Consider the following 62,576-nt stretch of genomic DNA (forward strand, 5'->3'; position numbering starts at 1 on the left):
CCAGAGCTGACGTGTGGCCTGTGCTGATGAAGGGAAGTGAAGGCCCACGTGGCACAAGCGTGCCCACTGCCCCCGACCCCAGCAGCATCGAGGAGACGGGACGGCCATCCCCATGGCGGCCTTCCTCAGGACTCTCATGTTCCCGAGGGGCCGCGGCGTTAGGCAGTGCCCTCCTCTCGGGGCCACAGGCTTTACAAGTTTTCTCTGCATCTCATCTGAGTGAAGCCGGGGGGTGGGGGAGGACACCGCCAAGGCCCTGCCCGCCCTGCCCGCACACAGACGGAAGTTGGAAGTGCAGACATGCCTTTTATTTTATTTTATTTTTTAAATATATTTTATTGATTTTTTACAGAGAGGAAGGGAGAGAGAGAGAGCTAGAAATGTCGATGAGAAAGAAACATCGACCAGCTGCCTCTTGCACACCCCCCACTGGAGATGTCCCCGCAACCAATGTACATGCCCCTGACCGGAATCGAACCCGGGACCTTTCAGTCCGTAGACCGACGCTCTACCACTGAGCCAAACCGGTTTCGGCCAGACATGCCTTTTAATGTGGTGCTGGGCTTTGCAGGAAGGGGATAAGAATTTAGTGAAGGGTGAAGGGTGAAGTCACATGGTTGGGTCAGGGGAGGAAGCCACCTGCTCAGAGGATACGTGGCAGAGTATCGATCCAGCATGCCTCCACCTCGCCCACCTCGTAGTCCCACACCTGGAACCGGTGGCCGTCCGCTGCCCCGGATCACGGCTGACGGCACTGGGCGGGCAGAGGCAGTGGAGGTGCCGCCCACACCCCTCCTCCGTCCTCTCTCCCAGCCCTCGTTGGGGATAGCACCGCTCAGCCCCCAGGAAAGGGAGCTGAGGGCTGGGTCCTCGGCTGGGGAGGGCGGGTGGCCCCCAGGGCCTGGCGTGCGGACTGAGGCCAGACCGGGGAACAGGCACAGGATCCGCTTCCTGAGGGCCACGGCCCGGCCCACCTCGTAGCCGACCCCCACCTTCCGCCACAATCACTGGGAAGGAAAGTGAGACAGGCTCAACCTCCCGGCTTGTAAGAGGAAGGTGGCAGTGAGAGGTGGGGGGAGGCCGGCACGCTCGGGGAAGGGAACAGCCCAGAGGAGCCCGCAGGGAGGAGGGGCGCTCAGGCCGCCCGCTGCAGCAGGGCCAGGTCCCGCCGGTGGGTGAACTGTCACCCTCAGCCGACTGCTCCCCCGTGGTGGAGGGAAAGCTGGTCAGGGCTGCACCCTCATCTGGTCCCGCCGAGCCGCCCCACATCCACCCTGTGCTCGGGGAGGAGGGAGATGACTAGATGACCTCTGAGGGCTGCCCAACACTAAGCGTCTATGAAAAGGAGGAGATGGAATAGCCACAAGGAAAAAGTCAATCCTCTGCAAGGTGGGGTGTGTGATACAAATAAGATCAACCAGTTAACCGCCACCTTATTTTGAATTTAAAAAGTTCCGCCGCTTGCGTCTGTAGGTGCTTATGGCATACAAGTGGTGAGGTGAAGGACTGAGGGGCTGTGGGCCAGAGGGGTTACAGGCAGAGGGAAGGAGGAAGAGCATCCAGGTGGGGGAATGGCAGGCAGGAGCAAGGACTGGTCTATGCAGGGAAAGGCCGGAGGCAGGCCAGGCGAAAGCCTAAAGCAGCGGCTCTCAAGCTTTGGTGGGTTCCAGAATCACCTGAGAACTTGATAAACTACAGAGACCCAGGTGCCAGTGGGCCCAGCTGCTTCATTCCACCAAATCTGAGAACCCTGCCTGAATGCAAAGTGGCCTTTTTTTTGGGGGGGAGGAGGGGGATCAAGGTAGGAGAGGCATCCTGGGGAAAGAGGGTAAGGAGCCCGGTGTTCGGCTTGATTAAATGTCATTCGTTAGGGCTGAAAGGCTCACAGCTGCCTGCACCGGAGACAGTCCCTGGAGAACCTGTTAAAAAGAGCTTGGCTTCATCCCCACTATGGGAATCTGCCTTTTGAACAAGCTCTGAGATGACAGCTGAGCACACTGAAGCCTGAGAACCACCAGGCGGGGGTGGACATACCGTGAGACCATGAAGCATGAGCTTTAGGGTCCCTCATACAGGCCCTCTCCAACATCCCCGGCAATTCTATCTTTTTACAGAGGTCTCCCAGGACTGCGTTAAGTCCCACAAATCCTGTATCTGCCCCGGAGTAAGACATCACACTTCCCGGTTTCCAGCTATATTATAAAGTGAAACAGAACAGTGTGGTATTGGCATCAAAACAAACACCAGTGGAACAGGATCCAGAGCCCAGGAATAAAGCCCCACGTGTGCACTCAGCCACCATTTGACAAGGGAGCCAAGAACACTCAATGGAGAAAAGACTCTCTCTCCCATACATGGTGCTGGGAAAACGGCACTCACATGTAGCGAAATGAAACTAGACCCCTATTTTACACCACTCACAAAAATTAACTCAAAATGGATTGAAGATGTAAAGGTAAGATCAGAAATGATAAAACTTCTAGATGAAAACACGGGAAAAAACACCTTAGATCGCTGAAACCGGTTTGGCTCAATGGATAGAGCGTCAGCGTGTGGACTGAAAGGTCCCGGGTTCGATTCCGGTCAAGGGCATGTACCTTGGTTGGGGCACATCCCCAGTAGGGGGTGTGCAAGAGGTAGCTGATCGATGATTCTCTCTTATCAATGTTTCTGACTCTCTATCCCTCTTCCTCTCTGTAAAAAATCAATAAAATATATATTTTTAAAAAATCCACCTTAGATCTTGGCAATGGTTTTTTATATAACACCTAAGGCATAAGCAAAACAATAAACAATAAGCAAGGGGGACTACATTAAACTAAAAAGCCGATTTCTGTACAGCAAAAGAAATAATCAACAAAACAAAAACACAACCCACAGAATGAGAGAAGGTATCTGCAAACCATGTACTGACAAGGGTTAATATCCAAAATACAGGTGGGGCAAAAGTAGGTTTACAGTTGTGAGTACGTGAAACACAGAGCTGTTCTTATATTGTTTTTCATGTAAACCACTGTACATGTGCTTTCCCACTCCGGGGAATACACCTGAAGGAGATGAACACACTATGTGAGTGATGTTCAGAGCAGCATTGCTTACAATAGCCAAGACCTGGGAAATAGTGTCTACGGTGGGTGAATGGATAAAGAAGTTGGGGTTATATATACAATGGGATATCATTCAGCCATGAGAAAGAAGGAAAGCGCCATTTGGAAAAACACGGAAGGACTTGGAGGGCCTTATGCTAAGTGAAATAAGTCAGACAGAGATCTCACTTATATGTGGAATCTTAGCGCAAGCGCACACACACACACCAAAAACAGAAAACTAAAACTCCTAGCAAAAAAACACAAAAAAACCAAAACAAACAGATTTGTGCTTACCAGAGGTGGGGGGCAGGAAAAGGGGAAATTAGATAAAGGTGGTCAAAGGGTACTAATAAACTTCCGGTTGTAAAATACGTACTAGGGCAGTAATGTACATAATGACCATAGTATGGTTATTTCAAATTTAAGAGAGATCCTAGGAGTTCTTACACAAGGAAAATAACTTTTTCTCGAGGTGACTGGTGTTAACTAAACTGTGCTAATCCTTGCACCCAAATGAAAGTTGAGCCCATACACCTTACACCTTAGACTTACGTTCATTCCCGCTCAGTAAAACCGGGGGAAGAAAACCCAGCGGCGGGAGCAGGGCAGCACCGGCCTGACCACAGGGCGAGGGGCAGCGGAAGGGCGCGGGGCTGGCACCGGGGCGGGGGCGCAGGGAGGAGGAGCCTTGTCTCCGGTGGGAGAAGGTACCGGCGGGACGTGGAAACCAGGCAGCCCCGTCCGCGCCCGCTCTGCCTCCCTCCCTCCCTCCCCACTAACCTCCCTGGAAAGAGCCGGAGGGAGCGCTCCAAAGGCCACGATGATGACTGAGCGCGGCGGCTGGGCGCGCACCGCAGCTGCGCGCGGTCTGAGTCCGGCTCCCTACCTCTTGGGGGGGCGCTGGCTGGGCCCCCCCGTTCGCGAGCGGCCACCGCCCCCCGAGGGCAGTTTCGGTAAAGGGGCGCCCCCGTCCCGGCCCCTCACCCCGCTCGCCCAGCTTCGTGTCCGCCACGTGCTCGGTGAGGGCCGAAGCGCGCAGCCGGGACACGATCCGCTCGTACAGGCCTGGTCCCCGCGTCCGCTCCGGGCGCTCCCGCAGAAGCACAGCGCCCGGCGGCCCGGCCGCGCCGCCCGCACTCGCCTTGCCCGCCAGGGGGCGCTAGACCGCGGCCACGTGACCCGCGGGGCCCTGCGCAAGTGTCCACACCTGTGAAATGGGGCGGATTTGAGGGGATGAGTTCCATGTGCGAGGAATCCGCCGCCTCCTGGGCTTCTCACCTCTAACTTGTCCCCGGGGAACCCTCGGTCCTCCCCACCAAACCCACGTGGCTCCCCGCTGCCCCCCAATGTCCCCAATCTAAAGCAGCTCCATCCTCCTAGCTCCTCAGGCCCCAAACCTTAGAGTTATCCCCGGCTCCTCTCTCTCAAACCCATCGGCAACCCCTGTTGGCTCTCCCTTGTGAAGATTTCCAGATTCTGATCCCACCCACCACCCCAGGGCAGCCATGCTCCCCCGAACCTCCCTTACCCCTCAGCAGGCTCCTCCAGCCTCCCCACTGCCCTGCCACGCCCGGTCTCCACTCCGCAGCCGGACTGGCCCTGTGAGCACATCACTTGGGTCATGACCCTCCGCTCAGACCCTCCAATGGCTTCCTTCCTTCTCACTTAGGGTAAAACCCCAAATCCCGCCCAGCTGGCGGGGCTCGGTGGTTGAGCAACGATTTAGGAACCAGGAGGCCACGTGGGCTTGATCCCAGTGTGGGGTGTGCCGGAGGCAGCCGATCCGTGATTCTCATCACTGATGTTTCTCTCTCTCCCTCTCCCTTCCTCTCTGAAATCAATAAAAATATATTTAAAAACAAACAAAAACCCCCAAACCCCACCGTGGCCCACCAGGCCCACCTGATCCGGTGGCTCTCTTACCTCTGTAGCCCCCACCCCCACCTCCCAAATACTCTCGCTCACCTCCGTCATCTCTCCTCGGCTTGCCTTTTCCATGTACCATGCCATTTATTAATTTTGTTGTATATCTTTCCACACCTGGTAGAATATAAGCTCCAGGAAGGCAGGACTGTTTGTTTTTTAAAAAATATCCAAGTATGGGGCCCCAGAGCAGGCGTAAAAATAAGAATGTTTTCTTCATAATGATGATGTTTTAGCCTGGCCAGCGTGGCTCAGTGGTTGAGTGTTGACCTATGAACCAGGAGGTCACGGTTCAATTCCCTGTTGGGGCACATGCCCGGGCGGCAGGGTCAATCCCAGTGTGGGGTTTGCAAGAGGCAGCCAATCACTGATTCTCTCTCATCACTGATGTTTCTCTCTCTCTCTTCCTCTCTGACATCAATAAAAATATATTTTAAAAAATAAATAAAATAACAAAAAATAATGTTTTAAATATAATACAAAGACACTAAGAGAAGGTGGAGAGATGTCAGATGTCAGATACTGACTGGAAGAGGGCGCAGGCTGGGCTGAGGGACCCCATCCCCCCAGTGCCTGGATGTCATGCACCGGGCCTCTAGTTTAGTGTAAATGTCCAGAAAAGACATATGTGTTTAGAGAGGCAGAAAGCAAACCAGTGCCAGCTGGGATGGGAATGGGCTCAATGAAACTTTCTAAGTGTGACAGAAATGTTCTAAATCTGGATTGTATGGATGATTGCACATACAAATTTACAGAAATGTTATTACATTGTACACTCACAACTGGTGAATTTTTTCAATCTGTAAATTATACCCCATAAAGCTGTTTTTAAAGAAGCAAAAACAAAGTAAGGAAAATAGTAAATGGTATAAGAAGATTCAAGAATTATAAATTAGTGGCCAATTTTGTTTCCTCTACACCCATATTCATTAACAAGATTTTTTGTTGTTGTTAACCTTCAACTGAGGATATTTTCCCCACTGATTTTAGAGAGAGTGGAAGGGAGGGTAGAGACACAGAGAGAGAAAGACACGGTGTGAGAGAGACACATTGATTGGTTGCCTCCTACACCCACCTGACCCTGGATCCAGCCTGTAACCCAGGTACGTGCCCTTGACCGAAATCAAACCCGAGACCCTTTAGTCCTTGGGCCAACGCTCTAACCACTGAGAAAACCAGCTAGGGCTCCATTAACAAGATTTTTAAAAAATGTTTTATTTATAATATTAGAGCGAGAGGAAGGGAGAGAGAAAGAGAGAGACATCAATTTGTTGCTCCACTTTATGTGCCCCGGCTGGGGATCGAACCCACAACCTTGCATATTGGGACGATGCTCTAACCAACTGAGCAAACGGCCAGGGCCATTAACAAGAGTTTGTAACATCATCAAATACTCCATCAGTGTTCAAATCTCCAACTGTTTAGAAATGTTAGAAATGTTTGTTTAAAAGCAGGAGTCCAGAGAGTCCACACACAGTGATGGGCGGACGTGTCTTTTAGTCTGTTTTAGTCGACACGCTGGCGGCATGTCCTCTCCGCTCCCCCATTGTCCTGCAGTCTCCTCCAGCCGGAGGGGCTGGTTACACCACGTCTCTGTGACGTCACTTAAAGCGCTGCTCTGTCCTCTCCACTGAAGCTGGACCTGGCGGTTTGACCAGGTTGAGGTGTGATTTGGGGCAAGACTGCTTCACACGTGGGGGCGTGTACTCCCCTTGGCGGGCACAGGGTCTGTCTGTCTCTCTTTTTTGATGTTAGCCACGCAATGCCTAGATCCACCCATCATTCATTCAGGGGACATAACAGTAAAAATATTTTTATTATGAGGTAAAACCCAGCAGCTGGAAACCACTGTAAAGCAAATACATTATAAGACAAACGCTCTTGCAGTCACCACTTGTACTAAGGAACAGATCTTCAGCCACCCAGAGGTTTCCATCTGTGCCATCCCAATCACAGCCCCCTTGCTCCCTCCAAAAGTGACCACTGTGCTTACTTCCCCCCACCCCGTTTTTTTATTAAGGTATTATATGTGTACATATCTTACCATTGCCCTCCCCCCCACTCCCATACATGCACTCCCTCCCCAGAGTTTTGTGTCCATTGGTTATGCTTATATGCATGTATACAAGTCCTTCGGTTGATCTCTTATCTCCCCCATATCTCCCTCCCCTCCCCGCTGTAATTTGACAGTCTGTTTGTTGCTTTACTCTCTCTGTATCTATCTTTTTGTTCATCAGTTTATAATGTCCTTTATTATCCCACTGTGCTTACTTTTTTTTTTTTTAATACATTTTATTGATTTTTTACAGAGAGGAAGAGAGTTAGAAACATCGATGAGAGAGAATCATCGATCAGCTGCCTCTTGCACACCCCCTACCGGGGATGTACCCACAACCATGGTACATGCCTTTGACCGGAATCGAACCCACGACCTTTCGGTCCGCAGGCCGAAGCTCTATCCACTGAGCCAAACCGGCTTCGGCCACTGTGCTTACTTTTACAGGAAGGATAGAAATGGACACAAATTGCCCGGCTTGTGTGGCTCAGTGGTTGAGCATTGACCTGTGGTTCCGTCAGGGCACATGCCAGGTTGTGTGCTCGATTCCAACGAGCGGCGTGCAGGAGGCAGCGGAGCAATGATTCTCTCTCATCACTGATGTTTCTTTCTCTCTCTCTCCTCCTTACCTCTCTCTGAAATCAATAAAAACATATTTTTTAAAAACAGACTCAGCCCTAGCCAGTTTGGCTCAGTGGATTGGAATGTCAGACCATGGACTGAAGGGTTGTGGGTTCAATTTCGGTCAAGGGGATATACCTGGGTTGCAGGTTCAATCCCCTGTCCCAGTCCAGGCATGTGTGGGAGGCAACCAATCAATGTTTCTCTCTCACATCAATGTTTCTCTCCTCCTCCCTCCTCCCTTCTTCTTCCCTCCCTCCCTCTCTTCTATTCTCGAAAGAAAAAAATCGATGGGAAAATAGCCCCGGATGAGGATTGACAGCAACAACAAAAAACATACTTAGTTTTAAAATAATGGACACAAATCAACTTCCTTATGCTTCTTTATAACCCAAATGTGCATCTCTAACGCATATTTTAACCTTACTCATTTTTTTAATATGTCTTTTAACAGTGTTGGGGATACATCTTTAAAAATATGTTTTTATTGAGAGAGAAACCTCCATGTGAGAAAGAAACATCAAGTGGCTCTCTCCTGCTAACCCCCTAATGGGGATTGAGCCCTAACCTGGGCTTGTGACCTGACAGGGAATCGACCTGGCCACCTTTGGGTGCAGGGGACGACACTCAACCAGCTGAGCCACACCTGCCTGGCCGGGGATATGTGTTCAAAAGCATTCTTTTGTGTAGACACCCAGTAGCCACTAAAGGAGCTATAACAAGGAGGAAAGGAGGATCTGAGGCTCTAATCTAGGGGTGTCGAACTCAATCAGAGAAGGGGCCAAAATCTAAAATCCAGCCTAAATCGCGGGCCGAATGGTTTACTGAACAGTCATAAACTGACAATGTCATAAACTGACAGCGGAGTGCAGTGATGACAGCGCGGTGCGGGCCACATTGCAAGGCCTGGCGGGCTGGATTTGGCCCGCGGGCCTTGTGTTTAACGCATGTGCTCTAACCTGTTTGCGTTGGGAAGGGCCAGCCTCAGCTCAAGAATGGGAGAAGTCGGGTTATGCCAGGCCGCGATGTGCAGAGGGCCGGGCGGCAGACATCCAGGGTGCGAGGATCCCCCCAGTTCATCCTCACACGCTGTCTACTGCACACCCAGACCAAACACCTGCTTCCGGCCAAGATTCACCTCCTGTGCTTTTGTTTGTTTGTTTCCTCCAAGTGTGACTTTCCTTTCCCACTTACGTTGCAGAGAAAACAGAGAAGACAATCTCTGCCTGAAGATTGTATACTGTTAGAGGCCCGAGGGACGAGATTCGTGCACTGGGGGGTGGGGGCTCCTCAGCCCGGCCTGTGCCCTCTCCCATTCAGGAGCCCTCGGGGGATGTCCGCCTGCCGGCTTATGGGGATAGGACCTCAGCCGGCAGTCAGACATCCCTCTAGCAGTCTGGGCTCTCAGTTTGGGACCTCACACCCCTTACTGTCCGCCTGCCGTGGAGGCGGGAGAGGCTTCTGCCACCAGGGTTGTGCTTGCCAACCATCAACACAGCTTCCAGCTGAGTGGTGTTCCCACAGGCCAGAAGCCGGGCTTGCTGCTCCTTAGCCCTGCCTCCGTGGGAGAGGCTCCTGCCACCGGCTTCCGGCTGAGTGGTGCTCCCCCTGTGGGAGCGCACTGACCACCATGGGGCAGCTCCTGCAGTGAACGTCTGCTCCCTGGTGGTCAGTGCACATCATAGCAATAGGTCATTTGCTATTTGGTCAATTTGCATATTAGGCTTCATTATATAGGATACCTTACCTGGCTATGTTCTTAGTCCGATTTCTCCCCCATCCCAGTTGCTAGGGTGTTTGCTTGCTAATGACACCACTTAGGATGGAAATTTTGTGAAAAGGGGAAACATCTGAGCTCCTAGTCTTCTGTGTCAGCATCTGTAGAAACCAAAACAGAGCCTTTGTGCTCCCTTTCAGAGTTTCCTGTGATAATTATTAATTTAAAAATTCATTATAAAATATATCAAGTGTGAGAAAACTATGGAGAATAGTGTACCAAATATCCATGTATCCAGGTTTATAAAATCTTAAAGTTTTGTTATACTTATTTTAGATCTATCTACATATATTAGAATATCTATTATAAATATACTAGAGGTCCAGTGCATGAAATTCGTGCACTGGCAGGATCCCTAGCGGCTACCAGCTGCTGGCTGCTGGCTGGGTACTCCCTCCCTTCCCCCAGCCAGCCCTGCCCCTTGGTCAAACTCCCAGACAACTCCCTGTCAAGGGGACAATTTGCATACTACGCTTTTATTACACAGGATTATCTGTGAGGTAGATAGTAGTATGAATATAATATCTATGTATAATAGATATTAATGTGTATAATAGATCATATAGTACCTAAAATATATATAATAGATACACTATTATCTATATGTGTTAATCTATACATACACATACATTAGATCAAGCTTGTTATATTTTTATTTTTCAAATCTTCTATATCCTTACTGTTTTTAGGGGATGCTCATTTTTTTTTTTTTTTATCACTCACAGAGGTAATTTTGTTAAAATCTCCCTTAAATTTTTTCCTTGTAATTTTACCTATTTTTATTTATATTTTGAGACTGCCATTGAGTACAAGTTTAGAACTATTATGTGTCCTTGGTGGTATACTTTCTATCCTGATGTTGTGATTCACTTTTCCCCTAATAAATTCCTTTGGACTTACATATTTTACATCTTTACTTCAGCCTTTCTATAGGACAGTGGTTCTCAATCTTTCTAATGCCACGGCCCTTTAATACAGCTCCTCATGCTGTGGTGACCCCCAACCATGAAATTATTTTCGTTGCTACTTCATAATTGTCACTTTGCTACTGTTATGAATTGTAATGTAAATATCTGTGTTTTCTGATGGTCTTAGGCGACCCTGCTAGCGTTTCCAAACCTGTGGGTTGCAACATTAGAAAGGTAGAGAAACACTGCATATGGTATGTGTGTGTCTCTAATAAGCAGCTTATTATACCTGCATTTTTTGTTGTTGTTAATCCCCACCCAAGGATATTTCCCCATTGATTTTTAGAGAGAGAGTGTTTGGGAGGAGACAGAGTGAGAGAAATGTCAGTGTGAGAGAGATTCATCAATTGGTTGCTTCTGTCTGCAAGCAAGGTACATGCCCTTGACTGGAATCGAACCAGAGACCCTTCAATCTGTGGGCTGATGCTCTATCTACTGAGCCAAAAAATTATACGCTTAATTTTTTCCCTATTATCCTCTTTTGTGCTGTACCTTTACCATGGCTTTTCCTTGCTCCTTTTTGTGATTCTCGTGATTTTTCTTATGTGGATTTTAAAACATTGAGATATAGTTGACATATAACACTGTATTGGTTTTAGCTATACAACATAATGACTGGGTATTTGTATATATTGCAGAACCATCACCACAATAAGTCCAATTAACATCCATCACCACAAGTAGTTATAAATTATTTTTTCTTGTGATGAGAACTTTCTAGATTTATTTTCTTAGCAACTTTCAAATATATAACATAGAGTTATTACTGTAGTCATCGCACTGTACATTACATCTCAGGATTGCTTACTTTATAACTAGAAGTTTGCTACCTTTTGATCACATTCACCCATTTCACTCACCCCAACCCCCTGCCTCTGGCATCCGCAAACCCATTCTCTGTATCTATGAATTTGTTGTTTTTAGAATCCATATATAAGTGATGTGATACAGTATTTGTCTTTCTGTGTCTGACTTATTTCACTTAGCATAACGCCCTTAAGCTCCCTCCATGTTGTCTCAACTGGCAAGATATTCTTTTTGCCTTAACCTGTTTGGCTCAATGGACAGAGCTTCGGCCTGCAGACTGAAAGGTCCCAGGTTCTATTCCGGTCAAGGGCATGTACCTTGATTATGGGCACATCCCCAGAAGGAGGTGTGCAGGAGGCAGCTGATCGATGTTTCTCTCTCATCGATGTTTCTAACTCTCTGTCCCCCTCTCCCTTTCTCTCTGTAAAAAATCAATAAAAAAATATATATTTTTAGAAGATATTCTTTTTTTATTGGCTGAATAGTATATATTTTTTATGCATTCATCCATCAGTGAACACGTAGGTTAGCTTCCTATTTTGGCTGTTGCAGACAATGCTGCAGGGAACACGGGGGCACATATCTTTTCAGGATAGTGACTTCACTTCCTTTGGATAACTGTCCAGATGAGGTATTGCTGGGTCGTATAATAGTTCTATTGTAATTTCGTACGGGATCTCCGCGCTGTTTGCCATTACACTAGTGGCTACACTGATTTACAGCCCTACCCCAGCGCAGGGTTCCCTCCTCCCTGCACCCTCACTGACCCTGTTCCTTCCGTTGTCCCTGGCAGCCATGCTCACAGGTGTGAGTGATGTCTCATGTGCATTTCCCTGAGGATGAGTGATAGTGAGCATCTTTTCATGTTCCTGTTGGTCTTCTTTGGGAAAATGTCTATTTCAGACCCTCTATTCATTTATTTATTTTTATCCCTGCCTGAGGATATGTTTATGGATTTTAGAGAGGGAGGAAGAGAGAGGGAAAGAAAGAGAGAGAAAAACATCGATGTGAGAAATATTGATTGGTTGCCAACTGTACCCAACCAGGGATCAAACCTAAAACCTAGCTCTGTGCCCTGACCAGGAATTAACCTCCAAACGTTTGGTGCTTGGGGCAACGCTCCAACCAATGGAGCCGCCGGGCCGGCTCCTCGGCCCATTTTTATGTTGTGAGTCTTGCTGGACACCTTCCCATGTTTAACACCAAATCCTGAACGGAGTACATGTAACAATGACGTCTGAACACTGACCAGCAGCAGCACAGGGCAGTGATCCTGGGAACACGGAAAACAAGCCAGGTGGGCTCCGTGTGGCCCTGCGTGTGGCCTGCAGGGAGTCCGGGCTGCAGGCGGGAGGAGCCCAGGCTGAGCCTGGCTGTCTCCTGGAGCTGAGGAGGGGGATGGGTGTCCTGGGAGGCCAAGGCGGCTAGTCTGCAGGATAGAGCCTAGGACAAGCGGGAGGGCTCTGGAATCAGAGGGCTGCCCCGGTCAGCACACAGGTGTGAGGACACTCTCCAGAGTGGGGAAGAGCCATATGAAAGGAGCGGAGCAGCCCTCGGAGCTCACTCAGGCAGGGAAACAGTGACCGCTCCCTCCAGCTGACATGGGGCATCAGGTGAACCATCCCAGGGGCTTGCTTCAGGGGTGGGGGAAATTCGCCTTAGATTAAAGGCTGCTCAGGTCCCACCTGACAAACACTTAGACGTCAATCTTGGGAAGATCAAACTATCTGTAAGTAAATAAGCTGCATCCCAGAATGGAGCTCAAGAGTATTTACTGAAATAGAAAAATATCCAGGGTCCAGCAAGGTAACACTCACAGTATTTGGCATCCAACAAAAAGTTACAGTATGGAAAGGAGCAGGAAAATACGACCCAGAGTGAGAAGAAAAATTAAAACTAATGCAGAGCCGGCCGGCATGGCTCAGTGGTTGAGCATGGACCAGGAGGTCACAGTTCAATTCCGTCAGGGCACTTGCCTGGGTTGCAGGCTCACTCCCCAGTGGGGGGCGTGCAGGAGACAGCAGATCCAAGATTCTTTCTCATCATTGACCTCTCTCTCTTTCTCTCTCTCTCCCCCCCCCCCTCTGGAATCAATAAAAATATTTTAAAAACAAATGCAGAAATTACTCAGATAATAAAATTAGTATTATAGATAAGTGCATGAAAAGAGTTGTTATAGTTACTCAATATATAGAGGAAGTTAGAAGAAAAGCTGAGCATGGAAGATTTTCAAAGACCCAGACTGAACTTCTAGAGATGTAAGCTACAAGGAAAACACAGGAGATGAGGTTATTACCAGATCGGACACTGAAAAAGAAGAGATGAATAAACTTGAATACAGAGTAGAAACTATCAGAAATGAACACAGCGATTAAAAGACAGGGTGGGGAAAGAGAAAATGAACAGAGCATAAACGGGCAACTTCAAACAGCCTGGCAGCCAGGGTAATGGGAGTCCCGAAGGAAAGCAGCGGTCAGAATAAATACTTGAAGAAATAATGGCGGGGGGGGGGGAGGGGGGAATTGCAGAAAATGTTTCAAACTTGATGAAAACTGTAAATCCACAGATACAATAAGCTCACCAACCCCAAGCACAAGAAAAATGAATCCAATTACACATCATAACAAAATAGCTTAAAACCAGTGATAAAGAGAAAATCTGAAAAGTGGTCCGAAGAGAAAAAGACACCTTACAGAGAGAGAAACAAAGATACGGGTAATTGCAAATTTCTCATCAGGAACAATGCAAGCCAGAAGACGGAAGAGCAACACCTTTAAGCACCGAAACAAGTGGCCAACCTAAAATTCTACCCTGTACTCGGGTCAGACCGTGTCTCATTGCTGCTCAGCATTCCTCAGTGGTGTCCTGTTGGGAGGGCTGGCTGCCGTGGGCACTGGCTCTGAGACAGAGGGGCCGTGCAGCAGGCTTACTGGCGAGTGCTCCGAGGACCAGCCTCTGCGGGGGAGTGAGGAGCGCAGCGCTGGGCGGAGGGGAAGCGGAGCTTTGGTGCCGTCTCAGCAGAAGCCTCGGCGGACCCTCTCAGGAGGTTTGAAAATGGATGTCCCTCCAGCGCTGTCCTGGGTGAGGAAAAGGGTGGAGGCCTTTGCTCCCACAGGCTGATCGCTGATCAGATCTGGGATGCTCCGGGGGGTGGGGGGGGCGTGTGGTCTTGGATGAGGCATCTTTCTAGGCCAAGGGCGTTCCCAGAGAGGGAACCAGCCTGGGAAGGGCGGCCTGGGCTCTGAGGGGCCTCTGGATGACACCGCACCGCCCGCTGCACCTTCAGAAACCAAGGGAAGAAAACCCAGTCTTCCCAGCACAGCACAAAGCCCTTGGTGATCCTGCACATGCCTCCCCGGCCACCTCAGCTCTCCTCCCAGCCTGGAAACCTCTCCCACCCTCTGCCCTGGCCCCTTCTCATCCTCCCAATGACAAGTGAGCCCTAGCCTGTTTGGCTCAGTGGATAGAGCAGCGGCCTGTGGGCTGAGGGTCCCAGGTCTGATTCTGGTCAAGGGCATGTACCTTGGTTGCGGGCACATCCACAGTAGGGGGTGTGCAGGAGGCAGATGATCGATGTTTCTAACTCTCTATCCCTCTCCCTTCTCTCTGTAAAAAAATCAATAATATATATATATATTTTTAAAATGACAATTGAATGCACCTCCTCTGAGATGCCTCAGCTGACTGGTCTTGCAGAGTCAATGGCACTTCCTCCCAGCAGATGGGCAGGAGCATGGGCTCTGGAGCTAGGGTTTGGGTCCCAGCGCTGCCACCTGCCATCTGTGAGCCTAAGGCAAGTGCTCCAATCTCTGTGTCTTAGTTTCTTCATCTATAAAATGGGTACAACATCAGTACAGCTACCTCATAGGGTTGTGATGAGAATTAAATGAATTAATGTGTGTACAGTCAGAATGGGGGCAGGAGTGAAGAGCCGCTGCTATTGTAACTGCTTTGTTGTTGTTAAAGGTGCTCAGTTTGATTTATCGAAGGCAGGAGGACGGAAGGAAGGGCCTGGGAGAGACAATGTGCAAAGTATGTTTAGTGAATGCTGAGCACCCCCGTCTGTCAAGCACAATCACGGCCTCCGTGGGGCCCTGGGGGAGACTGTTTAATGTCTCGGTAAAGAGGGTGCATCTTATTTGGTGAGCAGTCAGAGACGACGGCAGAGTTTGCCAGCAGATGGGAGGAAGGGCCAAAAGAAAAGCCAGGTTGAGCCAGGAGGTCAGGTGTATATGCGGTGAGGTGGGAGTTACAGGTGAGGGGTGGGTAGGAGGAGGGGGTGGGGAAGCATGGCAGGGAGGGGAGGGGAGCTGAGGGGAAGTAATATGAGCTAAAGGAGGATGGAGCTGGGTAATGGGGACAGGCGGGGAGTGCAGAGGTAAAGGGTGAGGAGACAGGTGAGGCATACGGGGACAGGTAAGGAGTGATGGGGCCCTGGTTGGGGGAGGGGGACCAAGTGAATTGTTGAGACCGGTGAGGAGACCCTAAGAGCCAGAGCAGAACCGCAAGCGCGTCCCAGGGCTGCCGGAGAGGAGAGAGGAGCGGAGCAGAACGTGATGTCAGAGAAAGGGCGGTGATGTAAGAGCCGGGGCGGCGGGCGGTGATGTCAGGGCTGGTGCTGATGCTGGCGGCGCGGTGCATTGTGGGCAGCTCCCCGCTCTGCCGCTGCCACCGCTGTCGCCCGCGGAGGATCGGGGCCGGCCGGGCCGGGATGGTCCCGGTCCGGAGGCCGCCGCCGCCGCTGCCGCCGCCGCCGCCGCCGGAGGGAGCGGGCCGCCCAGCGCCGCCCTGAGCCGCCGCCGCCCCCACCCCGCCCGGCCCCGGGGGATGCGCCGCCCCGAGCCGCTGCCTCCGCGGCCGCAGCCTCCGCCGCAGCGGGCGCAGAGCAGGTGAGCGGGCCGGGCGGGCGGGGGTCGGGGCGGGGGCTCCCTCCGTGGACCCGCGGGGCCTGGGGCCTGGCTCCCCTCCCAGCGCAGCCTTCCCCGGCGCCCCCTCCCTGCGGCCGTCTCCTCCGCCGGCTGGGACGCTGGCCTACACCGCCTGGGCCGCATCCGAGGCCTGGACCAGCCGCCTGCCCGGCACATACCACCCTTTCCTGCCCGCCGGCCGGGCAGTCCGCTCCTCACTTCCAACCTCCGTCCCTGCCTCCGGGGCTCAATCTCCTGTCGCCCTGACCAGTCCTTCCGAGCTGTCTCCATAACCTCTCTTCCTTGGCCTGCCCTCCGCTCCTGCCCCTGGCCTTCTCACCAACTTCCTCGCCATCCCTCACCCCTTCCGCTGTGCCCGCCGCGGTGCCCAGATACCCCTCAGCGTCCTGGGCCTTCACCTGCACATGATCTCCCACCTGCCTCCGTCTTACCCAACCCCCGCCTCTGGTCCTGTCACTCCTGGTCCCTTCCATTCCCCTCTGCTCCCTCCCACACAGCTTTTCATGTTTCCACCAGCCCTCACTGGTCTCCCTTACCTCCCCTTACCTGGGCTCCCGGATTCCCACACACACTTGGCTCACACCTTGCCTATTACACATCCACACTACATTCACACACCATGAGCTCCCAGCCACTCAGACCTCTCTCCCCCGCATCCGCCCCGCACCCACCCTCAGACATGCGCTCTGACACAGTCCGTAAAACCCCCCCAAGAGCCCTCGCTCACGCACACCCACGCCTCCGCACGCCCACAAGGCAGGGCCTGAGGGGGCGGCCATGGGGCAGCCACATTACTGGTGTTCGTGTCATCCGATCCTGGTCTGGTGGAGTGTAGTCCTCTGAGGCGGGGAGTGGAAGGATGGTGAACAGGGAGAAGCAGGGACCCCTCTTTTGTCCTCCTGTCTCCACTCTTCCTTTCCTGCCTCATCTGTTCCTTCTGGGCTTGCCCGTCAGTAACTGGGAGCAGGGCCTACCTTTCCTCCATCAACCAATAGAATCCACCCCCACAGGCCTGGAAGGCCACCGAGGTCACCCTGTCCAACTCCCCAAGGACCCCTCTCCACCGTCCAACTGGTCCTTCCGTCTTGTCTTCAACCCGTCTCCTCCACGTGTGCTCCAGACTCCCCCTCCCCCAACCCTACCTCGCCCTGCCTCCTGCCGTTGCCCTCTCTGCCCTGCAAGTTCCTGCCCCCTGTGCCCCTTGGCAGGAGGGCAGAGGCCCGCTTGGTATCAGTTCTGAAACTCTGCAGTTGGGGGACTGGAGGAAACAGTCAGCTGAGTCACTTGAGGAAAGACAGAAGAGTGACAGTGTTTCTCCCCTCGGAGAGCCCTCTCCGCACGCCCTCCTGGCACCCCGCGGCCTGTGGAGGGGTGTCTCCACGCCTTCCCCGTTCCATGCTGCCCCCGCCCCCGCCCCCGCCCCCGTCAGGATGGCTGGACACAGGAGCCCCGGCGCATTCTCCCATCCCAAGGAAAGGTGGGTTTATGGAGTTCCCACCCCATCCACGGGTATCTCAGGCACTTTCCTCCTCTCCCCCCGCCCAAACCCCAGCCCGAGCGACTTCTTCCGCCTGTGATGCCGGGGCACTGTGAGGGCAGAGCAGTGCGCTTGTAGAAAGTGTAGGGGAAGAAAAAGACCCTGATTCCACTCCTGTACTGGGCTGGCAGAGATCTCAAGTTACCTCTTCTGGCTCCCTGCCTACACATGCATATCACACAGAGACACAAGCTCACACAAGCTCACACAGACATGGATGTACAGGCATAGAACAAAGACACACACACACACACACACACACACAGGCACATATAGATAGGCAAAGGATAAAGGGGCACAGATACATGATGGAAGATGACATGACTTTGGGTGGTGGGTCCAATGCAATATACAGAACATGTATCATAGAATGTACACTTGAAACCAGTATGATCTTATTAACCAATGTCACCTAAATAAAGTTAATAAAAAAGACACACAATACCTGCATACACACACTCACACAGAGGATACATGCACAGATATACACACAGACACACATGCACACCCTTGCGTGTCCCTGGGTGACCCTGGCTGGCTCCCAGCCACACAGTTGGGACTCTCCCTCCGATACCCAGCGTGTACCCGTCCTAATGCCTCGGGAGCTGTGCTCCCTGGCCCCTGAGCAGACTCGGAAAGGTGTGGCCAAAGGCTCTCTCACCACATGCTCCCCCACCTGCTCCTCCTGCCTCTCATCTGCTAGGCTGCTTCCCTGCTTTCCTCCCAATCCAACCTGCCTCTCTCCCTCTGAGAGGCCTCATGCTGCCGTCCCTTTAAAACCCATGTCTCAAACCCATTGCCTTATGTTCACCTCCTCACTCCTAGCCTTGCCCTCTCAGGCACACGGAGAGCGCATGTGCCTGCTGGCAGCTGCTTCTCCTCACTCAGCTCCAGGCCGGAAGGGCTGCCGGATCTCCCCATTCTCTGAGGATCCCACTCCCCCGGTGGGCGCGCAGGTCTCGGTCACTGCTGTGTGTCCCCCATGGGCACCCCTCGTCAGCAGTTCTCCCCGTTCGATAAGCCTCAGGCGCACCTCTCCTCAGGCGCACCTCTCCCCGGCATGTTGGGGCACAGGGAAGGGGGGGGGTGCCAGGGGTCACAGGTGGAGTCACTCCGATTGGTCCTTCTCGGCCTCGGTCTCCCCAGTGCAAGCCTGGGTCCCAGGCTGTGTGCTCCTGGGTAGGCAGCCTCCCCACATTAGCTGGCATGTGTCTCTTTGGGACACACTTTCCCCACAGCCTGCTCACAATCACCTTCCTCTCCTTTCCCATCCACGTGTGTTGCTGGTTCTCACATCTCTAGTCTAAGTAGTTTGTATCTCCTTTCCTGTGGAGAGTATTTGTCTTCTCCCCTGACCTCCACGCGTGCCTCCCCCAGCAACCCCTAGCGCATCTGTCCAGTGGGCCTGGGAAGGACGGAGAGCCCCTTCAGCGTATCTGCAAGGTGGTCCTCGGTCCTCTCCGCTCACAGCCCCTCTGCGCTCCCCCAGGTAGATGGCCCCCCCAGGGCAGGCCCTGCGGACACCCCTCCCTCCGGCTGGCGGATGCAGGGCCTAGCGGCTGCTCCTAAGGACGAGACCAACATGAGTGGGGGAGGGGAGCAGGCCGACATCCTGCCGGCCAACTACGTGGTCAAGGATCGCTGGAAGGTGGTGAGTGAGTGACCGGCGGGCCAGAGGGAGGGGCGGGAGAGGGGGGGAGGAGGGGATCTGGAGACCAGGAAAAACAGGTGCCTTTTAGCGCGCCGACCTAAGGAGGGAGGTGCCCCTGAGCTCGTTTGCATAGCGCCTGCAGGCCCTGCTTTTTGCCCTCACTTGTGGACACTCGCTGTCTCCCGGCCGGCTCCCCGCCCCGCCCTCTCACCCCTCTCCGGGCCGGGTCACGCCGGTCCGTCCCAGCCTGGAACAACTCCCGGCTGGAAGTCTGAGCCGGAGCTGCAGAGCTCGGCGGGGGCGGAGGGAGGGTGGGGGAGGGGGCTCTTTCTCCGCCGGACCTTGGAGAAGGGCAGCGCCTGAGCATGTGTCCGTCCGCTTCCGCAGAGGATGGGAAGGCGTGGGTTCCGGGAAAGAGGCCCCGCAGCCTGCTCAGCCTGCTCCCACCGCACCCGCACTCCATCTTCTCCACCCACCCTCCTCCCCTCCCTGGTTCCTGCGGCAGGTGCAACACGCCGAGCCTCCATCTCCCAGCGTGCCTTGCTCCTCCAGCCCAGGACTTCAGGCTGCTCGGCCTGCTGGGAGTTGTAGTCCAAGCCTCTTGGGCGGGGGGTGTGGGGTGTCTGGATGGGAGGGGGACACTTGAAGGTTAGGGAAAAGGCAGTGTCTGGGGAACAGGACCTACTGTAAATCAATCCCTTCTCTCCCACTCCCCATCCCCCGGCTTTCTGTCACATAAGAGCTTCTGCTTGCCTCTTACATGTGGGGGTAGGCTGCTGGGCCCTAGGTTTTCGGGGTGACAGTGTGTGAAGTGTGGATCTGCACCTGGGTGGGGAGCCAGGAGGAAGAGAGGGAAAGCATTACAGGTCAGGTTTATACTGAGCCTCTCTCCGGGTGTGTGTGTGTGTGTGTGTGTGTGTTGGGAGAGGTTCAACTAGGTTAGGGGTTGAGAGGAGAGTGGGGCCTGTCTCCATGGCAACAACCTCTCCGCTGGGCAGGTCCCTTAGAGGCCAGGGATAGAGGCAAAGGTGGCAGCCTTGTCAGGGATGTCTCAGGAGGGGGTCACACTGGAGCAGCTGGAAAGCTGCAGGTAGGGGCTGTGTCCCCCGGAACTTCCTGGGAGGGAGAGTAACAAGACAGATTGGGGGGGAGGGGGGGCGGAGCCAGGACGGTAATCAAAGGAATGAAGGTCTGGTAAAATGAGGAATGTTACAAGAGCTTCTTGTGCTGGCAGATTGGAGGCAGACGGACATTTGCACTGAAGAGGTGAGAAAAAGGTGGTGTTCATGAGTTATAACTTCCTTGTGTTTCTTTGAGAGGAAGTGGGAGAGAAATGACAAGAGGGAGTTAGGGAATTCAGTCTTTGCCAGCTTACCTCTCTTTACCGCTCACTTCCTCCCTGGCCCCCGGACAAGTAGCCATGGTGGGGTGCAGACACTTCCCTCAGCCATCTCCCCGTGAGGGATGGGACAGAAGCACGAGGCAGAGCTCAGGAACCAAGAACAAGTTGCCAGAGACAGGCTGTAGCCAGGCGAAAGTGAACGTCAGTGACATCAGAGGGAGTATTTAAAAATAATAGCCTTGCATTCTTCTTGAGGCAGGATTCTCAGAAGTAGAATCACAAACAATAATAGTAACAAAAACTTAGCATTTGTTTTGAGCACTTACAATTGCCTGACACTGTGAAAAACATAGACACGGATAGCCCCATTTCACAGGTGTGGGGACCGAGGCAGAGATTCCCTAACTTGTCACGTTACCGTGACCGGCAGGTAGGACCAGGTCTGTCTGACTGCTGCTGGGCCGACAGTAGCTCGTTCCAAGAATTAGCCCGTCCAAGAATCAGGACCCTAGAGCTGAGGGGTCTTTGTGACCAATGCTAAAAAAGTGGGACCTCCAAAACTTTCAGAAACTAACCCCAGGTCACCCAGAGCTGGGCCCAGAAACCAGGCTTCCTTTCCCCTGTGTGAATGCTGGTCCTATTGTGGTGTATTCTCCTCCAGTGTAGGGGGCCCTTTGGCAGGGAGGGGATCGTGAATAGGGTCTGGTGAAGGGAGTTGGAGAGAATTTTCCTGGCTTTCCTGGGCTCCGGACATTTCTCCTCCTATGGCCCCTTCCTCGATAACAAATTCCTAAAAATTGTATTTTGTGACAACAGTGGTATAGAGAGGAACACATTAATATTACCTATTTAAATTTTCTTTTTGACCTAACCATTAATTTCTCTCTCCTTCTGGTTTTAAAGGAAACTAATACATTTTTGTTGTCTGAAAGTCTGATGGGCCCAGTCCCTGTGCCTGCTGTGGCCATGGCTAAGGGCCAGGGAGGAGGGGTGTGGGTGAGGGGGTGAGTGAAGAGGCCCGGTCCCCGCCCCAGGGAGGTTCGGTGAAGAGTGGGTGGGGTGTAAGAAGGGGACTGAGGAAGGAACAATGGACTCTGAAAAGGGAAGTGGTAGAGGAATAGCCCTGAGTGAGTAGGTGTCAGAAAGGTCTTGGCAGCCCCAAATCTCCTGACCGTCTCCAGCAAGGATTTCGGATCGCGGTAGATCTGAGCTTGAATCTCAGCCCCGACGCTTTGAACCCCAGTGTGATCACCTGTTCCTGTAACATCATGGCCAGAGTGTGGGTTTGCATCCGATCGCCTGGGTTTGAACACCCGGCTCTGCTACTCCCTAGCCCTGTGACCGGGGCCGGTGCTCACTCCGTGCGGAACGGGACTCCGATGACTCCTCACCGGGGCTGGGGACCCTTCGGGGATGAGCGGAGATGAGGTCTGTGAGTCCGGAGCACAGAACCGGGATGCGGTGGCTGTCCCGCCCCCTCAGCCTTTCCTCCGTGCTCACACACAGCACACCGCAGAGGAGTCCAGAAGATACAAAGCCCCCCCCACCACCACCACCGCATTTCAAGTTCCCCAGGGAAGGCGTGCGGTGCTTCCCCGGAGTCTGCATCTGTCCCTCCTGGTTCTGAGATTCTCCTAGAAGCCGGACCTTCAACCTTTGTCTCAAGTAGAGAGGGACTCTGGTTTCTCACTGTCCTTTCCTCCCTCCTACCCCCTCTCTTCCTGCCTCCTTCCTGGGCACAAGAGTCTTCAAGATCCCATCTGGCCTTCGCTCCTCTTCCAGATCTTCCCTTCATCCTTCTCTTTCTAGAGAGGTTTCAACGCTCACCTGAAACCTCTGCTCCACCCAGCCCGCCCCTTCCTCCCTTCATTCCCAAGGAATAAATACTCAGGGGAGGGCTCAGCGGGGGGAGGAGGCTCAGGGTCCCTTACCGGCTGGCTGATCAGGACCCTCCACCCCACCATTAGCAGCCGTGGCTCAGTTATTAGCCAACAGGATGCACACGAAGGCACTAGAGGGCAGGCCATCCTCCCCGAGGAGGCGAGAACTGAGCTGTGCATCTTTCTTCAGCACCTTCTCCCTTGGCCCCCCATCACTGCCAGCGGCACCCTCACTCTCCAACATCCTGGGCCTCTGACTTGACATGACTTTGATCCCTCCCATAACTCGGCTTTGCTCATCTCTGCTGCCGATTCTTCCTCCATCCCAGTTCTCTGTCTTCCCTCCCTCCCTGCCCTGGGACGCTGGAGGAAGAGGAGGACTGGCAGGTTAGCTCTCCACCGCACTGCCCTTGGGAATAAGCAGATTCACCCCAAACCTCCTTTCCCACAGGCTCCAGTGTCCCCTGCCCCAGAGAGGAGGCCCGCATGGGGGTGGCACCTGCAGGGGACTGGGGAGGGGTGTGAGCTTCAGCGCAGCAACGGTCTCCTTCAGACCTTTCCTGGTCTCCTCCCCAAACACTCCCCCACCCAGCACTCTGGTGACACCTTTTCGGATTCTGCTAACCTCTTCCGGGGGGGTCTGCCCTGAAGCTGGGAGGTTCTGGAAATTGGTCTTTCTTCCGGAGGTTGCTCAGTCTAGGCGGCGGATGGGGGAGCATGATATTGATTGTCCTTCCAGAGAAGAAAAGATTCATGACAGCCCATCATCTCTTCAGGATCCACGTGACCTTGGCTCCATGTCTATATGAAGTCACACGTCTCATACCCTTTCCCACTGCCCACTGACATCTGGCCCCGTGCGTGTGTGCATGTTTGTGTGTGTGTGTGTGTGTGTGTGTGCGCGCGTGTGTGTGTGTGTGTGTGTGTGTCCACCAGGGCCGAGCTGTCTGTCTCCAGCCCTAGGAAAGGAGGCGGGGCCCTGGTGGGTGGGGCAAGGAGGGAGACAGGAGGTCCTCCCTTTCAAGGCTGCCCCTGCCCCCATCAGTGAAGGATACCACCCAGCAGTGGTTGGATGAGGAGCTGCTCATCCTGATTCCTGTGTCCCCCTCCCCCTCTCCTGTCTCTGTAGCTGAAAAAGATTGGAGGTGGGGGCTTTGGTGAGATCTACGAGGCCATGGACCTGCTGACCAGGGAGAACGTGGCCCTCAAGGTGGAGTCGGCCCAGCAGCCCAAGCAGGTCCTCAAGATGGAGGTGGCCGTGCTCAAAAAGCTGCAAGGTACGGGCCTAGGGCAGGAGGAGGGGCGCGGAGAGGTGACGGAGCCAGGGGCCAGGAGAGGCGATGGGCTGAGAGGCTGGAGAGGTGTAGGGTGGTGGAGGGAAGAGGGGACCAGTTGAAGAGCGGTGGGACTAGGGGCTGGGGGACCAGGAATCCAGAACACACTGGGAGCCCGCCTGCGGGCGGGGAGTGGGGAGTGGGGGGTGGGGGTGGGGAGTGGGGAGTGGGATTGGGAGCCGCCTGCCTGTGTCCTCAGGGAAGGACCACGTGTGCCGGTTCATCGGCTGTGGCCGGAACGAGAAGTTTAACTACGTGGTGATGCAGCTCCAGGTGAGTCCCGTGGTCCACGCATCCTCTCTCCCGTCACCCGGGACGTGGGCTGCAACTCCTGTGGCCTGGGGGAGGGGGGTGGTGAGGGGAAGGGAGACTGCGACCCCGGGAGGAGGGGGAAGTGGGCACAGCCTTGGGGGCGAGGCTGGGCAGAGTGGCCCAGTGGTGGTGGTGCGGGATGGCCGCTGAGCAGTGTCCCCCCCACCCCCCCAGGGCCGGAACCTGGCCGACCTGCGCCGCAGCCAGCCGAGGGGCACCTTCACGCTGAGCACCACCCTGCGGCTGGGCAAGCAGATCCTGGAGTCCATCGAGGCCATCCACTCCGTGGGCTTCCTGCACAGGGACATCAAGCCGGTGAGGGCTGCCCTGCCCCCCCTCCTCTCCCTCTCGGGGCCCCTGGCTGCTTCTCTGTCCCAAGCCCCCTCTCTGCCTCTCACCTGCCCCGCAGGAGCACGCAGCCCTGTCCGCCCTGGGCCACGCCCTCCCTCTCCTGTGCTTCCCTCCCTCTCCTTCACCCCTGACCTGCAGAGTCCTTGAACCCAGAAAGGTGAAGGGTTGGGGAGCACAGGGGGGTTGAGGAAGGGGACCAGGGCTGGGCCTTGGCCAAGAACTCCAAGCAGCTAATTGTGTGACACCTTGGATGTTGGTGCTGAAGAATGTGCCCTTCTTAAGGGCTGAGAACTGGGGCTCAGAAAGGTTGGTTGAATGGCCCAAGGTCACAGCAAGGACACTACAGGTGCCCTCCTCCTTAGACTATGCTCACTGTCCTGCTGGGGAGTCCCAAGGATTTAGAGCCTCAGACCTTGTTTCAGCGTCAGCTCAGCCATCAGTGGCTGTGTGACCCTGGACCAGTCCCCTGAGCCCCATGACCGTCATTCTCCTCATCTCCAAAACGGGGAGAATCCCACCTGCCCCTCCGCTGAGGTGCTGTGTTGGCTGGCGTTTTACTCTCATGTGAGGGTGTGTGGGCTGAGGGTCCCCGTGAGGCGAGCCAGGTGGGGTGGGAGCCCGGCACTCACACGGCTGTCTCCCTGCAGTCCAACTTCGCCATGGGCCGGCTGCCGTCCACCTACAGGAAGTGCTACATGCTGGACTTCGGGCTGGCCCGGCAGTACACCAACACCACGGGGGACGTGCGGCCTGTGAGTACCGCTTCCCGGGGCCCTCCCCGGGCTTCCCTGGCCCCCACTCTGTGTGCGCACGTGGCCACCCCCTCTCCCCCCATCCCCTCCTGCCACACCCACGCTCTGCCCTCTGTCTGCCCACTCTGGTCAAGGACGGACACCAGGGCAGGAGGCAGGGTTAGCCCTGAGGTTGGAGTGTGTGGTTTGCTCCTGACCAGGCCCAGGTGGCAGGGGCAGGGTGCCGCGGGGAGGCAGTCCCGGGTAAAGGAGGCAGAGGCAGGCCTGGTGAGCAGGGCTGAGCAGGGCCAAGGTTGGGCAGCCGGTGAGGTTCCTGGTGGTGTTCTCTCCTCTGCAGCCTCGGAACGTGGCTGGGTTTCGAGGGACTGTCCGCTACGCCTCGGTCAATGCCCACAAGAACCGGGTGAGTGGCAGAGCCCGGCCTGAGGGACGTGAGGGCAGTGAGGCCAGGGGCAGAGTGTGCTGCTGAGGGAGTGGGTGGGGAGGGCAGCCTGGAGGTGCGGAGAGAAGGATGGGGCAGGGGCTGGAGGCTACCATTCCGGAACCCAATTGAAGGAAGGGTCTGCCTGTGACTCCCCCTTCTTTCTTGTTTGTGGGACTCCTCTCCTCTCTGTTCCCAACACAAATCTCTGTGGGGTGAGAAAGCTTTTAGAAGTTTTAAAAAAATATTGATTTCAGCCAAAACCGGTTTGGCTCAATGGTAGAGTGTCGGCCTGCAGACTGAAAGGTCCCAGGTTCAATTCCAGTCAAGGGCATGTACCTTGGTTGCAGGCACATCCCCAGTGAGGGATGTGCAAGAGGCAGCTGATTGATGATTCTCTCATCAATGTTTCTAACTCTCTATCCTGCTCTCTTCCTCTCTGTAAAAAATCAATAAAATATATTTAAAAAATAAAAAATAAAAATATATTGATTTCAGAGAGGAAGGGAAAGGGAGAGAGAGAAACATCAGTGATGAGAATCATCGACCGGCTGCCTCCTGCATGCTCCCCACTGGGAATCAGGCCTATAACCTGGGCATGTGTCCTGGCCAGGAGTGGAACCATGACTTCCTGGTTCATGGGTCGACACTCAGCCACTGAGCCACACTGGCTCGGCAGCACACGGGCCTCCTTGACGGATGTGCCTCAGTGGAGGTCAGCCTCCTGCTCCCAGGGAAGGACCTGAGAGCTGTGGGTGACCCCTCCCCCATCTCTCCGCCCCCAGGAGATGGGCCGCCATGACGACCTGTGGTCCCTCTTCTACATGTTGGTGGAGTTCGCAGTGGGGCAGCTGCCCTGGAGGAAGATCAAGGACAAGGTGCGTCCTGGGAGCTGGGTCAGAGGCGGCCGGTGGGGCGGGCCGGCGGGGCTCCATCTGCCTGTGCCTCTGCCTCCAGGAGCAGGTAGGGATGATCAAGGAGAAGTACGAGCACCGGATGCTGCTGAAGCACATGCCGTCCGAGTTCCACCTGTTCCTGGACCACATCGCCAGCCTCGACTACTTCACCAAGCCCGACTACCAGGTGGGGGCCGCCCGCCGCCCCGGACACCTCTCTGCGGCGACCTTCGCCAGCAGCACCTCCTGCCGAGGCCCCGCCGCCGCCAGCGCGGCCCTGACCACCTCCCCCTGGCCCTCCAACTGCACGAAACTATTTTGCACTCTTACGAACAGTAGGCACAGCTAAGATTTATCAAGCGTTTACCCTGTTTTCAGTGCTTTTCGTGCATTCATTTATTTCAGTTTCAAAACAAGGCTTTGGTGGTAATTGTGTGTTCCTTATGTCATTGTTTCAGCATTCAACAATCGAGTCAAGTGCTTCCAAGCACTTTGCACCAAACTCTGCAGGAGTCCGAGTGGGGTGACTGTGCCCATGTCATAGATGAGGAAACTGAGGCCTGGTAGCCTGGGTAGGAGCAGGGCTGGCCTCAGGCACATCAGGCTCCAAGTCCAGTGCTCTTTCCAAGGCCCACACTCTTGGAGGACCCACGACCCTGATCAGAGAGTGGGGAAAACAGCTGAGCGCAGAGCCCTGCATGCTGGCAGAGATGCCATACTTGGGCAGTAGGAGGCCATGTATCTCCTCTCCCTGTACATCCCCCCCTCAATCCCCCACCTCCCGGCATTTCTTAGCTCAGCCTCTCAGGGTCCCCCAGATCAAATGACTGTGAGCACACCCTTTACTGGGCCCTGTGCTGGCGGCTAGAGATGTGGAGTTGGCAGGTGGGTGGGTGAAGTTCAAACCCATGCACTGTGCCCAACCAAGGGAGTGTGTGGGGGAACCCAGGATGCCTCAGAGAGGAGAGGTGGGCGGTAAGCATTGCGGCAGGGAAGCTGCCTGTGCACACCCCGCCCCCAGGTGGTGGGTTTGGGAACTGCAGTGGCTTGCAGCTGCCCTGGCTTCTGCTGAGATGCTGGAAAGAGAGCAAAGGAGTCTGGAGCTGGTCAATAGGGAACAGGTCTCAGGGGGCTTATGTCCAGCCAGCAGGGCTTAAACCAGGATGATAATTTGCTTGCTTATTTGCATATTGTGTGCATGTTTTCACTGAAAAATCAATGTGCCCTTCTCCTTCCAATGCCTCCTCTTGGCCCACCCTGTCCTGGAAGGCCCCTCTCTCCCCACTGCCATCCCAGCAGCTGCCCCTCCTCCCGGGAGCCCCAGGGTCACCTCTCTGTCCTCCCGCCACCCCCCGCCCTGCAGTTGATCATGTCGGTGTTTGAGAACAGCATGAAGGAGAGGGGCATCGCTGAGAACGAGGCCTTCGACTGGGAGAAGGCTGGCACGGAGGCGCTGCTGTCCACGAGCACCTCCACCCCGCCCCAGCAGAACACGCGGCAGACGGCAGCCATGTTCGGGTGAGCCTCGGCGGGGCAATGGCTGGGGGGACCACATGACCCCTGCCCAGAGCTGCCTGCTCTCTCCTCCTCTTCCTACCTGGACACGCCTGGCCATCTCTCCCATTCCTGGTGCTCAAATCCCAGGAAGTTCTGCACATCTGCACCCTCAATCCGGGTGCAGCGTTAGGCCCGCATTTGGGGCTGCTGACCTCCGTGGGGACCAGGAAGCCCCGAGTGTCATTTCTCCAGCTCACGTGCGATCATCCGGGGAGCATGTCCGAGGCCACGCCCGCCCCCGGGGTGCAGAGGGAAACCCTCCGAGGCTCTCAGTGGAGTAGCGGGTGTTAGTAACGGTGGGGAGCTGTGTCAGCACCGGTGACAAGCACAAGGAGAAAGGGCCACGTGAGAAGGGGCTCCCTACCCAACCCCAGGAGTGAGCCAGGGAGGCAGGCCGGGGCTCCGGGCACCTTTGGGAAGGAGACTCCGCAGGACTTGTCAGCACGCTGTGGTGCTCAGATCTTTAAAGACGTCACTCAGTTAACTTCAAGTGATCCTTCTCTTTAGACCCACTCCTGGGCTAAAGGAAGCCAAGCAGTGATGGCAGCGGGAATCCGGCTGGGCCTGCCTGGGAAGCAGCTGGGTCTCTCTCTTTCTCTCTCTTTTTATATATATTTACTGATTTTAGAGATGAAGGGAGGGAGAGAGAGAGAGAGAGAGAGAGAGAGAGAGAGAGAGAAATATCAGTGATGAAAGAGAATCTTTGATCTGCTGCCTCCTGAACACCCCACACTGGGGATGGAGCCTGCAACCCGGGCATGTGCCTGACCGGGAACTGAACCCTGACTACCTGGTTCATAGGTTGACGCTCAACCACTGAGCCAGGCCAGCCGGGCGGGATCTCTTACATAGAGCTAGGTGGTGGTGTGCCTGTCCGGACAGCCACATCTTACAACCCTCTGGTCGCAGGGGTTTTGTGAGCCGGGTGACAGGCCGAGGGCCGCCCTCACCTCTCCTGGGACCTCCCCTGTGCCCATGCCCATCTGGCAGTGATCTCCAGGGCGTGTGCTGGCCGGGGAGGGCCCCCGTGCCAGCCTTGCCCATCACCCCTCCGGCCTCTCCAGGGTGGTCAACGTGACGCCGGTGCCCGGAGACCTGCTCCGGGAGAACACGGAGGACGTGCTGCAGGGCGAGCACCTGAGTGACCAGGAGAACGCACCCCCTATCCTGCCCGGGCGGCTCCCCGAGGGGCTGGGCCCCGGCCCCCTCCTGGCCCCCCATCCCGGGGGCCCTGAAGCTGAAGTCTGGGAGGAGACAGATGTCAACAGGAACAAACTCCGGATCAACATCGGCAAAGTAACTGCAGCCAGGAGAAGGGCATGGCGGCCTTCCCGACCCGCGGGCCCTCCCCGTCCTCTGCGTGCCCTCCCCCCAGCCCAGCCCCCAGCCCCCAGCCTTGCCCCATCTCAGGGTCACTGCATCCTGACGCTCCACCTCCCTCTCCTTCACCCCGAAACCACCTGGCCCACAGCCGCCCTGTCCGCCCCAGCTCACGGCCTCCCCTCTCCCGCAGACCCCCTGCGTGGTGGAAGAGGAGCAGAACCGAGGGGTGGGGGTCCCCAGCTCTCCGGTGCGAGCCCCGCCAGACTCCCCGACCACCCCAGTCCGTTCTCTGCGCTACCGGAGGGTCAACAGCCCCGAGTCCGAGCGGCTCTCCACGGCGGACGGGCGGGCGGAGCTCCATGAGAGGAGGTGGGTCCAGGGCGCCTGGCTCCCCGCCCCCAGGGCTGGGCTGGGGGAAAGGTGGGGTTCAGGCAGAGGTGGGGGGCTCCGAGTGTAGAGAGGCTTGTACCTGGTCGTTGGCCAGACCCAGAGGCCCTGCGGGGCCCGCGGCGCTGGGGGTGAGATCCAGGACGGGAGGCTGACGGCCAGCGGGGCGGCGATCTGGTGGGTGGAGGGCGATGCCCCCCCTAATTTTGGGGGGACCTCACCCCGCAGAGGCTGAGGCTTCTCCGCACGGGAAGGGGATGCCTCCCCAGGCCCTGCTCTGGCGGGGGTGGCCCGTCTGGATCCTGCCCAACCACCCCTCCCCGCTCCGGGCGCGGAGACCCCTGTGCGGACGCCAGACAGGGCTGATGGGACGGTCCTCAGGGAGCCCGCACGCCCCGCCCACGCCCCGCCCACACCCACTCACGCTCACACCCACTCACGCTCACACCCACGCCACGCCCACGCTTACGCCCACGTTCACGCTCACACCCACTCACGCTCATACCCACGCCACGGCCGTGCTTACGCCCACACCCACGCGGTAGCCCGGAGAGCCGGGGAGCAGAGAGGGAACAGGGGGTGTTGTGTGTGTGTGTGGGGGGGAGCCCCGGTAGAGCTAGCGGGTGGGGCTCAGTGGGCCCCTGTTTCAGGGTGGTGGGCAAGGAGAGGGGTGCGGAGAGGTTTTCTGGAAGGGAGTTTTCAGGATCCCCTAGGCAGGGCAGAAGGTTGGGGGGGCTCCGGGGAGCAGGAGGAAGTCTGAAGCAGATGGGATCTGGGTTCCGCTCTCCCCCTCAGTTCCCTGCCCTCCTCACCCCGACCTTCAGCCCTCTCCCCCTCAGGTGCCCCCCTCCTCTGTGTCCATGGAACCAAGCTCTCAGGGAAGAAGTGACAGCAGCCATCTACGTGCGTCAGGCCCTGGGCGGCCTCCCTGGGGGTGTTTTTATTCTAACAAAGTGGGTTTATTAACAAGTCCGTAAAGACAGTGGAGTCAGAGTTGGCAGGTCCTCCAGAGGCTGGAGGCAGTATGTTGGGAAAGCCCACAGCGGCTGGGACCCGCACCCCTCCCCTCCCGGCCCCGTGCTGGGGAGGATGAGGCAGCCCCCTGCCTGCAGGCTGAGGGCCAAGCCTTCCCGGTTGGGGGGGACTTGCAGGCATTTTGTAGTGGCCTGTCCTCCACACACTGTCAGACAGACAGGAGTCCCCCACGCTGGGGCCGTACACCCCTGAGTGACAACCTCGGGAAGCAATGTGAGGGCCACGGCACAGGGAACAGGGAGAGATGTCCCAAGGCAGGGCCGTGCCCCAGCCGTGAACAGTCAGGCGGCAAGTGGGCCCCCACCCCCGCCTGGCAGAGCTCACAGCCCCTGGGAGGCAGGTACGTAAACTCAGGTGCTCTGTGATGAGAGGGGACCAGGGAGCACGGGGAGGACAACTGTCCGCACAGAGGATGGAGCGGATCCACACAGGAGGTGACATCTGAGCTGGGGTGGACAGCACAGGGTGGAAGGGCGGGCCTGTGGAGGGAACGGCATGCGCAAAGGCACAGAGGCAAGAGCGTGAGGGCCATCTGGGGAAAGCGTGTGAGCCTGAGGAGGGTCTGGCAGAGGAATGGGAAACGGGCCTGAGTCTGGCAGTGAAGGGCCTTGGTGTCACACTAAGGAATGTGGACTTTCCCCCGGGCTGGGTACCCCTGGAGTTGGTTAGAGGTGGTGAAATCTGCCAGGCAGGGCTGGAGGGTGGGAGTAGAGGAGGCTAGAAAAATCACCTGCAAACCCAAGGGCCAGGCGTTTGCCCGGGAGGCAGCAGAAGAGAGCCCCTGGTGGGGAGTGAGCAGGGGGCAGGCAGCCGGAAAGCTGGCTTTAGGGAGATGAAGGTTCCTGGGGGGCCTGGGAGAGCATTCTTGAGCACAGGAAGCAGACTTGATTGCTGTATGCTTACAGTCCTGGAACACAGTGAGCATGTGAATGAATGCATGCATGGATGAATAGGTCTTCCCTGGGAGCGAGGGCAGAGGGTGACCCCAGGAGGTGACGGGGCGGCTCCCAGGGTGGAGAGGTACCTGGTCGGGAGGGTCCCGATGTCGCGGGCCACCCTGCCAGCTGTGTGGGGTCCTCGGGGCTCCCGAGGGGCCGGCACTGAGCCCCGCCTGGCTGGCTTTGCAGGTCACGGATGGATCTGCCCGGCTCACCCTCGCGCCAGGCCTGCTCCTCGCAGCCGGCCCAGATGCTGTCGGTGGACACGGGCCAGGCCGACCGGCAGGCCAGCGGCCGCATGGACGTGTCGGCCTCGGTGGAGCAGGAGGCCCTGAGCAACGCCTTCCGCTCCGTGCCGCTGGCGGAGGAGGAGGACTTCGACAGCAAGGAGTGGGTCATCATCGACAAGGAGACGGAGCTCAAGGACTTCCCCCCGGGGGCCGAGCCCAGCACCTCGGGCACCACGGATGAGGAGCCGGAGGAGCTGCGGCCGCTGCCCGAGGAGGGCGAGGAGCGGCGGCGGCCGGGGCCGGAGCCCGCCGCCCGGCCCCGGGGACGCTGCATGCAGACGCTGGCCGAGGAGGACCCGCGGCAGACGCCATCCCAGTTCCCACCACCCCAGCTGAGCCAGGCCGACGGGCGGTCAGAGACATCGCAGCCCCCCACGCCCGGCAGCCCTTCCCACTCACCCTTGCACTCCGGACCCCGCCCTCGACGGAGAGAGTCGGATCCCACTGGCCCCCAGAGGCAGGTAAGGCTGGATTTGCACCCCACACCCCTCCCCGGACACCCACCGTCTTGGCAGGGGAGAGAGCCTGAAGTGCAAGGGCTCTACCGACCAGCAAGCAACAGCTGCAGGCGTGGACGGAGGCAGGCAGGGCGGAGGGTCTGAGATTCCACAGTGGGGGGCAAACGAGGCTTCCGAGAGGGAATGCCCTCCACGTTCTGAGTTGAGTCTTGCATGATGGGCAGTGTCACCAGGCGACAAAGCAGCAGAAGGGCCTCCCAGGCCAAGTGGACAGCATGCGCCAAGGCCAGAGGGGGCAGCCAGAAAGCCTGGCGCTGGTTGCATGTTGTAACAGAGGCTGCGAGGCAGGTCCTGGTGGGCCGAGGGGCAAAGCTAGGGGGTTGGAGCGTCATCGAAGGCTGGTAAGCCACCAGCGTCTTTCAAACAGGGGTGTGACGGGATGTAACGAATGACCCCTTGGACCTTATGAATGACCCCTCTGGCTGCTGTGTGGAAGGTGGATCGGAGGGCATAGAACTCAAAGCAGAAAGGCCACGTGGCTGGCACCAGCAGGAGAGCGCCCTGGCGGCTTGGACCAGGGTGGGAGCTCCGGATGTGGGTCAAGGTGGACGTAGCCAAGAGGTGTCGGGGTTGTGACAGGCTGGAGGGGGTCTCGGCTGATGCCCAGCATTCTGGCTGGACGCCGGGGCCGTCACTGAATGGTTTGAGAGTTGGACACAGAGTCCCCGTGGTACTGTGGGATGTCCACGTGGAGGCCTCAGAGCTCAGGAGAGATTTCAGCTGGAGACGGGATTTGGGAGTCATGGAAGCCACAGAAGTGGGTGTTGTCACCTAAGACCCTGTGTGGGGTGGGGAGAACCAAGGGTGAGGGCAGAGCCAGGAACCACCCAGCCCCGGTGGGTGGGGGGTAAGGTGAGGGGGGTTGCTGAGCGGGAAAGGGGTTTGGAGAAGGACTGAGAAAGAGGGGCCAGAGCGTGGGAGGAGCGCCCAGGAGGAGTCCTGGAGACCGGGGAAGGGGTGGCTGAAGGGGGGAGGCAGCAGGGACGGCAGGAGGTTCTGTGGTTGGGGAGGCTCCATGCGGGAGCTGAGCCCCGAGAGCCAGGAGGAACACACAGTGTTAGAGAGGAACTGAGCCAGGGCAGGAGGGACCCTAGACTGGGCACAGGGGCGGGCATGTGGGGGTTCCTGGGAGGACCCGGTGAAGCTGCAGCGGGTGGGAGGACTGAGGAACAAGGCCGGAAGGACGGGGTGGGGGGTGGCCAAATCGCGAATGGCCGGCTGAGGATGTGCAGCGGAAGGCCACTGGCCAGGCCTGGCTTCTCTGGGGGGGGGAAGAGGCCGGCCTCTGTCTGATCCAGAAAGTGGCGCCAACTCTTACCGGCGCTGAATGGGAGAGCCCAGGAGGGATGCTGGGGCTGTGCCCGGTTCACCTGATCACCTGATCACCTTTCACTTCATCGTGCCACACTGGAGACACGCACCCAGGAGATGGACGGTGCAGGGCTGGGGCCAGTTCTGCTTCACGCTCAGACCCGGAGGCCCGGCCCGGGGGCATGCGGTGCCCTGAGGAAGGGCAGGCAGGGCTGTATTCAGCCCCATCGCTGTGTCTAGAAGAGAGGACATTGTGGCAAGATCCAGAGGCGCATGCATCCTGGCCTTGCCCTGGGTTCTGGAGAATTGGGGGCTCAGAAAGAGGTACCATGAGCCCTCACCCAGAGGGGCCTTAGCCAGTGTTGGGGGCTCGACCGGGGCAGTGTGGGCTGGCATGACTGCTGCTGCCCTGAGCATTGTCCCTCGGGACCAGTGCTGGGGAAGCAGTGAGAGCAGGATCAGCTTGGCACTCCTCCACTGCCCTCTCACTCACTCGCTCATTCATTTATTCATTCCATACCTACTGGGCGTCTGCCCTAGTCCGGGACCTGGGGCATCAGAGATCAGTTGCACCATAGGTTGTGCCCACAGGAAGCACAAAGTCTAGGAAGGAGACAGTCTGGGACCAAGAAAAAGCCCAGAATTAGTCAGGAGGACTGGATTCTGGACCTGGGCTCGGCCAGGCCCTTCCTGGCAGCTGTGAGCCGGCTGGCCTCAGAGTGAGTGTCAGGGATGCTTTTCTCGCTTTAGACTCCCATGGGTGTCCTGGGGGTCATCCTCCCACCGGCGAACTCTGGCCCAGCGGGTGAGGAGGGAGGTTTGGGGGAGCAGGTCCAGTCCGGCTGTGCAGTCAGCCAGTCAGTCTCGGGCTCCGTTCCTGCTCGTTCCCGTGAGCGGTGGCTTGTGTGTCTAAAGGGTGTTGGGTGACCGCAGGCTGTGGCTTCCCTACAGAAGAGAGGTTGGTTAGCATTCTACACATGTGCGTGTGCATTTCTGTGTCGGCTTAGCTCAGGGGTGTGACCGTGTCCACATGTGTGCACGTGTGTGTGGGGGGCACAGCAGCGCGCCTGTGTGAAGTCGGGAGTGGACCTGTGAGTGTGAGGGGAGCAACAGAGGCTGGAAGGAGACTAACAATCATAGTGACAGTTGTAATGACAGGGACTCTCAGCACTTACCCTCTGTGCAGGCGCACTCCCCACAGCAATACTGTGAATGGGCAGCCCCCACCCCCACCCCCCGGAAAAGTAAGGCGGAGGCCCAGGTCACCAGCTGGCAAGTGGGAGAGCCGGGATCGGAATCCAGGCAGCTGACTCCAAGGTCATGTTCTGGGCCAGTCAGGGTGCGGCCTGTGTGTTTAGGAGAGGAGCAAACACGGCCTGAGAGAGCAGGTGGCGAGGGTGGGGTCAGAGTCAGACTGGCGTGTGTGCGTGTGCGTGTGTGTATGTGTGTGTGTATGTGTGTGAATGTGTGTGTATGCGTGTGTGAGTGTGTGTGTGTGAGTGTGTATGTGTGTATGTGTGTGTGAGTGTATGTGTGTGTGTATGTGTGTGTGTGTGAGTGTGTGTGCGCGTGCGTGTGTGTGAGTGTGTGTGTGTGTGTGTGTGTGTGTGTGTTGCATGCCCTGGCTGGGCCATAACAGCAGGTATGCCCACAGAGGGTGGCATGGTTAACCATGTATTTCAGTTCAGGGTGAAGCTGAGACCTTCCTTGGTCAAGGGGATGGGAAGAGGGGAAATGGACCGGCATGTTTTTCCTTTTTAGCTTGACTTCGTGGGGGCTCCCAAACCTGCCTGCAGCTGGAATTACAGTTAGTGGAACTCCGTCTCCTTCTCCCCCAACTACATTGAATGGCTCAGGGCGGGCAGGAAGTCTCTATCGGGACTCTGGGCAAGGAATCCCTCCCTCCCAGACCTAGCTTGTCTGCTCAGATCTCATGTCTGAACTTCCTCATAGCAGCAGTCCTTAAAGATACAGACACCCGTAACTGCCGCCTGCCCCGAGGAGCAGGGGCGAGGATGATGTGGCCTGGCCCGCGTTCGGACCAGGCACCGGGAGTGGTTGGCGTGCGTGCCGTGTTCCTGTCACTGCTTTTCCTTACACACACCTGGGTTCTTCGCTGGGCGTTTAAGGCGCAAATCGGAAGTGTCTGGGAAAGCGAGGGCGGAGAGGAGAGTGTCGGTCAGTGTGTGATTTGGGGCTCAGCCAGCGTGTGGTTTGGGGGCGGGTGTTTGCCGGGTCATCCCTGGCTGATAACACGGCAGTCAGCATGCCCGGAGCACATGGACATTTGCCGGCAGCCACGAGGACACTGCCCTGCCGAGTGCCAGGCAGTTCACTAGGGGCTGAGGGACGAATGCAAACAATGTGGCTTTCAGAGCTCGCAGCCCAGAGGGCGGGGGTGGGGGCAGTGTGTGGACTGCGGTCCATGACCACGGGCCTGGGAGCGCACAGAGAACGCTTCACTGCCAGGAACGGGGAGGCTGCCGGGCAAACGGGAGGGTCTCCGGCGGTGACGCTTCGGCTGCGGTTGAAGACAGTCACGGTGGCAGCTGGCTGGGAGGGCGGGAGATGCTGGGAGGAAAGCCCCCTGGCAGCTGGCCGAACTCTGGCTGTGAAGCTCGAGCCCTGCACACATGCGTGAGAGGGGCTGTGGGCATCTGTGGGCGCCTCTGTCCCTGGTGGCTCGGGGTGGGCCTTACCCTCCACCCTCAGCGCTGACAGCAGCGGCTCAGACAGATCCTGGTCTTGGCCAGAAAGGAGCTGGACGGCGAAGCAGGGCGTGGGCAGAGAGTCCTATCGGAGTATCCTCTCGCCACCCCTCTCTGCGTGCTGGGCTCCCTTTCGACATCTGCAAGGGGACACCGGTGCTGAGGGTCCCGGGCCCCTCCCCCGTCGGCCCTCTAGCAGCTGGCCCGGCCAGTCCTCACTGCCCCACTGAAAGCTACTTAAACTGGCCTTAGTCCCAGAAGTAGGGGGTCAGGGCGGGAGGAGTCTGGTAACACCCAAGCCACCGTTTCCATCCCCACAAGCCTGGGATCCTTGGTCCCATGTGCCCTTTTCCCTCTGAGGGCACAAGGCCAGGAGGGCACCAGTTAGGATTCTGCCTGTGGCTCAGCCTTGGCGAGGACAGGGGGAGAGCCACTTTGGAGAAATGATTTCTGTGTGCCCCACCTCCTGCCAACCCCTTCTCTTTCCTCATCCTCACGAGCGATTTGAGGGATAATAACGCCGCTTACAAGCTGCGACTGCTGATCTAACAACAGCTCATCTGGCGGCCACCTGAGGAGTGAGGCAGGAGCCCTGCCTCCCCACGTCACCCCGTCACCCCGCATGCCCCGAGGAGGCTGAGGCGGGCCAAGGAAGCAACTTGCTTGAGGTCACCCAGCTGGGATTCAACCCTGAGCAGTTGGACTGCAGGATCCTACCCTGCTGAGCGTCACTGAAACCCTGGCACCGCCTGAGATGGGCTGGGGTGCGGGGCAGAGCGGGTGCAGGCGGGCGTGTGCGCTAGACCTCAGGAGCCCAGCTGGGGAGACAGACGGGGGACAGCTGCCCGGCACACGGCGGTGACAGCTGCAGAGCGGGGTGTCCCCGCCAGAGGGAGCCCTGAGCGGCGGCTGAGCCAGGAGGCGAGCGGCCAGGTCTCCGCCCGCCCGGAGGCTGCGGAGGGAGGGATGGGGCGTCCGAGGCCGAGCCTCGTCCCCTGGCGGACCGGACGGGGTGGCCCGCACCCCCCTCCACCCTGCCGACCCCCCCCCCCCCCCGGGACGCCGTCGCCGGGGCTGTGCGCGGTGGGTGGCCCCCGAGTCGGAGCTGTCGAGTCTGTGCCTGACAACTCTCTTCCCTCCACTCTCTTGGTCTCTTTCAGTCGGAGGAGGACAGACTCTCGGGGCACTCCCTCCCGCGGTACAGCCCCCTGCGACGACTGGCGTCCTCCGTGTTCTCCTCCTCCACGCTGGAGACGGAGCACTACCCGCACCCCGGCGGCGGCGGCGGCGCGGGCTCCTCCGGTTCCCTCATTCAGCGCAGCCGCTCGGCGGAGAGCAGCCCCGTGCGGGCGCCCCACCGGCGCCACGCGCCCCTGGCCGCCGGCAACCACAGACTCGTGCCCTCGGTGCTCCGCATCTCGCGGTCCCAGCTGCAGCAGGTGTGGGCCCGCTTCACCCACAAGACCTAGGCGGCCCCCCTCCTGGAGGGGGCGGGTGGGGGGGTGGGGAGCAGGCAGAGACCGTGGTTCCTTCCAGGACGCAATAATCACACTCACACGCCCGTGCGCCCCACCGTGCGCCCCACCGTGCAATACGCCCCCCGCCCCCTCCGCCCCGTAACGCTGGCCCAAGGTACTGTAATGCCCGCCCCGCGGCCCCTCCGCGGGGCCAGCCGGCGGTGCAGGGAGGGGCGGTGCTGTCTGCGCAGTGTCAGGGACAGGGCAGGGGTACTTGGCTGGAGCCACAGCGAGTCCAGAGTCCACAGAAACCCACTGTCTGGCCACGAGGCATGCCGGGTCAGGGACAGTCTGGCGTGGTTGTTCTGTTTAATCTGTGATCTCTCCTCTACCCCGAGGGGGTGGCAGGGCTGGGCCTCCCCGTGGGGTGTGAATGAATGCCCATCTGTCTGCGTGGGGCAAGGCGGTGACCCTGGGTATGAGAGGGGGGCCCGGCCAGCCAGTTTGGGGTTTGGTGAGCCTCTGGACTCCCTGCTATGGGGGGGGGGGGGGAGCAGCCCTGTGACCCAGCAAGCCGTTCACATGCCGCTGTCACAGCGGACAGGGTCCCTGCCTCCCACCCCCAGCCCAGGAGGCCGGAGCTCCGCCCACTGAGCTGCCCTTGCCAAGGCATGCGTGCTCTCACCCACGGTGGGCGGCCTGGCCCGGCTCCTTGGGAGCTGAGGGAGGATGCCTGGAGCTGGAGCTGGAGCTGGAGAGAGGGGCGAGGGGCCTGGTCTGGGAGTGGTGACAGAGAGGGGGTTGTGAAGGATGAGGCGGGACCTGTGAACTCAGGACAAGCCCCACCCCTGCCCTCTCAGGGGCAGCTCCTTCCTGTAGGTGCTCCGCCAAACTGGCTGGTCCCAAGGGGCCTGGGGAAGTCAGAGCACAGGGAGGCAGAGCAGATGGGGACCTGGAGGTGGGGGGTGGGGACACCGATTGCTTATGCCCTTTCTGCCCATTTCCCAGCCCCTAACCTATCACTGCAGGGACCCCAAGGCTCCCTTTTCTCATCCCCGTCCATGCCAGCCAGCACCTCTGTCCCCGAGGCCAGGAGGTGGTGACGGCGAAGGCTCCAGGCAGAGCCTGCATAGAGGGAGGGAGGAGGCCTGAGGTGTGCGGGTGTGTTGTGAGGCCGTTGGTGCCTGCGCGCGTGCCTGCACTCTCATGTGCTTCTGTGTGAGCACTTGTGTGCGTGGCAGGGCCGTCGTGGGTGGTTGCTTAGGTTGTGCACTACACAGTCCCGTGTGTGGGCATGTTGGAGAGCGCACGTGTGTGTTAGGGGATCAGAAAGCTCTCTGTGCAGTCCTGGGTGGTTTCCTTCGTCCCTACGCTCATCCTGGCTCCTCTCTCTATGCTCTTCTCCCCCTGAGCTCTGCTTCCCTCCACTCCACTGCCTTCACCTCCCCGGCTCTCTCTGAGGGTGCCATAGGAGGGCAGGGCGGCCACACACAGTGCCCTCCTGGATGGCCAGCATGGTGGTGTGACTCATCCGCGTGAGCTATGCACACCCGCCTCACTCCTTTCTCCAAAATCCACCTTCCCCATCCAGGATGGAACTTGTGCCCGCCCCACCCCAGTTCTGGCTGCTAAGTTTTAGACCCTCCTCCAGGCTATTCTGGGTGCAGAAGGTAGAGAAGGGGTCAGGGCAGAGGCTTCTCCAGAAGGGACAGAAAACACAAGCACAAAGGCGAGGGGTGGGGTGAGCAGTAGCCCTCCCGCCTCCCCCTCAGGCCCTCCCCCTGTCCTCCCAGCTCGTGTCAGGCAGTGACCGTCTGTCCACCAGCCGCCCCGAAGGTCAGCAGCAGTGAGGGCAATGCCCGGCTCTCTGGGGTTAGATGACACCAAGCACTCCCCTCTCTGGCATTCCCTTCTAGAGGGTTCCACTCCCTGGCCCTGAGCACAGCTCCCACCAGTGACTAGCACCCTGAGGTTCTCTAAGATCCCAAAGTGCCTTGTGACTAATCAGACAGTGGCACTACCTTCAGCCTTGTGTTAGCATCAAGTGCATATTACTGTTCCAAAGCCTGGGGAGTGGGGAATCCATCCCAAAGGTGGCTGAACACACACACACACCCCAGGGCTGGTATCTGTGCACGTGGGTGCGTCCTTTAAAGTGAGATTATGATTCAAAACATGTTGTCCTTGGAGGGACACTCTTTTACCTGCCCTCTAGGTGGCGGGGAGAGTGTCTTGTAGGCCATAGAGCTCGGAGCAGACTGGAGGAGATCTTGATAATGTTGTTATCTTTTGAGGGTGGCTGTGACTTTTGGAAACAGCTAAGGCCGTTAGGAGCCACGTGTTCAAGTTCCCGTGAAGCTTGGCAGAGCCCTGCCTGGATTGGAGTGAGCGGCCCAGGTCCTGAGAGGGCAGGGGAGCCAGGCTCCTTCTTTCTGCAGGTTTCCCTCCCCGAGGGGAGAGGGACAGCTCCCCAGGGTCGGCTTTGAGAGAGGCAGCATTCAGTCGTACTTTGAAGATGGTGTTTTTGTACTTTGCAGTCACACCCAGCCTACTCGAGTGGCTTCCAATTATTTATCTATCTTTATTGCATTTAATAGTCACTGGCACCCGGGGCTTATTTTGTGCCAGGCAGTGGTCTAAGCACTTTACAAAATTAACTCATTTAATCCCCCTAATAGCCTACGAGGTAGAGCCCAGTATTGTCTGCAGCTAATGGATTGATTAGAATATTTAATTTACAAAAACATTTTTTTAAAAATAACCTCTGCCAGTGCTGAATACCGAGGTCTTGTTGGACAGTTTTAAAGCATTTCGGTCTATGGACCGTCCTTCCTGGTTGGCCCTCCCCGCCCCATCTAGTAAGAAGGAAGTTGTCTGTGAGCCAGACCCCAACCTCTCAATCCCCCCCACCCAGCACCCTGGCAGCTCTGGGCTTAGGCGGCTGAGTGAGAGTTACAGTGGAGAAAGCAGATGCTCAAACCCTGACCCAGGGGTGGTGGGAGGGGTGATGGCGGGACCCTCCTGGTTGGGCTCACAGACAGGGCAGGTCCTGGCGTTGGTGCGCGGACCGTGGGACTTAAGCTGAGTGTCAGGAGGAGCCCAGCGTGGCAGGGAGTGGGCAGATTCAGGGACTGTGGTAGAAGGGGACCCACACGGTCCTTTGCTCAGCCAACTGTTGCTGAAGTCTCCAATTTTTTATGTGAAGTCTCACAATTTTTAATTATTGGCATCTCACTTAAAAAAAAACGACAACAGTTTTTTAAAGAAAAACCACCCTGTGAGCTGAGCAAAACCAGAGACCCCAAACTCAGTTGGACAGAGTACCGTCACCTCCCTCTGTCCAAGGCTGCAGCTCTCACAGGGACAGCGGGCTGCAGAGCGAGTGCACAGGGTGGGTGTGCTGTGTGTGTGTGTGTGTGTGTGCGCCTGAGTGGGGGCCAGAGGGCTTGTGTGTGGTGAGAAGAGCCCCCCTCATAGGACCGGTATTTTCTCTGTGGGACAGAACCCTGAGTCAGTGAAAAATGCTCTAGTAAATTCTCCCTAATGAACAGACCCTCCACACACTCAAGGCAGCTTGGGTCACAGCAATAACTACTTAACATTCTCCCGGCCACTAGCATCCCATGCCCAGCAGTCTCCCTCTGCATTTCCACTTCTGGGGAAAATGGGCCTAAAGCTTCCAGGTGGGGCTGATGGCATCTCTGAGCCACGCTGGCACATCGGATACTCCTGCTTCCCAGCCACGGGGGGCAGGCCTCTCTGGTCCTCTCTGTGGAGGGTCCCAGGACCCTCCCTCACAATCCCTCTCCTCCGCCCCCATCGGTCCCTTTTCCTGGGGACGGGTGGTGCTTCTGCTCAGGCTGGGGGTGGGGAGAACTTGGGCTATTGGGGTGGGCAGAAGGGGCTGTGTCGTTGTGCCTGTATTGGGTGCCCAGGGGAGGGGACCATGCTTAGGGACGGTGTGGGTGCCCCTGGCTGTGGGAGCACAGAGAATGCTGTGTCCCCTGCCATCGGCGGGTTGATGGAAACACAGACCCCTAAGGAGGGCCTGAACCCCACCCCACCCCACACTCCACTGAGATCCCAGCCTGAAGGGCAGGAGCAGCCCGCCCTCCTGGGCAGACCTTGGTAAAGGAGTGTGGCAAATCACTCTCCTTAAGTTGGGGCGCATGTCCCCAAACTTCATATTCCCACTAGGAGCAGAGGTGCCCTGGGGCCTGGGGGCCAGCCTCTGGGATTGTTAAAGCAGCCTTCTCCCTAAGGGAGAACTCCCGGTCTGAGGACAGTCCCTCAGATCCCCCTGAGGGTTCCCCACAGCACCCGGTTCCCCACTGAGCGGTGGGCCCGGGAAAGAGCTGAGAGGCGCACAGGCCCGGGAGGGCGCGGGAAGGGTCACTTTGCCGCACTAACCGCACACGCACATAGCGGTGCACACTCGTCATCCGCTCTCCGGACGCAAGCTAGCAGCCCCGCCAGGGAGGGTTCTGAGGGTACCGGGACCCCAAGCCTCCCCTCCCGCCCCTTCCGCCCTCCCGTCCCGGGGCCGCCCGCCTCCCGCCCTGTCCGCCGCCTGCACCTCGAATGTACGTTCCGTCTGTTTAACTCGCTGCTGAGCCCCGGCCGACGAGCTGCTGCTGCTAATCCCTCCCCTGGGCTAACGCCCCGCGCCCCGCCGCCGCCCAGCCAGCCCTCGCTGCTTTCCCGCCCTCCGCCGGCCCCGGGGAGGGGAGACGGGGTGCAGGAGGGGGCTCGCCCCCCAGTACCTCCGTGTCGGGGATGCCGACGAGGGCTGGGACGGGGAGCGGCTCCCTTACCTCACCGCCCCCGCCCCCCCCCCCGCGCCCCAAATCATTGGCCTTGCCATTGGATGCCAAAGAGCCCAGAGTGAGGGGGTGCGAGCTTTGAGTCAGGTGTCTCAGAGCCGCCCGAACCCTCTCAGCCCGCGCCCAGCGTCCTGCCCCCACCCCCCATCCCCATCCCCACCCCCACCCCCCACTCCATCACTGAGCGCCCTGGCGGGGGAGAGCGGGGGACCTCAAACTTGCCCCCACTTCCGGCTCTCCTCCCGCCCCGCCTCCGAAAATAAAACTCAGGGACCAACATCTGCTTCCTTTGCACTTGCTCCGTCCACCCCTCCCCGTGGGGAGGGTTTCCGCGGGGGAGGCGGCGGGCTCGGGGCTCTGAGGCAGACTGATGGGCAGGAGAGAGCTGGCCCCTGCCCCTGCCCCCTGCCCTTTGCCCCTGAGAGGTGGGGCTGGTGGGATGGGAGGGGCTCAGCCCCTTCCCTCCAAGGACCGAGGACCCCCTCCCACGATCGCGGTGGGGGGAGAGCGAGGGGTGGGGCGGGGAGGCGAGAGGACCCCTGGAGCCCCGCTGGTCTGTCCCAGCCTCCCGCCATCACAGATCCCCGCCCCTCTGCACTGCAATAACCTGTATTATAGCTTCCCTGTCCCCGGCGGCCAGCATGCACGGAACAAACCACACAGGGACGGAGCTCTTCCTCCGGGGCCTCAGTGCCGCGGCGGGGGCGCTGAGCACTGAGCCGCCGGCGGCGAGTACTGTACAAATCCTACACTTGAAGCGACACGCACACGCCCCGGGGGACACGGACATGCACCACGCGCACACGGGCGGGGTGGGCGCCCCGCCGTCACACGTCGCTGTGCGGGGGATCTTGTGCCTTTTTAAGTCCCTGTATGTTAATGCAGACAATCCGGAGAGCTTGTGTACTACCAAATCCTGATTAAAGACGCCTTCCAGGACTGCGCCTCGCCTACGTTCTTTCACCAGCTCCTGCCTAGCCTCCCCTCCTGCAGGGCAGAGGGCAGAGGGCAGAGGGCAGGGGCTGGTCTTTTGCTGACTCGGGGATCTTGTGGAGTCAAGTTCCAGGTCAATGGATCCAGTCCCACCCCTACCTCCCCCCGCAGCTGAGGCCTGGGCTGGTGGGGAGGGGAAGGAGGGGTCCCCAGGAGGCTTCAGCTTGGTGCGGCTGGGGCAACTCTCCCTGCGGCTGTCTCCTTTCATCCATCCGAGGAGGGGCCTGGGGCCGGACTCTGGTCTCTGGGGCGCTACTCCAAACCGACAGCTTGCCATCTTGCCAAGGCCAGGGGGAGCCGTAAGGGTGGGCCCACTGACAGTTCCTGTTTGGACGGGACTGTCAGTCCGTGGGCGTGTGGGAAGCTGGGAGCCAGGGAGCCCTGGGAGGCATCCACAGGCCCTTCCCGGCCCTCTGCCCCAGGGCAGGTCTGAGCAACTCAGGCCTGTGGAGAAGGGTCTGTGAGGGGGATCGGTGAGGGAGTGGGGGTTGAGGGAGGCCTAGGCCAATGAGAGCGTGGGCACAGGGAGGAGAGAGGATGGCAGGACTTCTGAGACTGCAGCGGGTGGGCTTTCCCTCCTCCGGATCCCGCCCCGCCCCGCAGCCTGCTGGCCCAGGGCCCGCAGAGGAAGACACCTTCCCCCTGGGGCCTGAAGCAGGTGTGGGGCAGAGAAGGGCAGCTGCAGCAGCGTGTCTGGACCTCCAGAGCATTTAGAAAGCCCCCCCCCCCAGGCTGCCCCTCCTCGCCTTGGGCAGGCAGGGGTGGGTTGGGGGCAAAGAGACCTGGAGATCAGTGTGTGGAGATCTGCATAGAGCCAGGGCAGGCAGCCACCTTCCCAGGTGATTTTCTGAGACTGGACAGCCAGGGGGTCCAGGCCGCCTGTCGCTACGTGAGCCAAGTCAGCAGAGACAGGGGTAAATCACATATGAACGTTTATTGCAATGATGTGGGCAGCATGGGAGAGCGGCAGGTCATCCAGGAAAATCTGCTCTACCCCCCACCATAGGACAAAGATTACATGGGTGAGAGGAGTTACAGGCCTGGGGAAGTGGGCAAGCTGTAATGTTACAGGTTACAGGCAATGCAGGCTGCGTGTGTGTGTGGGGGGGGTGGGGGGGGGCGGGGGGCAAAGGGCGGGGCAAGGTTGTCAATCTTCCCAGGATTATGGGCAGTTCTCGGAAAAGGAGGATGGATGCATTCCGATGTTAGCTCCCAGGTCTGGGGCAGACAGCTCTCGGCCGGGTTAGACTGTGCTTTCTCTAACCGGAACAGAGCCACCATGGTTCACCGAGCATGATTCATATTTCTTATGGTTACAGCTGGTCCCACTGTTTCTGCTCCGAACACTTCCACTCAGGCTTGTCTGGCCAGTGAGTCTGGGTGGAGGAGCGGGAAAGCTCTTAGCTTGACAGCTGTGGCTGAGACTGGAGACTCAGACAGACCAGTAAAGAATCTGGGGGAGATGGGGGCTGGCAGAGGAGGAGAGATGTTGACCTCTCATCTACTTTCAGGCTGGGCAGTGAAGGCAGGGGGAGTTCCCCTGGGGAGGAGGGGCAACAGGAGGTGTGCACCTGGTGGCTGCTGAGGAGAGAGGAGGGGGCACCGCTGTGAGAGGCACAAAGCCCTCCCACCCCCACAGGGGGTGGGGGAGGGTGGCATCAGGGCTCACTCTCCTTTTTATTGTCACTCTGCACCCTCCTTCTTCGACCTTGGGACCCGTGTGCTGATGTGTGATGTGCAGGATGGGGCTTGGCCAGGGTCCAGGCGGGAGAGCTGCTCCGTGTGCCCTCTGTTGGGGTGTCTGTGTGTGTGTGTGTGTGTGTGTGGAGTCGTCTGTCCCCAGTGTGGGTGTCAGAGGAGTCAGGGCTGAGGAGAGTTCAGCTTAGCTGTTGGGAGGGAAGATCAGAGTCTGTCCCGCACCTCTCTTTCCTGCTGACGGGAGAAAACACGAACTTGGGCTGGGCTCTGAGGCTAGTGAGGCCGCAGCCCTCTGGGCTGGGCTCCGTGGGGCGGGAGAGGGCTGGGCTCTCATCCTCTCGGGGTCTCCGCTCCAATGGCCTGCCTCCACTCCTGCCGCCGTTCACCCTATGACATTTGCCTTTTGCCAAACTTCAGTAGAGTCACTGGAAGCTTTAAACAGATTTCTGAGCCTCATCTCTGACTTACAGACTCTTAGGAGGGAGGACTCTGTATTTGTAAGAAGCACCCCCAAAGCCTGGCTGGTGTGGTTAAGCGTCGACCTACGAACCAGGAGGTCACAGTTTGATTGCTGGTCAGGGCACATGCCAGGGTTTTGGGCTTGATTCCCAGTGTGGGGCGTGCAGGAAGCAGCCCTTCAATGATTCTCTCTCATCATTGATGTTTCTCTCTCACTCTCCCTCTCCTTTCCTCTCTGAAACCAATATATATATATTGGTTTCCAGATGATGCTGTGCGAACCAGGCTGGAGAGCACAGTGAGCAAACTGGAATCTAGAGGTCGCCGCCCTGGAAAGGGGCAGGAAGGCCGGAGCTTCCCGGGACTCCTGCACCCCCTGCTGACACCCAGCACCCTTGCTTCCCTCTGAGCTGGAATGGGGGTGTCATGGCTGTTCCCCAAGCACACAGAGCCTATCCAGTGATTGCTGGCTGAGCAGATGAGCACTGGGTTGCAGGGGGAATGAATGAATGCTCACTGGGCTCAGGCATCCGGAGAGGTCCAGGGAGAGTGAGGGGGGACTTCCCACATGGAGCCAGATCCGGAGGGCAGAGGGATTTTGAAACAGAAAATCCAGCCCGCCCAGCGGAGGTGGGCTTGGCAGTGATCTGGGGACAAAGCTGCCCCCACTGTGGGGTTCACAGCCCTTCCTGCGAAAGGGCAGAGGGGCCCGGTTTCCCTGCGGGTGGGGGGGGGAGAGGGGTGCAGGAGGTGCTGGGGGGTGTGGGGGTGCGGGGAGGACAGTGGGCAATGGAGAGTTCTGGTCCAGCCTGGTTGATGGGTTCTGTGACTTGGGCGTGCCAATACCTCTTTCAGGCCTCCGTTTTCTAGCCTGCTGTTATCACCAATGACTGATTTTCAGGTCTCCTCCCTCCCGCCTCCCATGTAATGGAAGGGGTGGCTTTCAGATGGAGGGGGAAGGATCCAGCTGTGATCATCTAGGTGGGCGCTGTGAAAGGCGGTTCCACCTGATGGATGGCTTTTTCAGAGAACCAGGACCGGGCCAGAGGACAGAGTGGCTCTGCCAGGGATGCCCTACGTGTCAGAGACGGGGCAGGGCAAATAGACGGAGGTTCTGCGGATGCCTGGGGTTGCCAGGCGGGACATGTCTGGCTCTGGGTGGTGGGTTCTGAGCTGGACGGGAGACCTGGTCAGAGCTCTGCACCCTCTGCCTGTCCTGGTGTCAGTGCCGGCCCCTGACCGGCGGTCCCCACCAACCCGGAGCGCACAGCCACCCCCTGCATCTCCGCCCAGCCATCTTCTCTGGCTTTGGAGTTGGAAACTAAACATGGGAAAGGGGCCCAACGCACGGCCTGGCACAGAAACAGGGTTAATGTTTGCTGAGTGAATTAATGAATAAATGAATCATGAGAATGGTGCAGAAAAAGAAACCAGCTGCTGGAGACTTCTAGCCGGATACACGAAGGGAGCAGTGCTCTAAGGAAGTTCCCTGTTGAGCTCAAACAGGGTGTGCTGGGGTCCTGTCTTGTATCAGTTCTCCCCTCCCCCCACCAAGCCTCATCAGCAAGTCCTCACCTACTGGTCTGGCTGTGAGGGAGAGCGTGGCAGGTGAGGATGGTAGAAACCATGGACAGCCATGGCAGCTCCTCGGCCTGGGGATCTCTGCCTTTCCCCTCCACCAGCCTCTGGGCTAACGATTTGCACAAAGGCCTCCCTTCCTTTCCCACCTCTCTACTCCCACCCCCACCCCCACCCATAGATGTGGTATCTGGGCGTTTCTGGGGTCAGGGATAGATCAATGACCTCCAAACCAGAGGAGGGGGTAGGTGGGAGGGAGCTAACATTTATCAAGAAACTGCTACATGCCAGGCCCATTGCTTATATGACTCAGTTATGCTCACAGCCTTTGTAGGGTATGCACCACCCCCATTCCGTTTCCTAGTACAGAGAGCGCACACTCCATGAACATAAGGGCCATGCCTGTCTTGTTCACTGGATTCACGGGTTCAGGACTTCAAAATAAATGGACGGGTGAATGAAAAACCCTACAGGGGCTCAGCGTTTACGGAGAGCGCGGACTGTGTAAACACCTGCATGTGGAACAGAGGGTGTGGGAATAAGTACAAAGGAGGCTGATGGAGTCTGCTGGGGGGTGACAGGAAGGCTTTTTGGAAGAGGAGCTGGTGAGCAGGTCCTGGATTAAGAACAGGAATTTCTCATGTGAACAGAGGGGGTGAGAAGGAACCTTGGGCAGAGGACACTGCCTTGGGAAAGGCACAGAAGTGTGAGATGCATGACCCATTTAGGGACCATGGTGGCACCCGAATGGCTGGGGTGTAGGGCGGGGGTCAGAGGTCGCTGCTCACAGTGAGGCTGGAGCAGAAGACAGGAGCCAGATCCTGGTGCGGAGCGGGTGGGAGCGCAGTGTGAAGCAGAGAGAGATGGGACTCGGTTTAAGGTTCAGAAAGATCCCTTGGCAGCTGTGGGTTGATGGATGGGCAGAGTAGGATGGAGAAAATGAGCCAGTGGCCAGGGAACCACCAGGCAAGACAGGGCTGTGCCCGTGGGGCTGGGCAGCAGACACGGATGAATAAGTGGGGGCTTGGCAGGGCTCCCTGAGAGCCCGGACGCCCCTGAAGGTGTTGGGAGTGTCAGGCTCTCTCTGGAGCTTCTGGTCTGGCTGGGCTGTTTAGAAAGATGGAGGCCCAGGGTGTTCAGAAGGCTAAGACAACGCCGGGTGCTGTCAGCGCCATCAGCATGAACAAAGGCACGTCAGCCTGCGGGGCCGCGCCATGGTGCGGGGTGTGTGGACTGACAGGGCGGAGCTGGGGAAGATGCAGCAGCTGTGATCCTGGTGAGGTGGCCGGGCCTCTCTGGTCCGGAAGGAAGGAGGTGAGGGGAGATGTGGCAGCAGTCTTAGGAAAACGGACCGGGCCTTACATTGCCAACGACTCTCTACAGAGCTTCAAAGGGGAAAACTTTAAGCGAAAAGAAACCGTCCTTCACAGGTTGGCTGTGAATTCCTAGGGGAAGTGTGGGTGCAGACCCCTGTGGAGGTCGGGAAACTTCCGGCTAAGCAGTCAGGGCAGGTGGGGGACAGGGCCCTGGAGCTCCAGTAGGGCAGCTGCCTGTGGGGGCGGGGGCAGCCTCTGTGCCTCCCGCACAGGCTCCGGGCTCTGGGCGGCCGCTCCCGGCTGCAGAGGAGCTGTGCGGAGAGGGGGCAGTGAGGGCCCCTCTTTGGCCCTGGTTTCCTCGTCGGTAAAGGGAGGGTCCATCTGCCTGGCAGTGGTTATTTCATTCCACCGATTGAACTGGCGTGGCTCTGGGTTTGGGGACGCACGTGGTGAGGAGAGGAGTGGGGGGAATGGGAGACTGAGAAGCAGAGAAGCCCCCAGGATCAGGGCCTGGGACTCGGGGGAGCGTGGACACAGTCATTCACCGGAGACCCTGGTCCTAGGGACAGAACAGTGAACAGGACAGACCCAGTGCCTGCCCTCAGGGCTCACACTCGGTGGACACACCGGGGCCGTGGGCCTCTCAGCTGTGGTGCAGTCACAGGAGGGGTGGCCTCAGCCGGTCCCTGTGTGTGCCCCTTGCAGGTGTTCTCCGTGGCGCCCCCGTTTGAGGTGAACGGTCTTCCGCGAGCTGTGCCTCTGAGCCTGCCCTACCAGGACTTCAAGAAAGACCTCTCCGACTACCGCGAGCGGGCCCGGCTGCTGCACAGGGTCCGGAGGGTGGGCTTCTCCCACATGCTCCTCGCCGCCCCCCAGATCCCGCTGACTCCCGTGCAGCCTCAAGCCAATGGGAAGGAGGAAGAGGAGGAGGAGGAAGAGGAGGAGGAGGAGGAAGACGAGGAGGAAGAGGAGGAGGAAGAGGAGGATGAGGAGGATGAAGAAGAGGTGGAGGAAGTGGAGGAGGAGGAGGCAATAGCCCTGGGGGAGGCCCTGGGGCCCTGCAGTGGCTCCAGCAGCGAGGGGAGCGAGAGGAGCACCGACCGCAGCCAGGAGGGCGCCCCGTCCACGCTGCTGGCTGACGACCAGAAGGAGTCCAGGGGCCGGGCCTCCATGGCCGACGGGGACCTGGAGCCCGAGGAGGGCTCCAAAACGCTGGTGCTCGTCTCCCCCGGTGACATGAAGAAGTCACCCGTCACTGCCGACCTGGCCCCTGACCCCGACCTGGGCACGCTGGCTGCCCTCACGCCTCAGAACGAGCGGCCCCAGCCCACCGGGAGCCAGCTGGACGTGTCTGAGCCGGGCACCCTGTCCTCCATCCTCAAGTCCGAGCCCAAGCCGCCCGGGCCGGGGCCGGGGCCGGGGCCGGGCGCCGGGGCGGGCGCCGGGGCGGGCGCCGCAGGGGCGGGGGGCGTGGCGGTCACCTCCTCCCCCTTCACCAAAGTGGAGAGGACCTTCGTCCACATCGCGGAGAAAACCCACCTCAACGTCATGTCTTCCGGCGGACAGGGCTCCCGGCCCGAGGAGCTCAGCTCGGGGGGCGAGCTGGGCCTGGGGGCGCCCTCGGAGGGGGGGCCGGCAGAAGAGGGCGCCTCTGTGCCCCTGGAGAACGGCATCGCCCAGTCGGGCCCTCCCGGGGACACCGCCTCGGAGGTGGCCACGGGCTCCCTGCCCAATGGGGCACCCCCTGTGGACGGGCCAGCCCCAGCCTCCCCGCTGGAACCCGCCCCCGAAAGACTGGCCGCCGGCTCCCCCCGCCATCCCGCCCCGCCGGGCCCGCGCAGCCGGAGCCGCATCCCGGTCCTGCTGTCGGAGGAGGACACGGGCTCCGAGCCCTCGGGCTCCCTGTCGGCCAGAGAGCGGCGGGGCAGGCGCGGGAGGCCGCAGGACCTGGCGCGGCTGGTGATGGAGAAGCGGCAGGGCCGCCTGCTGCTGCGGCTGGCCTCCGGGGCCTCCTCGTCCTCCAGCGAGGAGCGGCGCCGCGCCTCCGAGACCTTCTCGGGCACCGGCTCCGAGGAGGACATGCCCGCCTCCGAGCCCGCGGCGCCCAGGAGGGCCGGGCGGGCGGCCCCCCGGAGCCGGATTCCCCGCCCCATCGGCGCCCGCATGCCCACGCCCCCGGCCCAGCGGTCCCCCGGCAGACCCCCTGGCGCGGCCCCGGCATCGGACACAGCCATCACCAGCAGGTGAGGAGCCGCTGCAGCCCAGGGTGGGCAGACGGGGACCTCAGGCCTCCGCCAGCAGGGGCTTCCCAGGGCTGAGGGCAGGGGCTGTCAGGACTCAGGAAGGCCCCTCAGATGGACCTCCTGTCCACCACCAAGGAGTCTCTCTTCTGACTCAGGTCCCAGTCCTGCCCCCGGGCTCAAGGGGGCGGATGCAGGGAGCATGCCTGGAGGGGTGCCAGGGAGGCCAGGTTTGGGAAAGGTTGATTGGGGCCTCTGGTGTGTCATTAATATAAGTAAGGATATATTATAGAGTAGAAGGTAAAACCCGTGGGGATTTGGAAGAGGAAGTAGAGGTGCCAAAGCAAGCCTGCAGGGGGCTCTCTGGCTCAGTTTACCTCTCTGTGCCAGGGCTCAGCCAGGCCTGCGGGTACAAGACTGGAGGGCTCAGTGCGATTCTGAAAATGACTCTCCTTTTCCCTCCTTCTCTTCTCTCCTGTTTCTGCCCCCCACTCCCCCCGCAGGCTCCAGCTGCAGAAGCCCCCAGGGTCGGCCACGGCCGCTGACTTCGGTCCCAGACAGCCCCTGGGCCGGGGCCAGGGCCCGGGGCGAGGCCCCGCCAGCACCAGGCCGCCCGCCCCGCGCAGCCCGGGCCTCCCCGCCGCCGCCACGCGCCCCGCCAGCGCGTCCCCCCGCAGCCGGTCCCTGTCCCGCAGGGAGAGCCCCTCGCCCTCGCACCAGGCCCGGCCCGGGGGCCCCCCGCCCCGAGGCGCCTCCCAGGCCCGGGCCGAGCCCGACGGCACCCCCTCCCCGGGGGGAGCCAGGAAAGGACCCAGAGGGAAGCCCCAGACTCAGCGCGCAGCGACCAAAGGCCGGGCCGGGGCCGCGGAGGGCCGCGCCGGGGCCAGATCCTGACGCCGGGCTCCGCGTGGCCCTCCCTCCGCCCCGCCCGCAGCGGCCACACCGGATCAGCTCCCAGCACAGCCTTAGGCGCGGACAGCGCCCCCGCGGCCCCAGCTTCCTGCCTGCGCCCGTGCTTGCCCAGCCAGGCTCCGCCGGTGGGGGGCGCCTCACCGCAGGGGCAGAGCTCGCCTCCCCTTCCTTCCCCAGCACCTGCTGCCCCTCCGCTGCAAGGCCCAGCCGCTCTGCTCGGAGGCCCCACTCATGGGACCGCCCGCCCTCCCGCCGGGCCTCCGCTGCTCTCCACGCCCCACCCCAGCACTCTGCTTACACCTCCTGCAGAGCCTCTCCCTCCTCCCAGCCTCTTCCAGCCAAAGCCCCCCTCTGGGAAAGGCAGCCTCAGTTTCCCCAAGCGGAGGCTCCAGCCTCCCCAGGGTCAACCCCACAGCCTCCTGGGAAGGACCTCTTCTCAGCAGCTGGACTGGGGCTGGGGAGGGGGGACCGAAGGCCATCGGTTTACTCAGGTGTGAGGGGCAGGCAGACCCGCCCCGAAGCTCCATCCTGGACACCCTGTGGGCGGCGGTGAGCAGGAGATGGGGGTGGCTCTGAAGTGCAAGTCCCCCCACCGCCGTATTTGGGGGGTCTCCGTCGGAACCATGGGGTGTGGGCTGCTGCCTGGGCAAGTGTTTCCCAGTGGAGAGCTGGAGGAAGGGCTTTAAAGAAGTGTCACTTGTCCTTGGCCCCATCCAGCGCTCAGGACCCCTCAGCACCCGGAATTCCTTACTCAGCTCCGCCTCCTGCGGTTCCAGCCAGCTCCCTTCTCTCCTGGGTCAGTGGAGGTGGAGAGTGGCTGGTCACCATCTCTCACTGGCCCTTTGGAGAATCAGGGACACAGCTCTGGCCAGGCCACCCTCCCTGTTCACCTGGCTGTGACCATCATGTCCCCCTGTGGGCAGAGAGAGCAGAAACAGACAGACAGACAGACAGATAGATAGACAGCCGGCCCCTGGACTCAAGGCAGAAAGGCCCTTCTAACTTCCAGATTCTGTGCTTGTGTGATGGGTCCAGCCCACGTCCTCTTTCCCTCAGCTCATCCCTCCTGTCATAGCCCCACACCATGTCCCCGGAGGGTGTGAGGACTGCTCTGCTCCACCAATGGCCTGGGGCCTCCTCCCCGGTCTGGCTCCTGCACAGCTCTCATCGGGCCCATCACAAGCTCAGCTGCCCACACCTCGGCCAACCAGTAGGCTGGCTGCGGAAGGGACAGCCAACCCTGCTCTCTGGGACAGGTCACGGCAGGCCTCCTCCATGCTCAGCACCCACAGCCTCCGTCCTCTGCCCTGCCCCCTCTGTTCTTCCCTGGGTCGTGGAGAACAAGGCAAGACCACCAGGGAGAGAGGAAGAAAGGCCCCAGCGCTGCCCCAGTGACCTGGCAGCACCAGCACCATCACCAGAAAGGATGCCCACGGGGAAGCTGACCCAGGGGGCGGCCTGGTGGTGCCCGCTGAAGCCCTCCAGGGAGAGTCGGCAGGCTTGGGCAGCTGCTTCAGAGCCGAGGTGGTGGCTCCTCTGCAGACCAGCCTAGGGGAGGACTCCAGGTGGACAGCCCCCGAGGTCCACCCCACGCTGACGCAGAAGCTCCCAGAACACTCAGGAAACCTCTCTGGACAGAGCCCTCGTTGTCAACCCGAGACCCTCCCGAGACCTCTACTGCCCTCTGGGTCCAGCAGAGGGGGTGGGGGAGGGGCCATGCCCTCCCACCCAGAGCTTCTCTGAATGACAATCAGCTCCCGCCAGGTGGGACCAGGGCATGACCCCTGGCACCCAGCTCCTGGGCCTGCTCCTTGCTACCAACCGAACTGTGAATGTAGGGCCCCCAGCCTCCCCCCTGGCCCAGGACCAACAGCACCCTGGCTTGGTGTTGGGAGGAAAAGGGGGTGGCCTGAGAGAGCCCAGGCCCATCCTGCCATCCTTCACCCGGCACCGGAGGTGGGCAGAGCTGCAACACCCTGTCTGCCCTTGGGAGACAGACCTCCGAGGGCCCCTAACTGACCTCAGGCCTCTGCGTCACTGAATGTCACCAGAGTTGGGGGAGGAGGAGCAGGGGCGAGTGTGGGAAGGGGCTAGAGGATTCTGCCTCTCTCCCCGGGAAGGATCCAAGGCAGAGAAAACCATGTCTCCCAGGGTCCCATCCCCAGCTGCAGCCTCCTCCCTGGAGCACCTGCCCCCTCCACCGAGCTCTGCGGGTCCTGAGCCCCTTCTCTGTCAGAGCGTCACCCCCCCCCCCACCACCACCACCACCACCAACCCCACCCCCACCCCCACCACACCCACCACCCCCACCACCACCACCACCCCCCCACCCCACCCCCACCACCACCACCACCACAACCACCCCCACCACCACCAACACCCCCACCACCACTCCCCCACCCCCACCCCCCCCACCCCCACCACCCCACCCCCCACCACCACCACCACCCCCCACCAACCTCCAGCACTTCCTCCTCATGACAGCCCGTGTCACTGGCTCACTGCGGGGCTGCCCACCCCAGACATGCCTTCCCTCCCCAGCCTCACTGTGCACCAGGAGGGTGCAGGAGAAGGCTGTACCCCAGGCTCACGGGCGCCCCCCCCCCCTCCCAGCTCCTTCCAGGGGCCTGGCTTGCTCAGTCTTCTCTGGGGACCAGCCCTGGTGGGGGGCAGGGGTTGGGGACAGGGAGTTGCCCTCCCCTTCTCCAGGGAAGCCACAGAAGAATGTTTACATGCCAAACAGAATGTAACGCCCGCCCCCAGTCACTGCATGGCCTCTGCCCGCCCTGCACCTGCCCGCCCCACCCCGGCATCCTGGAAGCCGCTGTCACGATTCGATCGGGTCTCAGAAGGGAAGTAGCCATCACACCATTAAAAAGCCTGTGGACCTTTCTTTCTGCTGGCCTGGACTCTTCTTCCTTCGGGGGAGAGGGCAGAGGCCAGGCCTGGGCGGGGTGGCAGGAGAGAAGAACAGGAGCTGGTGGGCACGTGTGGACGGGGACGGCCTGTGACGGGGGCAGAGTGTCTCTCCCAGCAGAAATGGAAGCTCGGAGGAGGCAGGTAACCCGCTCAGGGTCACGCTGGTGGGAGGGACTTCCTGCTGTCTCTGATGGCAACGCTGTGCCCCCTTGGCTCCCCTGGCTGTCTGACCAAGGGCCAGAGACTCTCAGCCTAGCTTTGTGCAGGAAGGAAGAGAGGAAAAATGGTCAGCGCCCAGAAGGTAACAGGTGAAAATGAGTGTGTTTGGAAAGCCATAACGTGCAACAGCTCACAGGCAAGGAAGAACAATGGTCACTATTCTAGCAAAACCTATGAAAATCACAAATGAACGTGGCCTGTGGCTCAGCCCTTCTAGAAAGGTATCCTAAACTCACAAGGTTGTCTAAAAGTAGTCATTGCAGCATTCTCTGTACAGATCCACAAAGCCTACCTCAGTTCTGAAGCCCCAAAAGTTCTGAAAACAGAGTTTTTCCATTAGATGGGCACAAGTCTTTGACAAGTCCATTTGTAGTCTTTTAAAATATATGTAATTTTTTTCTTTTTAAAGATTGTTGATTTCAGAGAGGAGAGGAGAGGAGAGGGAGGGAGAGAAACATCAATGATGAGAGAGAATCATTGATCGGCTGCCTCCTGCACGCTCCCCACCAGGGATCAAGTCCAAAACCCAGGCATGTACCTGACTGGAAATTGAACTGAGACCCCTGGTTCAAGATGAACACTCAAACATCGAGCCAAATGTTTGGCTGGCTGGGCTATAGTCATTATCAGTTCCACTTATCTTACATGTTTGCAGTGGAAATAATAATGTGATTATGGGGTGCTGTCTTAGATTCTATTGGGGGTTTTCATAATGCATGGAATATGCACTGAATTGCCTTTTTAAATATTACATACACATGTGTTTAATTGTAAAGAAATTGATCCCGATGGTTTGGGTAAGAGACAGTGGACCTGTAGCAGAAGTTCAGATGAAATCTAAATGCCTGTTTGTTGGGACTGATTATTTCGAGCCTCCCATACGAGGGGACCCCCCTGTCTGGTACTGTGAAGGTCTATAGTAGGTGGCTCTTTGTAGACACTTTCGACTGGTCTCTAAAAGAGTAAAAAAAAAATTGTGTGTATAATGTGCACCTATTTATTTTTTATTAAAAAAATATTTTTTGTTTCCGAGAGGAAGGGAGAGGGAGAGAGAGATAGAAACATCAATGATGAGAGAGAATCATTGATTGGCTGCCCACTGCACACCCCACATTGGGATTGAGCCCGCAACTGAGCATGTGCCCTTGACCTGAATTGAACCTGGGACCCTTTAGTCCACAGGCCGATGCTCTAGCCACTGAGCCAAACTGGCTAGGGCTAATGTGCCTATGTAGATGAGTTGCTTCTGGGAGGCAGGCTAGGGGGAAGGAGGCTTTACAGTAGTGTATTTGCTATACCTTTTGCATTTTGGACCTTAGATTCACTAAGTGTGAATCTTTCATCTGGGTAACACCATAAACAATTTCTGTCCCAGGGCAGGCTCCTGGCCCTGCCTGGGGTCTGAGGTAAGACAGCCCAGGCTCCAAAGGCATGCTTTCCCTCTGCGAAGACCCGCAGACACAGCTCTAACATCCCGGAACCTGTGTTACCCTCTTCTGTACCCCACAGTGGCCTCCTGGAACCCCCTTTTCTCCAAACGGGCACCAGGGGGCTCTTGGGCCTGATTCACCAGCCTTCATTAAGGCACTCACATGCTTTCATCTTCCTCCTTGTTCAAAAATGTCAAAAGTGCCCTAGCCAGTTTGGCTCAGTGGATGGAACGTTGGCCTGCAGACTGAAGGGTCCCAGGTTCAATTCTGGTCAAGGGCATGTACCTTGATCCTCGGGGGCAGCTGATCAATGCTTCTCTCTCATTGATGTTTCTAACTCTACCTCTCTCCCTTCCTCTTTGTAAAAAAATAAAATATATATATTTTTAAAATATCAAAAGCAAGCCATGTTTGCAGTAAAAAGGCAAATGCTAAAAGCACATAAACTGCCCTAGCTGGTTTGTTTCAGTGGGTAGAGTGTCAGCCTGTGGGCTGAAGGGTAATGGGTTCGATTCCCGGTCAGGGCACATGCCCGTGTTGTGGGCTCGACCCCCAGTAGGGAACGTGCAGGAGGCAGCTGATCAATGATTCTTTCTCATCATTGATGTTTCTCTCCCTCCCTCTCTCTCTCTCTCTCTCTCTCTCTCTCTCTCTCTTTCTCTCTCTCTCCCTCTCTGAAATCAATAAAATATATATATATTTTAAAAAGCATATACACTAAAACATGACAGCCCTTATCTAGGAATATGATCATGTAAAGGTAGTGTATTTAGAGTTGTGCAACCATCACCACAATCAGTATTAGAACATTTCCATCACCCACTAGCAGTCACTCCCATTTCCCCCCAAACCCTAAGCAACCACTAATCTACTAATTTCTGTCTCTATATAGATTTTTTTATTTTTTATTTTGGGCATTTCATATAATTGGAATCCCACAATATTTGGTTCTTTGTAATTACCTCCTTTCACTTAGCATGTTTTGTTTTGTTTGTTTTTTTAAATATATTTTATTGATTTTTTACAGAGAGGAAGAGAGAGGGGGAGAGAGTTAGAAACATCAATGAGAAAGAATCATCGATCAGCTGCCTCTTGCACACCCCCTATTGGGGATGTGTCTGCAACCTAGGTACATGCTCTTGACCAGAATCGAACCTGGGACCCTTCAGTCCGCAGGCCGATGCTCTATCCACTGAGCCAAACCGGTTTCGGCCACTTAACATGTTTTCAAGGTTCATCCATGTTGTAGCATGTATCAGTACTTCATTCTTTTTTTAAGGCTGAGTTATGTTCTTCTGTATTGATTTTTTATAGAGAGGAAGGGAGAGGGATAGAGAGTTAGAAACATCAATGAGAAACATCGATGAGAAACATCGATCAGCTGCCTCCTGCACACCCCCCACTGGGGATGTGCCTGCAACCAAGGTACATGCCCTTGACCGGAATCAAACCTGGGACCCTTCAGTCCAACACTCTATCCCCTGAACCAAACTGGTTTTGGCAAGAATGAAAGAATTTTATGGATCATTCCTTCATTATTTTGCATTCCTTTAATCATCCATTCGTCCAATTAATTGTTGAGCCCCTCATGTGCCAGAGGCTGCCAGAGATGGGGAATTGAAACAGTGCACAGTGAGCTGTGAAGGAAGGTTTGTAGACTAACTTCCACTTTACATGTGCTGTGTACGCGGGTACACAAGGTTCAGGCAGACTCCCAGCCGAGACTGGAAACTTCAAAGAAGGCTTTCAATATGACTCTTATACTAAATTTGAAAGATAAGAGTCAGCCAGCTGAAGAGCAGAGGACATTCTCACAGAGGGAGCAGCATGGCAAGGAAGTGCGAAGGTGTGAGAATGGCTTGTGGTTCAGTGTGGTGGTCACAGGTGTGAACTGGGGAGCAGAGAGTGGAGTGAAGGGGGCAGGGCCAGGCCTGAGGCAGGGGTGGGCTGTGCCTAGGAGGATGGCTTTAGAACTAAGGTTGCAGAGAACCCCCTTATCTCCCCACTGCCCTCCCTAGGAGCCCGAGACCTGTCGGGCACACTTACTTCCCAAGGCCTAGTTAGGGCCTACCTGATGCTCCACATGTTAGGACCTGCCGGTCCCCTGATGGACCTCTTAAAAAATAATAATAATAATAATAATAAATATATATATATATATATATATATATATATATATATATATATATATTAGAGAGAAAGGGAGTGGAACAGAGATAGAAACATCAATGATGAAAGAGCATCACCGATTGGCTGTAACCCAGAATCGAACCTGGGACCCCTTGGTCCACAGGCCACTCTATCCACTGAGTCAAACCAGCCAGGGTATGGCCGACCTCTTCCCCACTCCCCCCACTCCCCCAGAAAGATATTTCTCTTTTCTGTCCTGTGGTCAAGCGAGCTCTGAGGACAGGAGCACAGAGAAATAAGTGGCTTGAGCAGGTTTGCTCAGTCAGGAGCTAGTACAGGGGCTACCAGGTCAGAGACCTTGGAGGGGCCTTTGTTAATAGGGAGGAAAGGTCCCTGAGGACACCCTGGAGGAAAGAGACAAAGGTGGGAGTGTGGAGGGTGTCATGTCTCTGACCAGCAGACACTGGGGCCTGCTGATACTGCCCATTGGCCACTCTTGTCCTGGCATCAAGACCAGGACAAGAGCTGAGACTAACTCAATGTTGAAGGAAGGTCAGAATGACTTCCAAGACCTCAGCAGATGTAGGAGCTCGATCATTGCCCATGCACTGAGGTGATGGGGTGGAGAGTCAGCATGGCCATGGGAATTTGGCCATAGGCTAGAAGGAAACCATAATCCAAGCCCATTTCCATCAGCCCAGGAGGCATCTTCTGCATCCTCCTTATTCCATGCAGAGTGAACCCAAAGTGGTGTGACATCACCCATTACCACCACCACCAATTTTATCACTATCTTCCTTACCCCCCTCTGACTCTCCTACCCACCATTCCAGCACCATCGTCACTCAAATTGCAGATACCCTTCTTCCAAACTAGGCTCTATCACCACCATCAGCACCATCATTGCCATCACCATTACCACCACTTTCATGATTACAACCACCACCATCATCAGTACCATCTATATAATCCTCATCATCACAACTGCCCTCATAACCACATCACTATTACCATTATCCCTAGCCCCACACTTTCATCCTTACTTCAATCACCCCGTCACCATCATTTCTACCATCAGTATTCCCACCTCCATCACTACTACACATCTAATCATCATACTTACCATTACAATGATTCCATCAGTACCTCCATCAACATAGGAAATGATTACATGGGTTATTGCAACGGTTAATGGTCAGTGAAACCCCAAGATAGGGAGGTTAGCTGAGGTCACTCAATGCAGAGAGCAGTAAAAGAGTAAGAAGTCGTAAAGTGTAAGAAGTCTCTATTGCAAGCAATCCCAAATAGGGAATTGTTTGCCTTAGAAACTCATTCTTCCCCAAATCTTCTAACAGTTCTAGTAATATTTTCAACTAAGGAGTTGTTCTTTTTCCAGTGCACAAGGCTCCTTCCCATCTAGTCTGGTATAAATGAAGGTCTCCTCCATCTTGGCCTCTGAGCTCAGGTTTGAATTTCCAGGTGGGAGGAGGATGGGGATAGTTAAAAATTTAATTAAAACAAGTGGTGTTTTTTAAAAAAATATTTTATTGCTTTTTTTTTTTTTTTTTTTTTTTTTTTAGAGAGAAAGGGAGAGGGACAGAAAGCAGAGAGTTAGAAACATCGATCAGCTACCTCTCACTGGGGATGTGCCCACAACCAAGGTACATGCTCTTGACCGGAATCGAACCCGGAACCCTTCAATCCGCAGGCCGTGCTCTACCCACTGAGCCAAACCAGTTTCGGCCAAAACAAGTTCAGAGCTCTGCCTTGTGGTTAGACTCTTGGCATTCCACCCCTTGCCTGTCCAGATCCGTCATCTGCCTCCGCACATCATGGTCACCATCGTTCCTTGATGCCATCGGAGAGGCGAGCTACCACATGGGCTGGAGACAGGGAGTAAGATGAAGCCAGGGGTGCAGTTAATGCCAAAACTCCTCGCTGTAGAAAGGGGCTGCAGATTTAGATTTGGGTTTCCTGGGCACCAGTGCAGAGGGAGAGGGGACCATTATATGACTATCAGCTATTTTTTATGTGAAGGCAGGAGAGAAACGCCCATTGTGAAAACAAAGGCATCCCCGCCAGTGCCCAGGGCTGGCCTCGCTGGCTGCGGAGCTTCTGAGTGAACATGGAGATGAAACGGCAGCAAAACTTACCTCCCAGGAGCCGCAAAGTGCTGTGCTGTTTTATATTTCAATATAAATAATCTGATTATATAACATTGAATGAGGGAGGAACCAACAGCGTGGGGATCACATGTGAGTGACAGCAAATGGGACAGGGGTGGTTTTACCCTGGAGCTGGTCTTCGAAATGCCGTGGGCATCCACCAGGGTATTGAGAGGGAGGCCAGAGGTGCCTCTGCACCAACGTGTGAGGTGCCAACAGGCTGATGAGTTTGGGGAACTGGAGGGAAGGGGCCTTGTTGGGAGGGCCAGAGGCAGGCGGGGAGAAGCCGGTCTTGGGGCTATATGGGTCAAGCTAGGGTGGACTTTCACCCTCTTGCCCTGAGAGCTGGGGAAAGTTCTAAGCAGAGACGCTGCTCTGTCACATCTGTTCTGAAATGTTCCTTGTGGCAGGTATGCGGAGAGCGGGTTGAAAGGGGTGAGGCAGGTAGGAAGGTTTCTGTGACTCATTTTAACCCTCCTACCAGGCTGCACCCTCACTGAGGGCAGGGACTGTGTCTGAGACACCTTCGTACCGCACCCTAGTGGGGTAACCCTAGAGACTCAACAAATACCTCTTACTTTTATCCCCTCCTGTCATCACCTCTAAATCACTGCCCTCACTCCCATGCCCGTGACACCACCAGGAACACACCGTCTCACTGAGCAGCCCTTTCCTCAGAGCTCTGTGAGGGGGCTCAGCCCGGTGCAGACGGGAACATCCCCAGCTCAGCAGCTGAGGTCCGAGGCCTGGGCCAGAGTCAGGGGTCCTAGTCCCCTCTTCAGTTCTGCTGCGGAGTCACCATGTGATCCCAGCAAGCCACACACCCACTTTCCTGATCTGTTCAAAGTGGGGGCTATATGAAATGTATCATTTTTAATTTTAATTTTTTTTTTTTTTTTTTTTTAGAAAACTTGGGCCCTTAGGAACCTATTTGATGCCCAGCTGGCGTGGCTCAGTGGTTGAGCATCGACCCAGGAACCAGGAGGTCACGGTTTGATTCCTGGTCAGGGCACATGCTCGTGTCGCATGCTTGATCCCAAGTGTGACGTGTGCAGGAGGCAGCTGATCAATGATTCTCTCTCATCATTGATGTTTCTCTCCCTCTCTCTTCCTCTCTGAAATCAATACAAACATGTTTTAAAAAAGAAGAAGCCTATTTGCTTAGAAATCTGGAGCCCTTGGAACATAATTTGATAACATCCCAGCTCTGCTGACCTGGTGTTTGAAGAATCAGATCAGAAACACTTGACATTGCTGGTTTCTGCTGTGCTTCAGTGGCAGGGCTGAGAGAACTGAGTGGGTAAGACAGACACATCCCAAGCCTTAGGCATTGCACTTTCCTATGGCAACCCCTCTCTTTCCTTACCCACGTCCCTGAGGTAATCTAGGAAGCTCTTGAAAATAGGGCTGCGGGCAGGCAGGAGGGAATGTGTGCATGGGAAGAGCACCTGAGTGAAGAAGGGGGAGGGTGATTGGCCAGGCTGCTCAGGGTGGTTCCAGGTGTGTCTCATGCCAGAGCATAAGC

The 62,576-nt window shown here is 57.4% G+C and overlaps 2 protein-coding genes across 3 annotated transcripts; one reads left to right on the top strand and one right to left on the bottom strand.

Annotated features, from left to right (window-relative positions):
* Positions 1-609: 609 nt before the first annotated feature.
* DNPH1 (2'-deoxynucleoside 5'-phosphate N-hydrolase 1) lies at positions 610-5,063 on the bottom strand (the record flags this gene model as incomplete). The annotated part of the gene is given in 8 exon segments (XM_084890417.1): positions 610-647; positions 650-679; positions 682-731; positions 733-754; positions 893-992; positions 1,535-1,596; positions 4,074-4,248; positions 5,055-5,063. Coding segments are annotated over 8 exon segments (486 nt in total).
* A 10,845-nt stretch (positions 5,064-15,908) lies between these two features.
* Positions 15,909-52,791, top strand: TTBK1 (tau tubulin kinase 1). Of its 2 annotated transcripts, none has more exons than XM_084890485.1 (15): positions 15,909-16,130; positions 19,196-19,357; positions 23,709-23,856; positions 24,113-24,186; positions 24,400-24,540; positions 25,224-25,328; positions 25,666-25,731; positions 26,535-26,627; positions 26,707-26,832; positions 28,009-28,163; positions 29,267-29,498; positions 29,716-29,894; positions 32,075-32,636; positions 49,742-51,279; positions 51,780-52,791. In XM_084890485.1, exons 2-15 carry the CDS (start codon positions 19,250-19,252, stop codon positions 52,168-52,170), a joined length of 3,918 nt encoding a protein of 1,305 aa, XP_084746611.1. In that variant the 5' UTR covers positions 15,909-16,130; positions 19,196-19,249; the 3' UTR covers positions 52,171-52,791. The 2 variants fall into 2 exon arrangements, with proteins under 2 accessions (XP_084746611.1, XP_084746612.1); XM_084890486.1 differs by having other exon boundaries at positions 19,200-19,357.
* The last annotated feature ends 9,785 nt before the right edge of the window (positions 52,792-62,576 follow it).

The sequence above is a fragment of the Pipistrellus hanaki genome, assembly GCF_964339955.1.
Source record: "Pipistrellus hanaki genome assembly, chromosome: 7".
Taxonomy (NCBI): domain Eukaryota; kingdom Metazoa; phylum Chordata; class Mammalia; order Chiroptera; family Vespertilionidae; genus Pipistrellus; species Pipistrellus hanaki.

What these genes read in the sequence shown, in the direction of transcription:
- TTBK1 (XM_084890485.1), top strand. Translation starts at nt 19,250, where the DNA reads ATGCAGGGCCTAGCGGCTGCTCCTAAGGACGAGACCAACATGAGTGGG. An exon ending in GGAGGAAGATCAAGGACAAG is followed by an intron (nt 26,628 to 26,706) that starts GTGCGTCCTGGG and finishes CTCTGCCTCCAG; the next exon opens with GAGCAGGTAGGGATGATCAA. An exon ending in GACACAGCCATCACCAGCAG is followed by an intron (nt 51,280 to 51,779) that starts GTGAGGAGCCGC and finishes CTCCCCCCGCAG; the next exon opens with GCTCCAGCTGCAGAAGCCCC.